Raw genomic sequence first — 72,089 nt, 5'->3', positions numbered from 1 at the left:
ACCGCTTTCCACGAAAAGCACGTACAGAGTGATGGAAACCCACGTGGGACCCTCAACCCGTGCCAGGGAAATGCCGGCGCGTGTTACTTCACATACACACTTACACGCTAAGGGCCTTTCCTCGAATTACACGCTGACGCTCAGTTGTTTCACGTGCCAAATCACTCCATATCAAGCTGGCCACATGACAACACACGGAAGACCACGCTTCTGCCCAGAAGGCCATATTCCTGCCCCCCAGAGCCCTGAGCAGCCTCCCACAAGCCAACTGCTGCTGCCTGCCTGCCTGCTACCACCGTGCCCTGCCATTTGGTGCCTGCACATCTTCCATCTGCGGGGGTCCAGCTGCTGTGACCACCCCTGCTGGAACAGAAGACTCCCGACTGTTGTTCCATCACTCCACAGCCCAGCCCCAGGACCCAGTTGCCCACCCACACCAGCCTCGGGGGTCGCCATGTCGGGGAAAACACCATCATAGACCACTGGCGACCCCCAGCCAGAGAGGCAGAGGGCTACCAGCTTCAGCGATAAGAAAGTTGGTATCCTGGTGGAGCAAGTTCTGGGGCATTATGATGACCTCTTCAGACCATCGCGCGCCGACAAGGAAGGACGGGAGAGGATCTGGGAGATCATAGTGGGTGCCATCAACGCGGAGGGGGTGGCACCCCGCAACATCAAACACGTCCGGAAGCGCTGGGAGGACTACAAATCCAGGACCCTCAAGAAGGCCCGGTGTATCTTGAAGGCAGTGGATGCAGTGGGGCACCGGGCCTAGCTTACCACCCAGCAGATGAGGGTCCTTGAGCGCATTTGCCCAATGTTTCACCACCAGATCCTCAGGATGCAGGCCCGTCTGGAGTCGAGCGGTAAGTGCCCATGCATTCACGTTTGAAACAGTACATGTTGAAGCGTGGTGGTAGTTAGGTACTCAGCTGCATGTGTGACATGGGTCATGTATGGATGTGTGTGTGCAGGGAAATGATGGTGCTGCATTTGAGTCTAGTCAGGCGTGACCCACATGGATGGTGTATGTGTTACAAGACATCATGCTGAGCAGCATGCGGAATGCACACATGTATGCATGCCTGTGTCTGCACTGTGACATGTTTGTGGTGTGATAGATGTATGCTGCTGTCATGGACATGCATGAAGTACATGTCCGTGTGTCAGAGTAGTGTGCGCGCCAGCATGACACATGTCTGTGACGATGTGTTGAATCACTGATACAGCCTACTCATCCTTGTATCCACTGTGTCTGTGAGCATACGGGGCCAGATGCATGACCCCCGGTCATGTGTGTGCATGTGATCAGCATGTCCCATGATGCATGTGAGTTTCAGGCCACCATTGGATGTTTCTACGGTGCGGTGGAAATGGATGGAAATGTTTGTTCCATGTGCCATGCCGGTTCCTGCATGTGTGTCACCTGCACTGACCCATGTGCTGTTGGGAGATATGATGGAAGTGACGATTGACAGTGCCACTCATCTGCTATTGCTACCTGTCTAGAGGACTATTGTACAATACCCTGATGCTTGTGTTCAATGTCTCCCTTTACACAGCGGCGAATGAAGAAGAGGGTGGGGACGGCGCTGTGGAGGAAAGCGGCAAGGATGCCTCCACCGGCCGGCGACGCAAGCCCCAGTCACCCTCCCACGAAGTTCCATCATCTGGGAGCGAGGGGACTGGTGCTGCATCTGCCACTACGGCTGCAGCAGAAGGGGCGGATAAGCCCCCACAGGGGCTTGCAATGGCGGAAGACGGTGTGGAGCCATCCAGGTTGGTGGTGTGTATAGAGGAGGAGGAGGTCGCTACAGAGCCGGACATGGGGCCTGGTGGGGTGGTACCACTGGTGCAAGTGGTGCAGTCCTGGGGCAGGGGCAGGAGGCAGCACAGGTCACCACAGAGGTGCCTGTTCACGTCTCCAACCCTGACACCGTGACTGCATCACCATGCACCAGCAGGGATGCCCCGTCCCAGGCCCGTCGCAGGTAGGGGGGAGGCCACGCACGTCATCATGAAGAGCTGTGTGCCAACGTGACCCAGTTGGGAGGGGCCATGGTCGGTGGTTTCCTCCATGTGTCGGCCAGTCTTGAGGCCCTCTCCTCCACTGTGCAGATTATACGCCAGCCGTTCTCCCTGCCGCCTTCCAGCCCAGATGCTACCAGGGCCCCCTGTGGATCTGCCCCGACCAACGCAGCCAGCTCGGTGGAGATCCATCCCTGCCACAGTCGGAAGTCGGAGGTCCAGCAGGGGTGTACACCCCAGCAACTGGACCCCAGCAGAGGGAGGATGTGCCGGCATCATCGGGCAAGGCACGTGCACGACGGCGCCGGTGGATTCCAGCAGCCCGGATGCCATCGTGCTGGCAGAGGCAGTTGCATCGGAGGCAGCGGCAGGCTCAGCATGGGAGGCATCATGGCTCGGGTCCATCAACATCAGAGGGGCAGGCATCGGCCGGAGGGCAGGAGGACCCTGGAATGGGAGTGTCTTTCGTGTGGCAGCGGTTGGGCCAGCGGATAGATGCGGAACAGCGGCAGGCGGAGGAGGCACGGCTCACTATGGTCAGGGCGGAGAACTCCATGCGCAGGGCATTGAGGCGGGCTGAGTGCCTTGAGGCAACTCGCAGGGAGTTGGGGGAGGCCATGACTGCATCCCTGCAAGACCTCGAGGACAGGGAAGAGGCCCGTCTCCGGGACATCGACGTGTAGTTCAATGATGCCCTGGCCCGGAACATCACAGAGTGAGCCGTAGGACTTGCCCGCCGTCATTGTATATAGTTCATTAGTCTTAGGTTTCCTTTGTATTTCTTTTATTTTGGAGTTAATGGACATTGCTCCACTTTGTGTATATAGTTTTTTCTTCATAGGAATTTTTTGTAGGTTTCCTTTTGTTTGTGGATCATGGACCATTTGGACCACCATTGTATATAGTTGCAGACTTGTACATACTTTCTTTTCCTATGTTCCCATAGATCAATGTTTTTTTTAAATTGGGATTATGTTTTTATTATGGACATTTGCAATGGACCACTTTTTTATTGTACATGATATATTTTTTTTTACTTCATTGGATTTGAATGTTTATTTTCTGCATCTGTCATTGTACATTGATTTTCATTTTGCTATTCCTCCATATCAGTTCATTATGTTTTTATGTTTTTAATACATTCTTTCTTACTTCTGAATTGGTGTTGTGTTCGGTCATTGGTTTTGTGCATGTCTCATTGAACATTTCCTCAGTCATGTGTTGCGACTGTGTGGCTCCGTTGTGCATTCCTGCATGGGCATGGTGGTTCATTTAGACTGTCATGGCATGGGTAATTTGGGAGTGGGTTCTGTGGATGGTTGCATGCTTGGACTGGGGGGCAAGGTGGATTAGGGTTGGCTTTAGGGACATGGGTCTGTTTTGTTAGGACATGTTGTTTGTTGGGACATGAGTCGGGGCCTGCTGTCAGGTGCCCGTCACTGCTGGGTGGGTGGGGGTGCAGGGGGACATGAGTCGGGGCCTGCTGGCAGGTGCCCGTCACTGCTGGGTGGGACATGTGTTTGGGCTCACAAGTCATTGTGCCTTGTGGGCTGCCTGCGGGGCATGGCCAGGGTGGATGGGCTAGCTGTGGGTCCTGGGGAGGGTGGATGGGCTGCCTGTGGGGCATGGGGAGGGTGGATGGGCTGCCTGCAGGGCCTGGGGAGAGGGCACACCCGGGAGGACCCACACTGCCAAATCGCGTGTAATACTCCAAGCACACCCCTCAGAATACACGTACCCCGCTCACACTGAGCCAATAGCGTGTAAAACTCCCCACGCACGCCCCAGAATATACGTACCCCACTCGCGCTAGGCCAATAGCGTGTAAAACTCCACGCGCACCCCTCGGAATACACGTACCCCGCTCGCGCTTGGCCAATAGCATGTAAAACTCCATGCGCACCCCTCGGAATAGACGTACCCCGCTGGCACATGGCCTATCGCGTGTAAAACTCCCCACGTACCCCCCAAATACACGTACCCCGCTTGCACAGGGCCTATCGCCTGTGAAACTCCCCGCGTACCCCCCAAATATACGTACCCGCTCACACAGGGCCTATTGTGTGTGGAACTCCCCGCGTACCCCCAAATATACGTACCCCACTTGCACAGGGCCTATCGCATGTGAAACTTCCTGCGCACCCCGAAATTCGCACAGGCTGCCCATCCACCCTCCCCATGCCCCACAGCCAGCCCATCCACCCTGGCCATGCCCTGCAGGCAGCCCATCCACCCTGGCCATGCCCACAGGCAGCCCGCACCACAGGGGGGACTTTTTCCATGCAATTTACCTGGCGCTAGTGGGGTACGTGTATTCCGAGGGGTGCGCATGGAGTTTTACACGCTATTGGCCTAGCGCGAGCGGGGTACGTGTATTTCGAGGGGTGCGCGTGGAGTTTTACACGCTATTGGCCTAGCGCGAGCGGGGTACGTGTATTCTGGGGCGTGCGTGGGGAGTTTTACACACTATTGGACTAGCGCGAGCGGGGTACGTGTATTCCGAGGGGTGCGCGTGGAGTTTCACATGCTATTGGCCTACCGCGAGCGGGGTACGTCTATTCTGAGGGGTGCGCGTGGATTTTTACACACTATTGGCCTAGCGCGAGCGGGGTACGTGTATTCTAGGGCGTGTGCGGGGAGTTTTACATGCATTTTCGTGGTTGGGGGGGCTGTATGCTGGTCCTCTGGCCTTTGCGCCATGTACTGGATTTGTGCTATGTTTTTGGCGCATGGGGCGGGGTTGGGGGCTTAACTGGCGCTGCTGCAGGGTCCCTGCGCCACTCTGCACCACGGCTGTTTATGGATGTTGAAATCCATGAGTATGCTGTGCGCTGAAATGGGTTTTGGACACGCGGCTGGCGCAGACTGCCGCACGCGCACACTGTGCACCAGCCACATGCGCCACTTGTGCGCTGATTTCTATGAATTACCCCCAAAGTGTTTCTGTCTTGTCGGTAATGGTGTGTACATCCAGGCGACCATACCATGTGATTTTTTTTATCAGGCCTTCATCAGGACAGGTATTGTTTGGAAGTGAAATACGAATCAATATTCTATCCCTTTCTTTTGTATGGCAATCTGGCGGTAACTCAGATCATGGGGACAAAGGAATTTCCGTCTAGTGGATGGGTCCTTAAGACCATTATTCTGTGCTCTGGTTTCAACTCCAAAAGGTAGTTTCTTTTCCAGAATGCCTGGCCTGATGTTTAAATCAGTGTCATAGTACTGCTGTCCGCGCTGTCATGATGAAGGACTACTAAAAAATCACATGGTATGGTCGCCTGGATGTACGCCCCATTACCGAAAAGGCTGAAAGACCTCATGTCAACGCATTTCATTGAAAAGAACTAAAAAAAGGAAAAAAGAAGAGGAAGAGACCCAGCAGGACACATTATGTACTGTGGAGTGTTTCCTGATTGGAGAACAGGGGAGAGGCACTCAGGACTACAGGAAGGAAGATGACTCTGGCGGGTAGCAGTTCCTCTCCCTGTTTTCGTTTGGTTTGTTCGTTTTTATGCAGCCATTGGCTGATGCTGAAATAAAAAGAGCTGTTAGAAGTAGTGACAAAGAAGGTAAGCATAATGCTCGTCTCCGGTCTTGACAAAGAGTTGTAAATCTTTAGCAGCCTTACGCTCCCAGGTTTGTCTTTAATAACACCTTGTCATGCAAATTATTCTGGCACCATATTTTCTTAGGGAACAACAGTGCACAGTATGTTCTTGACAGACTTGTGGTTGGAGCATTGGGGCATTTATACAAAACGCTGATAAAGTTAAAGTGGTTTTAAAAAGCCTTGAAAAAAAAGTCCGCTGAAATGTGAAAGTAGGATAATCCATGTAAACCAAGGCACACATTACACACGTCATCTGGAAGCCATCGCTGGAAGTTCACCTGCAGTTAAGTTATGTTGTCAGAAGAAAAGGCAGAATTACAGGTTGTGGGAGGTATTTGTAAGCCACGGTTCAAATTACTACACTCTGTTGCCTGAGTAACCAGTTTCCTCCGTGACAAAATGCATGTTTAGTCATTCATGCCTACCCACGGTGTCATTTTATTCATAAATACTACACAGCCACCTTTTTCTTTTGTTGGTGACAATCATTTATTTATATGCGAAATGTAAAATGTAATTCACACTGTCCATTTAAATGAGCATGAAATGTTTACAAACTATTAAGAGGTGCCTGTTTTATTTTGACTAAAACATAATCTGTAAAGACAAATTATTATGAAAACAAACAGCTGCCATTTTGTATATACACAATACTCACAGTTAGCTGATGTACAATGGAACAGTCTCCCTGTAGGGGACTTTGTCAGGACCCTGGAATTTGTGCCCTGAACCTTCAACCCTCTGCATGGCAGAGCTCTTCACCCCTAGCAACAAGGGAAAAGTGAACATTTCAAGGAAAGAACGATTAGCCTGAGAGGCAGCGAGAGGGCTGAGAGGGTTTGGAGCAGGGCCTTTTGTGAGACAAAAGCAGTGAAACTGGAACACTAATCCAGGTGTCCCTGGCTCCTGTGCCTGAATTCTGTCAGGCAGATGGTCAAGTTACGCTTCCGAGTCCTAGCAGCTGCTGTTTCTCACTGCGCAAGAGAAGAAAATAAGGTGAGATCTGCACTTCACTGGTGCTCCGTTACCTTCACTGCATGCAGGCTCGTCATCGCTTAACAGCAATAAATTAAGTCTGCTTGACGATCGGCTGTGTATAGTGTGACCAGATCTCGTCACTTCTCCCCAGTACGGAGCCCTTCCCTATAAGGCTAGGGAGATGAGGTCACTACCCAATAATCCCGCTAGGGGTGGTAAAAGCGAGAGGGCCTAATAGGGATAGACTTCCCTCATGGATGGGGACTTCTGTCTGGTAGAAGACCTCCCTAAACCGTTGCCCACAGAAGCATTGCATTGTTGACTCCTTCCCTTTCATCACTAGAGAATAATACTTAAACAATATTGCACTGGAATTAGGGGCATTACCAGGGTGGGGGATAGTATGCAGGGGAGTCGGAAATAGGGGCAACACACTAACCTGGAAAACCCGGCGAGGGAAGATGGCGGCCACCGACTCCGAGCCTCCTCATAGGTATATAGGTACTCATAGGTACTAATAGGTGTTATTTTGAAGTTTTTACTGTCTCATCTGTAAATGCCAATAGCACTCAGACAAAAAAGAACCAAAGAAACATGCATATTAACAATGAGACGAGTCATCCAGGAACTGTGATGAGGTGGCCACAGGAAGGCAGGAAGATCACCTCAGAGACATTGGCGGCCAATGTTGACGTTATGCTGGGGCAGGCCAAGCTGCATAAAGTAAACATCAAAGAAGGACTAGGAGAGCAGAGAAGCAGGGAGAGCCACGCAGGAAGCTGGCGTTCTTGCAGTACAGTATGTTGCAAATTCTGCACACTGCACACTCAAATCTAATACAGGATATTAATTAGTTTCAACTAGAATTTCCCAGACCAAGGTAATCAGTCTTAAGGTGCAGAGGAGAAATGGTCAACCCTGACACATGGGTTGAAAAGTGGGACGTTAGTTCCCGACTAGGGAACGTCATTCTTGCAGTACAGCTCAGGAAACTCACACCCAAAACAGAGAAAGTCTAGCGACACAGTCGTCCGCAGGTGAGAATCCCTTGCACAGGGTAATGGAGAAGCATTCTGTGAGATGGTACAAGCATGACTCCCCTGACAGTGACAAAGAACTCTACAAGGTGGACTGTGCGGTCCATAAACTGTGCCGAGACCATCAGGGAAGCCCCAGCAGTGCGTAGCCGCACTGAGAACAGAGAAGACAAAAGAAGAAACGCAAAGGATGCATGCAGAAAAATTACTGATCCAAGACCCCGAGAAGAACCGGTGATGCACCACCATCAAGGTAATGAGAGTAGCGTGAGACCCATAAGTGAAGATAAGAGTCATGAAGTACTCAGGAGTGATCTTCCTCAACACAGTAGTGATACCCAAAGAACCAGGAGTCACAAAGTACTCAGGAGTGAACTCCCTCCTCACAGTAGTGATACCAAGAGAACTAAGAATCACAAAGTACTGCGGGGTGATCTCCCTTGTCACAGTAGTAATGCCCAGAGAATCAAGAGTCACAAAGTACTCAGGAGTGAACTCCCTTGTCACAGTGTTGATACCCGAAAAACCAATCATCATATATTCTTTGGGAGTGAAATACCTCATCACAGCAGTAATATCCAGAGACCCAAGAGTCAAGTCTTCTTTGGGGCTGATCTCCCTCAGAGTAGTCTGAAGATAAAAAGCCATAAAGTACAAGAGTGCCTCAGAAGTGAGCTCCCGCATCACAGTGAGAGCCTTAAAATATCTGATAGACACCAGAAGGATAAAGAACTGTCTGAAAGTAATTTTCTGAGTAAAGTATTGACAACCAGGAGAAGAGTGAATGAGGCCTTGACACTGTTGTTTGGAAGTTCATGGGAGGACCTAAAGTGACTTTTCAAAACGTGTGAGATGAACCGCCAATAACCCGTTTATGTAACTTTTCCAGACAGGCCAGGAGAAGGGAGTAATTCTCCTGCTCTAGTCTAGTTGGTAAATCGGAGACAAGAGAATGGTGTTGTTGAGTCAACCTGAGATTAAAGTACTTCACTAGGAAGAGGGAGTCATTCTCCTGGTAGTTAAAAAAATAACTTTATTGAATGCTTTTTGGTTTACTTTCTTACTGGCTGGGATACAGTAGTTGGTTTGGACAGAGGGTGATATCCAAGTTGACTTATATCCTGACAAACACAAGTTATTCTGAGTTGAGGTAGGGCTCCCCCCTCTAGAAGTAGGGAGAGATAGGTTTCTTACTTTATTTAATAGAAGTCTATTGCCAAAATGATGTCACCTCATCAGCCTCCTTACTTCATCACGCCACAATCGCCGCTACGCTATTTAAAGAGAGAAAATATAATTAACTATATCTGGGCCTATCGTGTCAGTGTGGAACACTTCACTGGAAAAAAAATATAAAACCCAAAGGAGAATTTTAAAATAAACCGTCCAATATACGGGTCTGATTCAGAGGCAGACTTCGGAGCCCCAGTTTGTCTGCATGGGGAAGAGGTTAAAGACATGGAAAACGTAAGGGCTGATCACTAAAGAAAGAGAAAGAAACCCCAAGATAACGAACAGGCAAGGATGTATGTGTTGGTGTGTGTGTTCTGGGGTTTCTGAGAAATGCTGACAAGCATGTAATTGGTAGGCATGTTTTTAACCTTGAAAATCTATTCTTGTCACCAGAGAGTAAGGTGGTCGTCGGTGCCTATCAGGCTAAAAGAATAAATAAAACCAAAACAAACCACTAATTTACATACTTGCAGCACTCTGTTCCTCATTCCACATCAAGCAGAATAATCCTGAGGAAAACAGCAATAGCTCCTCGCCGCAAGTCCTGGTCTACTGGCGAGCGGTTGTCCCCCCACTATGAATTTCTATGACTAAAAGGAGGATTATATGTGGGGTTCATAAGAAATAACACTGAAGGCTGCCAGCTCCATTTAATGAGGGTGGGAATCCCTTGCACGTTGTACGTGCCTTTGGTTCCCGGCGGGGGGCGTGGCGGCCCCTTAGCCAATGAGGAGGCTCGAAACGGGGCAATCCCCCCTCCGAACCTCACCATGGCTGGAGGGTGCCTTCGTCCCCCACCGAGGACTCAGGTAAGTTTTTTCTTTTCTCCAGCCCCCTCCCCTGCAAACTATCGCCTCCACTCCCTTCCAACCCCACTTACCTTCTTTTTTCTTCGTTTCTCGGGAGCGGACGCGCTGGGAACAGAGTGTTCCTAGCACGCCCGCTCCCGATGGCTGCCATGGAAAGGGAAAACGGACTATGTTTTTCCTTTCCCGGCGGCCATTTTTTTTACATTTTATTTTTTTTCTGTTCCGAAACGTGTTTCGGATTAGAAAAAAAAGCAATTAGTACCCCAGTCTAACGGGCCGGGGTACTTATAGAAATAAGCCCCTCGACGGTAGGCCAATACCGCCCGCGGTAATGCCCCCAGGGCTTCGTTAAGGCCCGAGCGTACAGCCCCGGGGGCATTATCCGGGGCGGTATTGGCCCGCCGTCTCGTGTCGTGGCTTATTGCCACAATGCAGTGCATTACCTCACTGAAAAGAGAACCGCCAAAAGTAAATACTTTTTTCCCCCCACTCGTGTCAGTTTCCTGGCTGTGTCATCAGAGCATCTTGGAAGGAGAGGCACCAATAAAACATACATCAAGAACAAATGTGCTGCTGCTGACAGGTGTATGGAAAATAAGACTATGGGGTTCATTAGGAGTTTGTCTTGTATCCCGCCGGTAATTCCTGAAGGATACAAGGAAAATGGGTCAACCATTACCAGCACCTGATATCCTGGTATTACTAGGATATTCCAGGTGCCGGCAACGGCAGTCATTCGCCATTCAATGGCCCGATTTACCTCCAGCTCTTCGCTCAAGGTAAATCAGTGACCCTCCCACCCCCCCAGACAAACTTGTAGTTTTGCAGAAGAAAACCAAGTAAAGACTGTGTTTAATGTGTTATAGCTTGCTCATTTTACCCTCATACATAAAAGATGACATTTCAAAGAGAAACAGAGCCCTTTGTGTCACCTGCGGTATGCAGGAGGAAAAGAATGAATGGAAGGTTGAAGAGAGCAGGAAGAAAAAATTAAACCCTCATTTCACTCAGGGAGAGACCTTCTGAAAAGAAATATGAAATGAAACTTGTTGAACGTCTCCCAGGTGCTACGAATAAAGCAAAGACATACAATGAAATGTTTAAGACTTTATGCAAGACTGGGCTCATTATCCCTGTTGTGTCTGTTGCTAGGATTTGTGCTTTGAAGCCATTGGAGGGGCCTGTTCTGGATTTGTTCAGAAACTCCCTCGGCAGCAGAAAAAGTGAAGAAGAAGATTATACCATAAACAGCCAGAGGAATCCTAAGGTGACCTCAATGCCCCTGTGGATTGCGGGGGCAGCAAGAAAATAAAAGAAAGAAAGAAGGGAAATGAGAATAGAAACACAAGAAAAGAAAAGACCAACCTAATGTCTACCATGCTTTGCAGCGACAGCAAGAAAATAAAAGAAAGGAAAAAGGAAGTGAAAGTAAAATAGCAGAAAAAAGAAAGTAAAGACAAACCCAATGCCACCTGTGGATTGCGGGATATGTCAAATGAAGCCATACACAGAAAGCAAGGAAGCAAAAAGGTGAAGAAGAAAATGGCGGGCAAAACCGTCCATGGAACATGCTTGCTTCCCGCTAAATAAAGCAGCCCAGTATGAATTCTTCAGCTCCCCCACTGGGACCCCTGCAAGGGGTGTCCAACCAAGTAAAGAGGTTTACAATTCGATGTTCTTCCTCTCCCACTCAAAGAGACCTGCCTCATGGTCCTCGCTCATGACTGAATGAGAGGGTATCCTCTCATCAGAGCCACCTGTGACAGAGCTAATGCAAAGAAAGGGTTAATCAAAAGAGGCATTCACCAACTGGGATGCGTGCCAGGATATAAGTAAGCAGAAAAACACAATTTCTCTTATTGGGGCCCCACATTATTGTCTTATATTCTTGGCAGACTGCAGCAGTCATAGGTTTATTGCATTATTTGAGTGAAGTGGGTAAAAACTCACCTTATGTTTTGAATTGACTGAGAAACAAGGAATCTAAAGCCTGTATATTGAATGTGGATTTCTTTTCAGACAAAGTCCATTACTGCTCGGAGGTTGTTAGGGATAGTTAATTGTGATACAAGAGCGTGTTTTTTTCATGTAAATGTCCCTGTTTGAGGGCTAATACTGTTAGTTTGATGCAAAATACAAAAGGGTCCCCGTTTTGGGTTTATACATGTGTTATTAGTATTTTTCGCAACAGATTCTTTTTGGTTTAATCCTTTTAATTTTCAGGTGGAGCTGGAGAAATCTAAGTTTATATTTGCATCCATTACTTTGAGGTTTTCCAACTATTATTGGAGCAGGATGTCACCTTTCTTTAGTGTTGCATTTTTCCCAAGGTCACACAAGTGACAGCTATAAATATAGAAAGAACTCCCGTGGTGGTGAAGCAGTCTCCTGCACATCACACAGGTTGCTTAAAAAAGGTTTCTATCACATTTTTTTCCTGCGTGCTGTAACTTAGCTTAATAGTACCTAGCGCTTCTCACATTATCCTTTCATCTTCTGTGTGCCTATCCATGTCTATAGACCACGCTAAGAAGCAAGTTTACAAAGAAAAGGCTGGTATAAAGCGTGACAAAACCTTTGACATTCAGTGAAAAACATATTAGTTGAAGCACTGTTTATGTGAAACAAGCAGATGCAAAAATCCCTAGAAATGTAGTGAAATAAACTTTAGTTGAGTGACTTAAGGTGCAGATTTAATGCCACAAAACCCCTGAAATACAACTGGGGTTGGAAGGTAGGCCAACGTAAATATGAGGCCCCCGTTGCGCGCCCCTAAACTCTCTGATGACATCACAAATGAGTTCCTGAGTAAAAATTGGGCATTTCCCCTATGAGAAAATGAGTGGAAAAGTGAAAGACACTCCCTTTTTCGACCCTTTATATCTTACGAACCGTGACACGGATTTGCACAACATTTTCCAGTTTTGGGGGCTCAGGCTGCAAATGACATGTTTTAAATGTCGTGCGGATCCACCCTAAGGCTGAAAGGTTATTAGACATAGAATGTGTGCATTTCCTTTGGAGGAGAGGTTTCACCTTTACTCTAGGGTGAATAGTGTTGCCCTTCAATATTTGGATATATATTGTTCTATGTTACTTGTACCACGTGGATACGCTGCACGTTTCACAGTTGGAGTCTCGGCTATGTAAAAAGTAACTGCTTTCTTTTTCCATGAGTCTCACTTTTTAGAATTGAGTGATTGATCCCACTTTTACTTGAATGTACTAATGGTTTATGGCATGTACTCTTTCAGGATGTGTATATTGTATGTTCAGCAGTCATCTGATCAGGTATGAATTCATTGGTTTCACTTTGCATATTTGCACAATGACAACTGTATGCGTCCCATTGGAGATACTAAAGTTCAAGCAGTATGCACCATAGCAAAGTTATCCTGGGGATGATGTGACGCACATGCCACTTAAGCGCACTTGGCACTTTATTGTGGATGTTGCGGGTCAAGCACTATGCACTTTAAAATGGGGTTTTAACCATAGACAAGCACTATTCACTTTAATATGGGTCTTCCCTCATAGGTAAGAACCTGGCACTTTACCTCCTCCCTACACTTTACCTTCTACAGAGTTGCGCCGTATTTTATGTTTTGATATTTTAAGTGGAATCATCTAATGTATTCACACAATCATGCACAACAGTCAATCTGTCCATCCCCAGCCCATTCCATTTATGGTGCCCGATGACCCATTTCATGATGCCATGATATATATCTGAGAACAGATAGTTTTTCATTAATGATTTGAACAAGGATGCATCCACCACTTTACACATGTATGATCCTACTTACTAATAGTTACACTGCACTGTCACCTGCTTTTCTTGACCACATGGTCATAGGGTCATTATAAACTCAACATTCCAACATGGCCGACCTTTTTCATACGGTCCGTGGGTCTGATAGACTTGGATAAATATAAAGAAGTGACTGTGTTACAAATTACCATAGAGATCACTGACATGTATATGTATGTGATCAAGCAACCGGTCAGTTGCGAAGTATGTAATACTAGCTTTGTTTACATGCATAGCGATGCAAAAATAAAGGACTGTTTGCCAATGTAAAGGACTTTCTTCTGGTGTGAGGTGGATGAGGGCATCTGCAAAGTGTTCAGGCACGGACTCTTCGGGTTTCATATATATATATATATATATATATATATATATATATATATATCATAGGGCGGCGGTCGACGACCTATTGTTAAGGCGAGTCGGACTCCCATAGGTACCTCGAAAAATTCTATTGTTAATAACTTTTGATTCAAGTAATGCATTCGGCTGAAATTCTGAAGTTCATTAGGCACACATGCCTCCTCCCCAACCCACCCCCACTAGATTGCAAAGTTTTGTAAAGATTCTTTAAAAAAATAAAAAGTTATTAAAACTGCCAAAAATAAAAAATTTAAGTTGCAGCCTACTTCTCCTTAATTTTCCCATAGACAAACAAGGTACATTTTTGCTAGACTGCACAGTCTAAACCGCTGGATGGAATTGGACCAAGTACGAAACAACTTGGGCAAAAAATATTCACTGGAGGCCTTTTAGTGGTTTTGGGTTATTCTGTACAGTCGTTTTAAAAATATTTGATGGTGAAGCGGGTGCCCCTTCTCCAAAATAGATAGCTATATCTCAGGTAAATTGCCAAAACTGGGTGTTTTTAGAAATAAAACAGCAGCCATCTTGTTTTTCTTTGAATGTGAGACAATATTGGAAATTGAAATGCAGGAAAAAAGCCATTTGCAGGTCAAAAACATGAAAATGCCATCAGTCTGGAGGTGGGGGCTAGAGGGCACCCAGAGAAATTTGGGAGTTCGAGGTGGTCTAGGGTCTGAGTTTGCAACCCAAGGCTTTTGTGTATTCTCTGCTATATCTGCAAATAGCCGACATCGGAAAGCAAACTGCATCACAGAAACAGAGCGTGTTGTGGGGAGAAATGTAGAGGACAGGGTAGGTGAGGAGGCCATCTGGGGAGCGGGGATGCTGGCACAGAAGAGGAGGGCACTTGGTGAGGGGACGGGGGGCAAGAGATCTTGTTTTGCCCGTGTCTCCGATATTTATGGCTGTAAAAACTACAGATAACCAGTTATCTGTAGTCCTCACATAAAATGACTACAGATAGCCGAGTGTATCAGTAGTTCTGTATCCGAGGCTATATGAAAAAACTTTTTTTTAAAAATATATCTTTTACAGCTAGAGTGACTGTGGGGGTTTGGCCTCCCATCCATGCAGTAAGTGGGACCGACACTGCTTTGCTTCAAAGTGAGGAAGAAGCCAGCCCCCTCAAGCCATGCTGCCTAATACATGAACCAAATTACAAGACCACTTAGAGCAACATGACCTGAGGGGGCAGAAGCCCCTTCCTTGCTTTGAAGCTAAGCAGGTTCGGTCTTGGTTACTGCATGGAGGGGCAACGTTCCACAGTCCCAGATGTTGTGTGTTTTTCTTAGTTTGAAATATTTCATAACACACTAGAAAAACACACGGCATCCACATTATTTTGTTTTAAACCATGCTACTGTCAGTCTTTGAAAGTTTTGCACACATGGGCAATTCTTTTTTTGTCCTGTGCTGAATTGCATTCTGGTAGTTGTATTCTCCCAGTCAACATGGGGGAATAATGCCACAATTGTACACTTTTTGCCTAAAATAGTTCTATAATAATTGAGATATTTGAGTGACACTATTGTATGTGTGCTTTTCAAGTTATCTTTATAAAGCAGAGTATTGCTGAAAGCCAGACGTGCAGGTGAGGAGGGGAAATTATGAGAGTGCAAGTAAGTTATGAGTATTTCCCCACAATGTGGCAAGAGAGTATGCAATCCTGGATACTGATGCAGTTATTTTCAACTGATTGTGGCAGGTTTTTAGGGCACAAGTAAAGGACATGTGCTGGAGAGCGTAACCTTTTTTTCGTAGGATGGATACAACCCCTTATTTTTTTCAGTATGACAAGCATGCTCAAGTATTTGGCTGCTCGTATTTTACTCATGTTCCAAGTGCAGACGCGTGCCCACAAGACCACAAGCACTTGTTTCGTATTGGGATTTTGTTTTCAGAGAATATTTCACAACAGATGGCTGGCTTTAAAATCTGAGCACCTTTTATACTTTGCCAGCATATTTATTGGAACATTTCCTCTCTTAGGTGATTTTTTGGGTGTTCATTATTTTTTTTAAAAGTCCAATGCCATTTTGTCTTGCACGCTTTCTTCTCAGGGGAAGGTCAATTGAACTACATCTGTATATTTTACTTTAAATTATATGTGCACTTACTGTGCATAAATTTGTGAGTGCCATCTTTTGATTTTCGCTGGGGGGGCGAAAGTATCTGGGGATATGTTATTCTTGCAGCTGGTGATTTTTTTACCTTTTCTGTGCTGTTTAAATGCGATTAGTTGGGGTAGTGTGATGTAGAACAACAGTCTCCAGGAGACTGGTCATACAACTAGGGGCTTGTAGCACGCTGCTTAGCCAAAGTGTGTGGTCCTCAGTAAATAATGTAATCTCACTGCGCATTGCCTAAAAACATTGTGATTTTTCAAAGCATGCCATCTCATGTACATAATAAAAAAAAATATATATATATATTTACATCTATAGTGGGTCTCCCATCAATGTAGTAACCAGGACCATAAGGGGACGTCCCCTCAGGCCACATTGCCTAATAAATGAGCCCAAGTTACAAGACCACTTGGAGCAACATTGCATGAGCGGCCAGCCCCTTCCTTGCTTTGAAGCTAAGCTGGGCCTGTCCCGCTTACTGCATGGATGGGAGACAGTTCACAGCAGGGATGTAATTTCACCAAAATTCCAGGGATAGCGGAAGTGACATCACACGACCCTTGACCTCTGACATCAAAGAAGGTAATGTAATTTGACCCCGAAGTGATATCGCGGGAAGCGATGGAACATTACTTTTCACCCCTTGACAAAACAGGAAGTGGCATCACATAGCTTTGTTCCTAAGTACACTATGAAAAATATGGTTACAATATCACTATAATGTGATATACATTTCATACAAGAATGGATCACCATATGTACCATTAAGATCAGTGTGTATAGGCACATATTACCAAATTACTGTGAATGCAAGCAGACGTCCATGGCCAAATGATAATGATGTGTTATTATATAGCACTTATGCTTAAGCGCTTTATAGAGTAAAAATATACATACAAATCACCAAACCTGTGTTGGTACTCATTTATCGACCTCAGAAGGATGAAAGGCTGAGTTGAGGTGTTTAAGAACAAACTAAATCAATGACTCACCGCGTGAAGTGTGCCTGAAATAAACCTTTAATGATTCTAGCAATTATTGTATAGAATTCTAGAAAGACACATTATTTGGTATTCCTATTCTTTCTTATTCAGGGTCACTGCTGAAAGTGTTAGACTTGTGGGACCCCTGTCCTTTAAAAAAAAAAAAAATGTTAAGAGACCTGAACAAGAAAAGAAAGCCAGCCACTCCAGAAGCAAAGAGCCACATGGCGCTGGTGACACGCCAGGAGCTTCCATTAAAAAAAATGATTTTTCTTTTAAGGGGTAGCAAGGTAGAGCTCAGGGATAGCAAAAGAGACCTCAGGGATTGCACTTGCGACCCCTGGTGACCCCTAAATGATGCCCCAAGTCCACAGTTCTGATTGCTGTGTGTTTTCTTAGTTTTAAATATCTCATAACACATGTCATCCGCATTTATTTTAAACTGTGCTACTGCCAGTCCTTGAAAGGTTTGCCCTCGGAGACAATTTTTTTGCCTTTTGCTGAATTGCATTCTGGTATTTGCAGTCGCCCAGTGAAGATGGAGAGAATAATACCACAATTGTACACCTTTTGCCTAAAATTGTTCTATATGGATTTATACATTTGAGAGAAACTATGGTATGTGTACTTTTCAAGTTATCTTTATAAAGCAAAATATTGTTGGAAGCCAGACATGGGGGTGAGGAGGGAAAATTATGAGGGGGCAAGTAGGTCATGAGTACTTGCCCACGATGTGGCAGGAGAGTTTGCTATCCTGGACATTGGTGCAGTTATTTTCTCCTGATTGAGGCTGCTTTTTAGTGCACAACTAAACATGTGGGTGGAGAGCGTAACATCAGAGGGCAGACACAAACCATTGGGTTTTTATGAGGTTGGCAAGTATTTGTCTACCATCGGATGAACTCAGGTTGTCATGTTTCTAGTCCAGGCACTTACCCACAAGACCACAATCACTTGTTCCGTATTGGGATTTTGATTTCCAGGGATTGTTTCATGACAGATTGCTGAGTTTAAAAGGTGAGCACTTTTAAAACAGTTGCTAACAGTGCCTGTGCTTTTTCGTGAAAACTCAGTGGGCAGTGGCTGATGCACCCGGCAGGTCAGACCTGCTGGGCGCAACGGCCCCATCCTGCAGAGTTGTACGGTGGCAGTCCAGATTCCAGACTGCCACAGTTGTAATGAGGACCACAATTGATAGCATCAATTAAAGGTCTTTGATCCATATATTCAGTATGTGTTTTTATTGTCTATTTTTATAAGTGATAAATTGGCCCTATAAATGACCATTTGGGTAGGTATGGAAAAAAGAAGTAGGAACTGAGAAGGGAAAAACACTAGGATTCATACATATAACAAAAGGTATTTATATTTAGTACATTTGTTTGTGTTTTTTATGTCTAAAGAATAGGGTAAAAAACAATTGACACTTAAAAATATACCTACCGTTGGCAATTGGCTGTATGATCTAAAGGAGCTTTGCCCAGAGCGTGTGTAGGGTAGCACCTCCCAATGAAGCTGTGACAGGTGTTGCACATCACAATGAAGTTAGAAAGATCAGGTGGACTGAGGTTGGGTGTTAGCTGGTGAATAATAGCTAGTGTTTGTGTTGGATATCTGTGGCGCAGATGATAAATTACTGCTGTGCTGATCTTGCTTCATGTGCTTTGGCCTTATGTTTCACATGAGCCTTCCTATATAATTCATCCACTTCATCCCAATAAACGCGGACAAGATGTTGAATTAACGTGGATGATTCCAAGTTTTGCGGCGGCTTGTGTGAAGGTCCACTCCACAAAACATTTTAACAAAAATTGCACATAACCTCTTCGATCTCCTTTTTGCTGTGTTGGTCCTTTACATGGAAATATTGCCAACTGTCAGAATTTCTTTGTGCACATTGCTTCTTCCGTAGTGCTAAAACTGAAGACACCTACACCACCTCATTATCACTGCTGGTCGTACTCATTTTGAAAAAAAGGATCGTGGAGGAAAAATAAATATTGTAAAAATATACAACACAAAAAGGACTCTACCACTTAATATAAAAAAACGTAAAAAAAAAAATAACAAGCTAAAATAACAAAGAATGACAAAGGCCAAAGGTATAGAAAGAAGAAAGGTAAAAAAGAAATGGATAAATCAAGGTTTGCTTTTGAAAGTTCCTGAAGGCTCTCAAATAAGTTCACCCAGGATGCTTGGGAGAGGGATATATTATGCGGTTATGCAATATAGAGAACAAGAACGTGTTTTTGACCAATCACATAAATCAACAAAAAGAAGTGTCTGCATGTAGCTGTAGCTGGGTTGAGGAAGGCACAATCACTTTGAAAGCTGCATTGACGTAGTTACGTGACTTCACGTCTATTTTTAACAGGTACTCGGATCATGTGACAGTTTTGCTTTTCCACTATATCTTGAATGTGTTATTTTCTCTGATGTTTCCAAGTAGAAAGTTTAAAATACAATTAGTACACAATAAGGGACGATCAGACTTACAATCTGATTAGCCCTCACCAGGTCCTTAGCAGCCTGACAAGGGACCAGTCACCACTACATCCCTTGTTGTTTTTTTTTCTATCTTTTTAATAGCCACCATGGAAAGGGAGAACAAACTATATGTAGTCCCTTCTCCCGTTCCATGCTGGCCATCTTCTCTTTTTTTACTATTATAAATGGTCAGCATCAAAAGGGTGAACAGACATCATACCTCTTTCCGTGGGGGACATTTACTTTTCTTTTTTCAGTTGTGAAATGCTGGAGTATCTAGAAACCAAATAAAGACACTATTAGTTCCCCAGAATAAAATAGATGAAGACTTCCGGCAGATTAATTGCATCAGAAATAAAAGATCCTGCGAATGCCTCTGGCTCATCCAAGTGGTATTGCTGGAGATAGGAGCAGCAAATCTGTAGCCACTTCATAAAAACCCTCCTCTCTCAACCTTTCTAGCATTTCTGATAACTCTTCGAATGGATTGCTCCAGTGCTGCAGTTCTTTCGGGACTCTAGGCTTCATTACAGGGTTGGCAGTAAAACCCGCCGGTAGGCGGCGAGTTACCGGCAACCCTGTAACACCGTTTCCACCGCCTGACTTCCCGGTGTCACCGGGATACTATGGCAGATGACAGAAACGGTACATCCCCATTCCTGTGGGGGCCCATAGTACTCCGTGAGAATGGAGTCACTGAAGCACCTGCACTATTACTAAAGGTGCTGGAGCTTTAGTCAAAACAATGCCTGTAGCGGCCTGAACTCCCAGCAGATCAGGCCTGCCGAGAGTTCCGTGCCCCTACCAGCCAGTTTGTCGGTCTGGAAAGGGTGCCAGTACGTTGCTACCGAAGTGTTGGGACGAATTACAAAGATACTATCAGAAGGCAAATAGAACCAGACACACTCATTCATTCCTAGTCATCAGAATGGAAGCCATCAACAAAAATAGCTTTTGTTTGTTAACTCAACATCAAGCATATGATATGATATGATGTGGCATTTATAACGCACCTACACACAAGTGTTTCTAGGCGCAACAAGACACAGAGGGGTAAACAAGGGAGCACACAATAACGATCTTACTAGGCCTTATGTCATTCAGATCGTGCAAGTGCAGGGAAGAGGGAAGTGGAGAAGTGCAAGCGGGAAGGGGGAAGTGCGTTAACTCACAAGTGCAGCCAGGGGCTGTCTCATTACTGCAGAGAGAAGGGACTGTAGGGTTGCAGATACAAACCCTTAATTGCTGGGGAGCCCAGAGGCAGTTCAAGGGCAACTGGACATGCAGGAGCCTGGGCCCGAGTTCAGAGGGTGACCAGTGCGCAGAGCAGTCAGAGGCATCAGCAGGGCAGAGGAAAAGAGAAAGCATAAGCCAAAAGGAAGGTCTCGAGTTGCTTTCGGAGCAAGAGGTGGTACTGCTCAAGTTTGAGAGAGGCAGGGAGGCTGTTCCAGAGGGAGTCTCCAGCTGAGGAGATAGATCTGTCCCCAACTCTCTGCTTGGAGAAGCGCCTGACCCTCAGAGCATTGCAGGTGGATGGAGAGCTTGAGAAGGAAGACATTTTGGAAGAGAAAGTTGGAGGTTGTAAGTGACTTCAATCCAGCAATCTAACTAAATCAATGCTTAGGATGGGATGCCCAATGGAAGCCCTTATTTAGATATTTTTATGTCAAAGTTCTTTGAATCTGGATGATGAACGCTTATATAATGCCCCTCTCTTTGAATCCCCCTGACCTCACTGAGCCAAGAAGTAGGTTTGTTTTGCAAATTAAAAGATTTATTTGAATTATTAAACAATATATATATCGCACTTTTATGAATAAAATAATATTTGAATAGCACACTTATGAATATGGACGGTAATCAACAATGGGTAATATTACAAAATTGCCACTCTCTTTAATCACTTAGGAGTATGAATATGGAGGATACTGTAGCAGAGAATACTTTATGTAACTCAGGGAAATGCAATAATGGGAAAGAATGCAACACAGAAATACACCTTGATATGATTTCAATCAAAAGATAATATGGTCACTTTTTCCCATGTGACTACTCACTCCCCCTCTATGCAATATGAAGAGATGGAAATGAGGGCACACAGGTTTCAAGAATACAATCAGTAATGCAGTTCAATTCCATTTCCCTCCAGCAAGCTTAGATAAAACAGGTATGATATTAAAACACAGGTCAAAACGCTTGTGAATGTGATTGCAATGGATGGGAAAATCTGCTAAATTGATTTTAATTTACTAAAAGAGATTCAGGATGAGTGATAGTTACTTTAGATTGGTTCAGGTCAACACTAGCAATGATTAATGAATGATTATCAAATTGGAAACGAAATTCTGCAGTGGAAAGCAAGAAGCAGCTATTTTGACAGAAAATGAAATTGAGCCAAATTGCAATTCGCAGCAATTTTTCCGCATGCATAAATTGCGATTATGGAAAAACTATAATAACAGTTAAATTTCGCTTCTAGGACGTGCGGTTCAAAAGTTACGGATGTTTTTGTGAAGGTAGATTTTGCAGAAATAAAATCAAGATTTCAGAAATGACAGATTGCGCGTTAGAGATTTACCAACAACAGGATGGACACAAGATTCTATAATGCAGTTCTGGACAGGTCAAAATGGTTGGAGTAAGATTACTTTAAACTAAGAGATTGGTTATGGACAGTTCTAGACTAGATACTCACGCCTAGCCTAGATACTCACGCCTAGCTTTGGAATGGAATGCACCTCATCAAAGATCTGGTCAAGGGTTTGGCTTCACTCTCACCACCGGACAGGTCCCAGGCCCTCTGGGTTCTGCTCTCAGCACTGCATGGCGGTCTGGGTCTCTTGAACTGGATCTGATGGGTCTGAATACAGCACTGCTCTCTCTGGGTCTGGATTTGGGTTCTAGCACAGGGTTCTTATCTAGAAGCAAACAGCACGGCCCGGCTGTTGAATGGTTTGGTTAGGCCCCGTGGAAGTTTAGGGGTTAGAATCAGGTTGCAAAAGATTCTGAAGGCCTGCTGAGAAGGATTCAGCTTGTGAATTAGGCCTTTGCTTTAGGGTTCTAGAGCTTGGGTTCTAGAGCTTGGTTCTAGAGTCTGGATTCTATGTTCTGGTCTCTGGATCTAGATCTGGAGTCTCTATCTGGATATTGTCTGGATCTGGTCCAGTAGAGTGCTTTGCAGGAATCGGTGAGTAGTGGAAAAAATGAGTGTCTATCTGGGTCTCAGCAGTTTCCTATTTATGTGTTTCCAAAGTGGGTGTGGAGGCTGATTCTACATGCCCAACCCCCTAAGGATTTGATAGGTTAAAGGATTTCCAGTCGCCTAACTGGTGAAAGGATCAGTGTGTCATGAGGTGTCATCATGATGCTATGTTTATAGTCCAAAAGAAATCCCTCCCTTTTGCTTTTACAGAGAAAATCTTTTTTTCATAACAAACATATTTCCAAGGTGCACAACTTGTTCATAATACATATACACATCACAGATTACTTAAGGTACATTCTTGTCCAACTCTGATCTTCCTAAGAGCTTTAGTTCAGAAATGACAACTTATTCGCGATTTTGGTGGGTTTCTCAATATTGGTTCTGCACCAATTTTTACACATCCATGCAGATCCTCTCTGGGCATATTACTGTAAGTTTGTATGTTCATAGCCAAAACACTGCAGCTGCAATATTAGTAATTCCAGGGTTTGGTCTCAGAACATCACCCTGCGTCCAGCTTAGTCTTAAATTGTGAGTGAAATGTTCATTGTAACCGTCTCAAAGTTTAACATTTTGGTCAGCTTGATAAATTTTGTTATACGCAATTTTATAAAACATATATTTGCTTTCAATTCAATACACACCTCAGTCTGGTCCGCTCCCCAGAGCTGGGTGAGTCAGATGGTCAGGCCTGCCTTCCTGCTAGAGCAGTTGTTGACAAGGCACACCCAAATCTGCATATTCTATTCAGCTGAAAGAATCCATTGTCTTGTTTCCAGGCAGCAGAGCACCAGTCCAGGGTGCCACTCCCCAGTTCCTGTTCACACCAGTTTGTCAATCTCTTGGCCTGGGGCGGGGGAAGCTTCTTTTGTCCTGGGGGAGGTGTGGAATCTGTTTGATCCCAGTGTGGCAACACTTTTTAACTCTGCAACCAATGTCTACAAATTGTCTCTTCTTACAATATAACCCACATTTATAATACATACATTAAACAATTGCTTCCTTCAAGTCATTTCAGAATATAGTTTTACATTGTCTCCACCCCTCAGCAAGTCTTTCTTTGGCATAGTTTGGGGTTCCCTGTTCAACCTTTACAAAGAAATGGTTTAAAACGCCGGCTTCTGGAAGTGGTGAGTACCGGTATTGCACCCATTTTTTACAGCTTTCTTCCAGCAAGCAATCCTCAAAAGTATACTTTATCCAGATATAGATACACTTCTGTGGACCTTATTATATTTATGTAGATTCTTGCGGGAGAATGATGTTGACCACCCAACAAGGAGATTGGATCTTTTTAGGTGGTTTGTGAGCCATGATTTGTGCAATTTTTGACAATCAAGAAAAGATTTTTTTGGAAGCTAGCTCTGTTTCTTTTGCAATCAGCATTGCTATTTCCAAGTGGTTTCAGGCTGCTTTGTGGGTAGCCCAATGGTGGTTATAGGCATTGATCTCCTCTGCTTACTATTATAGGCAAAATTGGATGGCCGCCTATTTTTCAGGTTTTCACTGCGCATTTTCTGGTGATTTCTAGCGAGCAGCATGCTTTCCAGTGGCCATTCTGATGTTTCTGCTGCTAGCAATGCCTAGTGATGTTGCAGGGCTCGGATGGGTGGGTTAAGACATCCCACAAGGTAGAGTGATCGCAGGCCCCAGAAAGCCTTGTGGACAATACAGAGGGTCTTGAAGTTGATCCTTGCAGCCACAGGGAGCCAGTGAAGAGATTTCAGAGTGGGAGAGATACAATCCCTGGGCTTGAGGCCAAGGACAAGTCTTGCAGTCCTGTTCCGGGTTAGTTGTAAAGGTCGAAGAGTAGAGGCAGGAAGATTTAGAAAGAGGCTGTTGCAATAGTCCAGCCTAGAGAGGACCAGAGCTCTGGAGACAGTGAGCTACTGGGGGAAAGTGAGAAAATGAATAATACCTCTGAGGAGGTGCAGCTGATAGCTTGACTTCTTAGAGACGTCACAGATGTGATGAGAAAAGGAGAGGGTGGAGTTGAAGATGACATCAAGGTTCTTAGCCTCACAGGAAGGAGCAGGAAGAGGGCCCTTAGTGGGCGGCCAGAGAGAGTAAGGAGAGGAGGGAGCCGGTGTCCCAGTGAGGAGGATCTCAGTCTTACCGGCATTAAGGCAGAGATCATTGGCAGTACACCACTCCTGAATTGCAGACAGATAGTCTGAAATGAGAGAAGAAACAGAGGTGGCTGTTGGGAGCTTGAAAGAGAGGTGAGTGTCATCCGCATAACATTGAAAATTGGAGCAGAAGTAGCGATGCGGTGGGCAAGAGGTGCCAGGTAGTGGTTGAAGAGCCAGGGAGAGAAGTTAGACTCCTGGGGAACACCACAAGTGTAGAGAGAGATAGAAGTGAGGAAAGACACCAGTTTGACCTGAGTGGGACAGTGAGAAAGGAGGTCAAACAGTCCAGGGCCTTATTAGTAATACCAAGGTTGTCCCGGAGACGATTGAGCAGGATGTCATGGTTGACCATGTCAAAAACAGAGGATAGATCAAGGAGAATGAGGACAGATGGGAGATGAGAATCAAGATTGGAGAGCAAGTCTTAACGGGTGTTCAGGAGAGCAGTTTCCATGCTTCTGACAGCTCTGAAGCCAAACTGTTGGTCATAGAGGCAACCAACAGATTTGAATGTATGTAGATTAAGCTGATAGATGGCCATCTTTTCCAAGAGTTTGCCCAGGAAAGGAGTGATGGAGATCGGGCGATAGTTAGCCGGAGAGAAAGGATCGGCCGAGGGCTTCTTTAGAAGGGGGCCACAAGAGAGTGTTCAAGGGGAGGGGAAGGTTCCAGTGGCAAAGGAGTTATTGCAGAAATCGGCCAAGGCTGGAGCAAGGGTGTCGATGTGGTCCTTGATAATTCTGGATGAGCAGGGGGGAACCTGCTTTGATGAGCCTTTCATAGATCGGACTTGTCTAGAAATACCATGCACAAATCTGGTACCATACAGAAGTATGGTACAGTCACACTACATTTGTATAATTCGTGCTGCAATAGAAACGCCAATGCGTTTTCAAGTTTCCAATATCTATAAGCTGTTGCCAAATGTTCTTATCTTTTTTGGCAACACCATTTACTAAAACAAACAAAAGAATCTGCAATGTGACACTTCACTCCTAGAATGTTTACGTGTTCCTTCAAATTGAGAATTTAATTCACAACTTTGCCTCTAACACCTTGCATTAATGATTTCCTAGGAACGGTTGGTATCCTTGTTTTTAATCTAACAATAACTTCAAAAGGATAAACAGTTTGCAATGCAATCACTTAAAACATGTTCAATTTTTAAAACACAACAGATATCAGGCACTTCCATGTCATTCAAAACACTTCTTGCAGAACTAATTGTTTCATTATAAAACTCAACACAGTGTCTACAAACATAAAGTGCTTCACTTGTGTCCAATCGTTCTTCTACAAAGAAAAACATATAAAGTTTTAATAGCCGCAATGGAAAGGGAAAAGAGACTATATGTAATCCCTTCTCCTGTTCTATGGTGGCCATCTTCTTTGTTTAGTTTTTTTATTACTGTTTTAAATGGCCACCATCAAAAGTGTGAATGGACTTCATATCCCTTTCCATGGGGGACATCTTTTTTTTTCTTTATTCAGTTTTGAAATGCTGGTGTATCTTGCAACCAAATAAAGACACTATTAATATCCCGGGACAAAGGTGATGCAGTCTTCCGGCAGATGGATTCCATCAGAAATAAAAGATCCTGTGAAGGCCTCTCGCGCATCCAAGTGGTACTGCTTGAGATAGGAGCAGCACATCTGTGGACACCATGAAAACCCTCCTCTCTGAACCTCTCTAGCATTTCTGATAACTCTTCGAATGGAGTGCTCCAGTGCTGCAGTTCTTTCAGGCCCGTAACACTGTTTCCACTGCCTGATTTCCCAGTGCCACTTAGATATGGCAGGCGGCAGAAACTGTAAATCCCCATTCCCTTGGAGTGCTGTAGGACTCCATGGGATTGTAGTCACCGAAATACCGGCACCGTTGCTAATGCTGCCAGTGCTTCAGTCAAAACACTGCTGGTAGGGACCTGAACTCCCAGGAGATCAGGCCTGCTGGGAGTGCTGTGTCCCTAACGGCAAACTCATAGTTTGTTGGTCTAGAAAGGGTGCCAGTATGTTTCTACCGGATAGGTTGGGACCAATTACAAACATACTATGAGAGGGAAAATGGACCCAGACGCTATAATTCATCCCAGGCCATTAGAATGGAAGCCATAAAAAAATAGCATAGACAAGTCTGATACAGTATAACTGCCTTTGCATAAATCATTGTGCTCCAATAGAAACACCAATGTCTTTTTAACATTTTCAATATCTATAACCTGTTGCCAAATGTTCTCATCTTTTTTGGCAACACCATTTACTAAAACGAAGAAAGAATCTGCTATATCACACTTCGCTCCTAGTGTGTTGACATTTTCTTCCAAATTGAGAGGTAAATACACAACTCTCACGGTTTGCACTACTGATTTTTAGGCAGGTTTCACATTATTGTTTGCAATCTAACAATCACTTGGAAAGGATGAACAAGTTGCAATGCAATCCCTTCAAACATGTGCCCTGTATATTTGAAAACACTAACATGCCAACAACCATAGCCATTGTCCTTCACCAGTGATATCAATACAATAAACACCAGGGATATCTCTAAATTGCATTGGACATTGTCACTTTTTTAGGGAATTTGCAAATCACTTGGAGAGGAAAGAGAAATTAAAGAAGGGTATGAAGATATGCATTGGTATGATAAATATCGCCTTAACTCCATGAAAGAACAGTGTGCTCAGAAAACTTTCACTAACAAGTAGCAGTATTTCTGTATCAAGTAACATTGAAGAACGAAAGACATTAAAAACGTTTTGTGTGTTTCCTATTGTAAGCTATTGCAGATGCAAGGTTCCAATAAACCCTCCCAAACTTTTTCAACCTCTAATTTGATTAATCACCTCATCCAGGTCAATTACGTCAATGTAAAGGAACCCTATACAAAGGCTAATTTACATCAAAATGTAAAAACCCATGACCTATAATCTGTGCACAGGTATCTACTGTAAAAGAGCATCACTGCTGCTGCTAATCTCTTGGTTAGACATGTTCAAATGTCCAACTGATGAGGAAAATATAAAATAACAAAAAGGACAACTCTTTTGCCACACAAAATAAAGCCTCCTCTCTGAAGCTCTCAGTTGGACTTGTAACTATGGGCCCGGGGCATAATCTAAAGCGATAATACCCACCCGGGCTCAGAGCTTATTGTTAAATAATATTTTTCTTCAGCACAGATGTGAAATATGATACACTTGGACTGAATAGATAGTAGTTCCCCAAACCCGTGTAAATTAATTTCTTTACATGTAATATGCGTAAATAATAGTTAAAAATATAGATGTTCTTAAATCTGCAAATATAAATCTATAAGAGACAAAACAATACTTTATAAAAAAGCAAGCTGTAAATAACACAACACATGCACTCTCTCAGAGCTTCCACTGCAAATAAAGCTGTAGATATATACTGACACTTACTATCTGCTTATCCAAAAGATCCACAGATGTTTACATCAACAAAACAGTAAGCATGTGCACAGTGTGACTTCTGCAAACATACCTACATTATTAATAATAAGAAATTCAAAATGTTTATAACCAAACCTTTTGAATAACATTATGTCTAATGCCTTAAGTGTGTCATCTATGTATACATAATCTTTCATTTAAAAAAAAAAGAAAATGGGAACACATTGCTGCTTAAAAAATTAAATTAAGTATGGCAATTAAGGTGGTATTCAGGTAAGCCTATCCCAATGCTTAGCTGCACCACCTCCCTCAGCAACCCATGTATGGCATAGATCACAGATAACCCTCATAATTTAGACATTAGCAGCAAGTAAAACTAAAACATGTGGAGTTGACACAGCTGCCAACATCGAGGGTTCATTGAGTGGTGGTGGTGGCATTGCGCTGGTGAATCAGCTGCACATGATACATGAGCCCCAAGCATTTTTATTTTGTTGTGCTCGTGCAATTTCCAATATGCATCATCCACATCATCCCAGGCGCCTTGCGCCAGATCATTTATCATAATTGATCTTGCTAACCTCTCTGACGGAATATTCCAAGGGCCTCCTCTCATAACCTCTCTAGTTTTTCTAAATGACCCTTCAAATAGAGTGTTCCAGTGCTGGAGATGTTTGAAGACTCTGTCTGTTCCTCGCAGCACCTTTGATAGGTGGAGGGTGATTCTGCACAACCACCGCTCACAGCTACAGTGAAAATATAAGACCACATATAAGCCAAAAAAGGCTGCATCTCAGTATGGGGCAGACCATCTCATGCCATTTCCAATACACATCATCCGCATCATCCCAGGAGACTCGCACCAGATGATTTATCATGATTGATGTTCCCAAGCTTTCTCATAGCACATTAGAAGGGCCACGTATTAGTGTTTCCTTGCACAATGTTAGACATGTTAACATTTCCAACTGGTGAGGAAAACATAAAATAAAAAAAATGACAACTCTAAAAAAGACAAAGCCACAAAAAATGAAGCCTCCTCTCTGAACCACTCTAGCATTTATAATGACTCTTCTAATAGAATGTAACAGTGCTGTAGGTGCTTGAAGACTCTGGTGGTGGCTGGCAGCACATTTATTGGGTGGAGGCTGAATCTGCACAACTACTCACAACTACAGTGGAGATATAAGAGCACATATAAGCCAAAAAAGGCTGTGGCCCGAGTAAAAGCATTGAGGTAATAATTTGCCCCAACCTCCCACAGCTAGCCATTGGTTGGATAGATCACAGTTAACTCTCATAACTTAGACATTGTCAGAGGGTAAAACTGGATCATGTGGAGTGACACTGCTGACAAAGTCGAGGGTTCCTTAACTGTTGGTGGCATTGCACTGGTGGAATCGCCTACTGAACGTGGTGCCAGTTTCCATGCACGTAACACATGAGCCCATGCATTTTTATTTTGTGGTGCACATACAATTTCCAATACGCATCATCCGCATCATCCCAGGAAACTTGCACTACATGATTTATGTTCCCAATATTTGTGACGGAACATTAGAAGGGTCATGGGCCTCATTACAACTCAGGTGTTAAGGGTTAACGCTGTCGTTAACCCTTAACGCCTGATTCCAATTTGAACGGCTGCTTTTAGCAGCCGTTAAAATCCATGGCGCTAAACCGCCTTGGTGCTAATTACGGCACCGTAATTTACGGTGCCGTAATTAGTAATTAGCGCCTTCCCCACTCCTATTATGCCCTATGGGGCAAAAATGGGAATGGGGAAGGGTAATTGGGAAATGGGGATTTACTGCCCCACTCACCTTGGAATGGGGCAGTAAATCCGCCATCCACCATGGTGTAAACATAGTTTACACCATGGTGGTAAAGTTGGTGTACTTACCGCCTGGGTCGTAATGACCCCCCCATGTCTTACTGCTTTCTTGCACAATGTGCACTCAACATCCTGAACCTCCCTTTTAAACCATGGCCTATAATCTTCACACAGGAATCTACTTTCAAAAAGCATCACTACTGCTGCTGTTCCCCAACCAGTTAAAGACATATTACTACTCCAATCTAATGAGCCACAGTCCTAATAGCAATAAACCCACAGCCAAGGGGGCATTCCCTCGTCAGATAATGCCTCACAGTCTTTATTAAAGCCCTCACGTTGGTCAGAACTGTAACTATGGGCATGCTAAATATTCACCTTAACTCCAAGGAAGTACCAATGTGCCCAGTAAACTGCCATTGACAGCTGCCACTATTTTTGTATCAAGTAGCAGTAGAGTAACAAGACCATTAGAAAAATCTTTGTGTTTCCTATTTTAAACTGTTGCACATGGAAACTTCCAATACACCATCCAAAATTGTGCAACCTCTATTTTGTGTACTAAAATAAGGCTGCTGAGCACATACTGCACCTGCAATTATTGGGGCAATTTGCACCAGAAACTCCATTCCATTTCTATTTTACATAATAGGAGTTTGTACAATTACTACCATTCCTATATTCTTTATGAATATATATTTAAAAATAAAAGCAATCAAACATATTTTTCGTGAAATTAAATTCTAGGTTTCGCAAAACAATAAACAAATGAAGAAAATGCATGTTCTCTTATAGATAAACACACAGCAACACACTTCAGCAAAACAAATCTTGTTTAAAACACACACATTTTCATATTACCCCAAATAGCACTTTAACACAAACCCTAAGCGATTATTGATATTGATATTTATATTTTATTTCTATCGCGCTCATACATAAGTGTTTCAGAGCTCGACAAGGCAAGGGAGGGGAACAAGGGAGAACAAAACAATGATCTTACTAGGCCCAGTGACATTGAGAACGTGCAAGTGCATGGGAGATGGGGGAGGGGAAAATTGCAAGGGGGGGAGAAGTGGAAAGTGCTAAGGAGAAACAGAATAAATAATACATAAATGAAATAATAAAAGCAACAAAAGTGGTAGTGCAGCCAGCAAGTGGCAAGTGCTGAGTTTAAGGCAGCAGACGGGGTAGGTCAGATAAGTGCAGGAAGAAAGAGGGGGGACTGTATGGGTACAGATACAGACCCCAGTGCAAGGGGTGGCCATGGGGCAGTGCGGGAATGTGGCAAGTTGAGCAGGAACCTGGGGCCAGAGGACAGAGGGTGGCCAGATGCACGGTGCCAAGAGAGAACAGATCAGCAGGGGAGAGGGGGGGCGAAGGCAGAAGCGAAGAGGGAGGTCTTGAGGTGCTTCCGGAACCAGAGATGGTTCTCCTCAAGTTTTAGAGTGGCAGGGAGGCTGTTCCAGAGGGAGGCCCCAACCGAAGACAGAGATCTACCCCAGCTTGTTTCTTTGAAAAGCAACTGACCCTGAGGGAGTTAGAGGTAGAGGAGCAGAGAGCTCGAGAGGGGAGGTATTTGCAGAGGGATAGCAGAAGGTATTTATAAATGTATTTTAAATCTTATTATAATGATTATAAGCATATTGTAGAAAAAATTACATTTCTACTGCTCTATGAACATTCTTTTATTTTGAGTGCAGGAAGTATCCCTAATGATTCTATATCATGCACCTCTCTGAAATTCATTTTCATTCCTAATAAACAACTTCCAACAATTATTCCCACCGATTTTCTACATATACAGCTTGACCACTTCATTGTTAACAAATACATTAAAAAAAGAAGAAAACACAGAGCCGCATTATCAACATATTGTCCAAAAAAAACATTCAAAACAACTGATTAATGCCAATCATATTTTGTCACAGGTAACATGAACTGCACAAATGTGAGTTCTGCAGTAAAAAGGAGAAAAGTGGCCAAAATGGGGAGTTTCATACTGTTGGGATGGAGATGAGCCTATCCCACCCCCTAGGCGCTTACAGGTAAGGCAAACACCAGATGAGGTGATATAACATACAAGGGGGGAGTAATTCGCAACATTTAGAGGCACTCCAGCGTTTAGAAGTAGATGCGCGGTACTAGAAAACCCAGAGCCCATGACTCCATTTGTATTAGGCACAAAAGGGATAACCTGAAGGCTCGCACTATTCATGTTCTTTGATCACTAGTCCTAATTCTTGCAAAACAAACAGACTCTGCAGAGCCCCATTACCACAGAAGTCCACTTACCCTATGTTCCTCCAGTGTCGCGAATATTTAGTATCTTCCAAGGGGATACGCCCTGCAAGAGCGTGAGACAACACCAGGCTCCGCGCTGCACCCAATCATCGCCACAAGCTGCCATTAGGCCTCTAACCCCCACCCAGCCAGGCCGGAGCCAGCCCCTCACCACTAACCTGACCCCCATACCTTTGCATTCCCCGATAAGCAAGCGACCCCCCTGTCCCAACACAAATCAAGTGCCCCCAGAAGATCTAAGAATGCACAGCTGTATTTCTTTCAAGCATAAAAACATATACCTTGGAACACGAGATACAGGGAGGGATAAATCAAAGATCAAAACCCTGGGTGGAGACCTTGAGGGCGGGAACTGCGGTATCAATGAAGCCCTGAATGTGTGGGTCAGCTTGACTGTATCTTATCCTCCCTTCCCCCTGGGACCATTTCCTGTGCCGTCCAGGTGCCTGCCACAATGAATTAATATTCAGGCTTAGCATGTTTAGTTTAGATAGGAACAATGTATTAATGTGTGGCCTGGCCTTCACCGCGAGTATGAGCCCAGCTGACCCACGTGGAGCCAGACGGAATGGAAAGAGCTAACCAATGATTGCCTAGCATCCCTATGGAGCAGGCTCATGTGTAGGGTGCCTGCACCAGTGGCACCCACTTGTACTGTATTTTGTCACATGTGTGGGGTTTTTCAGCCCCTGTTTGTAACTGGATAGACTAGCACGCTCTAGAGCAGCAGAGTCCTTTGCTGATATTTGTATTCTGTACAATTAAACCTTGTTATCATTGCAATGCTATTCCCTGTCCTATTTCCGTAGCGGGTTGTCCTTATTCTGGATTGTGCGTAAAAGGAGACTTGCCTTCAATACTTTCCAAAATCAAAACCAGAAAAAGAGGACTATATTCTAATAAAGTTAATATTCACTGCAGCCTATCACAAAGAATTACACATATACAACATTAACACCAGCCAATTAGAAACATCGAAACACATACAAAACCCTGCGCAGCATCACTAGTATTTGTGGATATTCAATGCAGCTACAAAGCTTACTTGTAGCCTTGGCTACACATATATTTTTTACAAAACCAAAACCAAACTAAGCCAACCTACAAAATGTAAATTAAGACAATACACCTAAGCACACAAAATAACACACACAGATAACATTCTGTGCTGTATCATCCACATAACAATATGATTATTTCACAGAAAACTTATGTTTGTAGGTGCAGCTATAATATAACCGTCCCTACGGAAACATCCAATACATTTACGAAAAGCATTGACACTCCAAGGCACATGCTTTTAATACAAGTGGTTATACAAATATCACTTTGCTGTTAGCCGCAGCTATTTCCAAAAAGTATGAATTCAAAATGTATTTCCAAACTCCAAACAAGTGTCCCTAACACACATACCAGCGCCCCTCCACTCCCCATGCTCCTCCTCTACTATCCGGGTCTCTCCCAATCCCCCAAAACTCTGAATGCATCTATGATGCTACTCCACCCAAAATGTTGCATAGCCATGGCTACCACACGTCCACAAAAACACAATGTTCCATTTGCCCTAATATAGCCACGGCTGCACAGGGGACCACATCTATCCATGGGTAGCGATGCTGCACACTGGATGGCTGCTGGATAGGCACGGATAATTACAACAGTATCATCAACCAATTACGAAGTCCAAAACACACAAATCATACATACCCTGCTCATACAAACTACTAATAATTCAAACTAGGAATCATTTTCCTGTAAAGACTGCAGATATCATGGGTGGTTTGAAAACTGTTCCACTGATCAGAGGCAGTTGGCTATTTTGTTTGCTGGCATTTTGTGAGAAACTAATTACTAACAAGGACCTTGGTTTGAGAGATTTTAGAATTAAATGGTTTGGTTTGCGAGGAATGCATTGGTTACATGTTTTTCCAAAATTGCTCAGTCTGAGAAATACAGGGCAGCCAGACGTCATACTAATTCACTGTGGAACAGCCATGAAAACTGACCACTTTCTGACCTGAATATCTTGCCACACGGCCTCCTATGAATTATCTCTGGGGCATTATCCCTTAGACCAACCACTCTTAACTTGGCTTGAGAAGGACCCTCTGGGGTCGAAACATGTGTCGGCTGACCACCTATCTAGACTCTGTTTCTACACTATGGACATTAAAATCCACTTTGAAACACAGCAACCAGCGTGACAATCTTTTTATTTACAAGGATTCAAGACATACCTTCCCTTGCAAGGTAACCAGGACCTTCTACTAATTCATTGTGGAGGCAATAATTTGGGGAATGGACGAGGTGTGTCTCTTACTTTATTGATGAAACAAGACATGTGAAAACTAATGGAACTATTTCCTCACACCATCTTTATCTTTTTCAATTTGACTCAGAGGCAAACATGGAGATGGACCACCAAATTTAATGGTAACATTGAGAAATGGCGCCGGTCCGCCATTCTTTCTGGTTAGCTCCACCTGCTGCCCAGCCCAACATCCTACACCTTCCTTTCCTTTTCACTCACATGGTTTCTACACTTCAGTGTGTACCACTAATTGTGGTTAACTAGGGCTTTTTCTCCCCTCGCAGGACTCTCAAACTTAGGTGGCCTCTACACTCGGTACCTACTTTGTATTTACTGTGCTACTGTTGCTCTGTAATTGTGGTAAAGTAGGGTTTTTTCTCCCCTTGCAGGACTCTTAAACTTAGGTGGCCTCTACACTGGGTACCTAATTCGTATTTACTGTGTTACTGTTGCTCTGTAATTGGGGTTAACTAGGGCTTGCCGCTTTCACTCCTGTCCGCTTGCTCTCGTCTGTCTTCCCCCCCACTCCCTCCTTATTCCATGGTGCTCTCTATCTCTCCTATCTTCTTTAACTGCTTCTCCATTGACTATCCTGCTCTCCTCACTAAATTTGGTAGGAACAAGTTTAAAAAGGATATCCTGGTCTCCAACCCAGGCCTCCCTATCGCTGACACCTATACCAGTGCCTCCTCCAAGGAAACTCTTACTGACATCCTCTTCTTCGTGCCTTCCCCTGACCAATTGACCCTTCATATGGTCTCTGTGCTCTCTCCCTTCTCCTCTTCTCCCATTAATGGTGGCACCCATTGGGATGTCCTCTTGGCCTCCTTTCGCTTCTCTAAGGCCATCATTAATGTCTACGCTAATGGGACCGTCTTGGTCCAAGGCCCTCAGGCCAACCTCCACCTCTTTGATAGACGCTTCCTGCGCCTCATCAACTTCCTTTCCTCTCCTGCTGTCCCCTCTTCTCTGTCTTCGGCTACCTTGCCTCCACCCTCTCACCCTGCCCTCTCTCTTGCTCCTTCCTCTTCACCTCCACAGGGCATACCTCTGATCTGTACCCCTCCCCGGAAGTCTTTTAAGGATGGCAACCTTCTCCTCATTGCCACTCTCAACTCTCGCTTTGCCATCAAACATTCCTCTGATATCTGTCGCCTTCTTGAGGAACTGGACCTTGACATCCTCGGTCTCACCGAGACATGGTTCACAGCCAGCTCTGTCACCAGCTTTGACACACTCCTACCTGACGGTTACAAGATCCTCTCTTTGCCCAGGCCCAACCGTGCTGGGGGGGTGTGGCCCTTATCTTGCCTGAGTGGATTCCTGCTACTGTCACCCCTACGCAGACCTACTCCTCCTTTGAATGCCTTGTCTCTCTCTCTCCTAGCCATTCCCTTACCGTGGCTATTATCTATCAGCCAACTGGTCACACTTCCTCCTTCCTCTGTGAGTGGGCTGACCTCGCCTCCACACTCCTGTCCTCAACCACTCAACTCCTCTTTCTTGGAGACTTCAATATCCACCTTGATGCCTCCTGTCCTCCCACTGGACTCTTTTGCGACCTCTGCGCCTCTCTCTCACTCTCTATTCTCCCGTCTGGGCCGACCCATTCTGCAGGGCACACTCTTGATGCTCTGATCTCTTCTGACCTTCCCCTCTCTGTCGCTCTCTCCACTCCTCTCTCCTGGAGTGATCACTTTCTCCTATCCTCCCACCTCACCTTCCCTACCCCACAGGCAAAGCCACCCTCATCACTGCCCCCCACCTTCGCGGTCATCCAACCCATGAAGCGTGCGTCAGTTGAGGCTTTCCTTCCACCTTCTCGCCCCCCCTCCACTCCCCCTTCGGCTGACTCCCACCCTGACACAGCCCTCTCCACTCTCCACTCTGCTATATCTGATACCCTTGATATCCTTGCCCCTGTCATGAGAATCCACCTGAAGCCCAAAACCAAATGTAACTCCTGGTACGACTCGGATCTCGTCACCCTTAAACGCGAGTGCAGGGTGGCAGAGAGGAAATGGCGTGCTTCATGTTCATCCTCTGACAAACTGGCCTGCCGCCTGCTCCAAAGGCAATACCAGCTCTCCGTTCTCACTAAGAAGAGAGCCCTTATCTAAGCCCGCATCTCTGCGGCATCTAATAATTCGGCCAAACTCTTTAAAATCTGCAAGGAGCTGGCCAACCCTGCTGCAGTCTCCACCTCTCCTGTCCCCTCCCAGGCCCTCTGCACGGCACTGGCTACTCACTTCATTTCAAAAACTCAGGACATCCTGTCCTCACTCTCCTCCTATCACCTCCCCTCCCCTATTCCCTGCTCTCCCTGTGGCCCCTCTGCAGCCACCCCTCCTCCCTCCTTCTCTGCCTTTCCCCTTTTTTCTGCTGACGAGGTTTCGAGACAAGTCTGATATATGAAAGTCTCGTCAAAACAGGTCCACCCCTGTTCCTCCAAAACTATCAAGGACCACATCGACTCCCTGGCGCCTGCCCTGGCTGACTTCTGCAATCACTCCTTCGCCTCTGGAGTCTTCCCATCCCCCTCAAGCACTCCCTTGTGCACCCCCTTCTTAAAAAACCCTCCTCCGACCCCTCCTGCCCAGCTAACTATCGCCCAATCTCTATCACTCCCTTCCTGGGCAAGCTCCTGGAGAAACTGGCCATCTCCCAGCTTAATCTCCATGCTGAATCTGTTGGTAGTCTTCATGACCATCAGTCTGGCTTCAGAGCTGCCAGAAGCACGGAAAATGCTCTCCTGAACATCCGTGAGGACCTGCTCTCAAACCATGACTCTAACACCCCTTGTGTTCTCATTTTGCTCCACCTCTCTTCCGCCTTTGACACTGTCAACCACACCATCCTGCTCAACCGTCTCCGTGATAACCTGGGTATCACTGGTCAGGCTCTGCCGTGGCTGACCTCCTTCCTCTCCAATCGACCCTCCCAGGTCCAACTGGGTTCCTTCCTCTCTGACATCTTTTTCTCTACCTGTGGTGTCCACCAGGGATCTAACCTCTCCCCCTGGCTGTTCAACCAGTGCCTGGCACTTCTTGCTCACGGCATCGCCGCTCTCTGTCCCAACTTTCAGTACTATGCGGATGATACCCAGCTCATTTTCAGGCTACCCTCGGCCTCCTCTTCCCCTTCCCTCATCTCTGACTTTCTTTCTGCTATCCAGGAATGGTGTGCCGCCAACAACCTCTGCCTTAATGCCAGTAAGACTGAGATTCTACTTATCGGCACACCCACTCCCTCCTTCCCTGCAGCTCTCTGGCTGGCCTCCCTTGGCCCTCTTCCTGCTCCTACCTGCAAGGCAAAAAACCTCGGGGTCATCTTCGACTCCACACTCTCTTTCTCTCCTCACATATCTGACGTCTCTAAGAAGTCACACTACCAGCTATACCTCCTCAGAGGTATCCTTCCTTTCCTCTCCTTCCCCCAGAAGCTCACTGTCTCCAGAGCCCTGGTTCTCTCGAAGCTGGACTACTGTAACAGCCTCTATCTAAATCTTCCTGCCTCTACTCTCCGCCCTTTGCAACTCATCCAGAACAGGACTGCGAGACTTGTCCTTGGCCTCAAACCCAGGGACTGTATCTCTCCAGGACTGAAATCGCTACACTGGCTCCCAGTGGCTGCGAGGATTAAGTTCAAAACCCTCTGCATTGTCCACAAGGCCTTCTGGGGCCTTGGGCCAAAATACCTTCAACTCTCTCTTCCGAAATATCTTCCTTCTCGAGCTCTTCGCTCATCCACCTCCAACTACCTCAGGGTCAGCCGCTTCTCCAAGCAACGAGCTGGGGGTAGATCTCTCTCCGCAGCAGGGGCCTCCCTCTGGAACAGCCTTCCTGCCTCCCTGAAACTTGAGGAGAACCATCTCCGGTTCCGGCAGCACCTCAAAACCTTCCTCTTTGCCTCCGCTTTCTCTCCCTCTCTCCCCTCCTAAAATCACTGAACCTGCACTGAATCTGCAACTGGCCACTCACTGATCTCGGTCCTTGGCCCAGCCATTCTTCCCTGCACTGCCTACCTGCACTATGGGACTGTCTCTTTATCCTACAGCCCCTTCTTTCGGCACTTACCTTGCACTTGCCACCAGCTGGCCCTATTATTTATCTTGTATTCTACTAACCATGTACTGCACTCTCCTTGCACTTGCCACCAGCTGGCCCTATTACTTATCTTGTATTCTACTAACCATGTACTGCACTTCCCCTCTCCCCTTCCCCTTGCACTTTTCCCAGTCCCCCTACCCTTGCACTTGCACGATCTGAATGACACCTGGCCTAGTAGGATCGTTGTCTGTTCTCCCCTTGTCCCCCCCGCCTCGTTGCGCCTTGAAACACTTGTGTATAGGCGTGTTACAAATGCCATATCATATCATATCATATCATATCATATCATATCATAAATCACGTAGGTAATGTTAATAAAGTAGTTCAGCATTCTTGAGAGACCACAACCAATTATGGATTTCCAACAACAACATACAGTTCTACATGGCCAATTACTATAGACACGATGGAGTACACCTAACCGATGAAGGAAATATGGGGCCTCATTCCAAGGTTGGTGCTAGTCATGGCACTATTAGCGCCATGACTAGCACCAATACTGGTACCGTGTCTGCCCTCGTTCAATGGGGACTTACCGGTCTAGTCTGACATTTGCGGGACCGGTAAGTCCTCATTGAAAAAGCCATTCCCCATTCCCATTTCAGCCCCCAGAGGGCTCAATGGGAAGGGGGAAGGCGCTAATAACAGTACCGGAAATTGCATTACCGTTATTAGCTCTGAAGTCCCTTTGCGGGTCCCGTCCATAACGCCTGGTAAAACCAGGCGTTAAGCACAGGGCTGCAAAGGGACCTCGGAATAGGGTGCAAAGGGATTACCGGCACCGGGGTCCTTACCGGTGCCGGTAATCCCTTTGCCCCCGCCTCGGAATGAGACCCACGGTGTTGCTTCATAACATCAAAACAGTACTCCAAATGTGCTAAAATACTACACTCTGTGTACCCCAAAACGGTCCTTTTAAGACCTAATTATCACATATAAATACACAAATAGAATAAAATAATAACAAAAAACATTTTTTTTACTATACCCGCGGCTACAGTTCATTGACTTTTATTATAACTGCAGTTATACATTGTAAGTTAAAAGTGGGACTTGGAGCTCACTTCAGGTTTTAGAATATAATTGAACTTAAACGATCAAAACAGTACAACACACCTCATGTAGTAATATAAAGTAGCTGAAGTTAAACAAATCAGAGAATAATACATGACTGTAAAGTAGGCAGGGAAACATTTAATAGGCACAAGATATAATAACATGAGTGACAATACACAGACTAAACTACAGTGTATGGGGCATATTGTACACATTTTTTAAAACTATTTTCTTCTGTTTCTCTCCACACTCTCACATGTACAAAAGGCTGAAAACGCACAGCCAAATGGATAAGACTCCCAATACCAAATGATTGTTCACCCCCAACATCACTATACATATAAAAATAACTTCTAAAACACAGACACCCCAAAATGTATAGCTGCGGGCACAGAACTACTCTTACTTGCAGGCTATGTAGTCCTTCCTAGCCCTGGATAAAGCCGCGAATATTGGCAAAACGGCTGGAGTAAATAAATTATTTCCTGCCCCCACAGGCCCTAACCGAGTGTCCCCCTCATCTGTGCTAGCTCCCCCCTCTCCCCAGATGGCCTCCTCACCACCCCAGCATTCTCCCCCCTACCCCCACAACATACCCTGTTTCTGAGATGCAGTTTTCTTTCAGATGTCGGCTATTCGAGCCTATAGGAGCTCTCTGCAACTCTGCTGCATTTGGAATCAACGTGGGGCCCATTGTGCTCTACAAACATGGAAGGAAGCATCGCAACCAACAACACGATGCCCCCTGCAAAGATGGATGACCTGGTAGTGAGGTCCTCCCAGCCTGCAACTGTTTCATTCATCCAACCTGCAGATTGGATGGCGGCATCAGGAAGTGCTCATACTGCAACTGCCCTCCGCCCCCCGAGCCGGATGCGGAAGCCGGCCAGTTCACAAGGCCAGGATCCACCAGGAGCTCTCTGCAGCTCTTCGTTGCTTCCGCTGTTGTACCCCAAAGGTAAGCTGCCTGCTAATATGCACAGTGGTGGCTCATCACATATTGTTAATAAAAACCATGTAAAACTGTACTGTAATGCAAACCCTGTTATACCACACCCTACCTGGTTCATACCCAGCATTCAACCCAGCAACGGACCAACCCAATCTCACTCTATGCCCAGCACAGCTGCGCTCTCTTCATTCCACATCACTCCCCATTGCCAACACTCTTCTGACCCACAGTTCATAACACCATCCCTGCACCTTCACGAAAGGCACTACACATAATCCTCCCTGCATAATCATCTCCAAGCCGTCAAGGCCAGCCCTGTGCGGCACACCCGCACACTCTGTAACCCGTGTGCCCCCGAGACACACCAAGCCAGACACCTCCACAAGAGCCAACACCCCTGACTCCACCTCCACTAACACCTCCTCAGTCACGCTCCCAGCCACCCATGCATCCGTCCCCTTACCTGCACAAAATTCATATAACTGCAGATTTTCAATGCTGCCAGCTTGTACATATCCCATCCCCCACACCTCAAGTCCAAGAGTCATGTCCTCCAGAAATTGCCTACTCGACATGCGCACCCAAGCCTCAGCCACAAAATAGACCTGCGCTAGCTCCACCACGGCTACCATGTACAGCTGCAAGCCAACCAGAATTAGGCCACACATCTGTGCATCACCCGTACTCACCACAACTACTCACATCAATCATCCCCCTGGCTGCCAAGCTCCTCGGCATAACTCAGTGGCATCTCGTCACGTGCACCTTGGGAAACCAGACTCGCATTTTATTGCACACCAGCCCACTGTGCCCCAACTTCCTACAATTACACCAGCTCATGGAGAACACCCGCCCACCATCATTCATTCTAAACGCTGCTCTGCCCCAGCCTCCTCCGCCCAACCTCACGCAAAGAGCGTTGTCTCCCTGCCTAAGCTAAGAAAAAGACTCAGATCCTTCTTACACATGAACCCAGGCACCACCATATTTTCATTCGCTGACACCTCTAATCAACCACCAATTGATACACTTGCCAAAGCTACCCTCCACCCAAACCACCCTGAAAATCCCCGGGCCTCATCACAATCACTCATCAAACAACCACTTTCTCTGACTCTCAAACAGGGGTAACAACGCAGAAGGTAGCACCATCGCATCCGAATGCCTCACTCACCTGCCATCCACTCTCTAATGTTACTGTTCTTGCCAATGTTGATATATCTGAACCATATACTGCCAATCACTATCCCACTGCCAAGGATCTGACCCCAAATCTAGCTGATCCTAATGTTGCCCCACCTCATTCAAATGCCACACCTGTAAATACTCTGGACTTTAATGTTGCCACTAAATCGGAACTTGATATACACCCCATCATCCCTAACATCGACCACTCTGACTCTATGTACAGTTTACACTTCAAGCCTTCCCGCCAAACTCACCCCAGTTGTGATTAATACCCACTTCCCCATAGCCCCACTGTCAGCAAGGAAATCAAAAACTGTCAGACATGTGAACACATGATTCACCCCGGAGCTACTTGAACTCCGAACCAGTAAACGCACCACCCTCTCCACTTGGCAAACCTAACCCCTTAGAATTCACAAAACTAGAATTCACCAAGTTAGCTGCCCAATATAAAACGGCAATCATCCTAGCTAAAACCACCTCTTACAACACCAGGATTGCCAATGCCGAATCCGGATCTAAGGAGATGTTTGCCATTTTCAGGGAGCTATAATCACCAGCTCCTATCACGCAGGTCGTTTCCAAAGACGAAGCTTGGTGTTCAAATAGCCAAACTGCCATGCTTAATAAACTAGACCATCTGGATAGCAGAATCCTAACTAACCAGAATGCACTCATAACACCCCCAGCCACACCCACCACCAACCCTGCCTCCCAGGACTTCCCCCTCTTCACCTTCAAGGATGTCTCTGCACCCGAGGTCCTTACCCTCTTGAAACATCTCAAACCATCTAATTGCAAAGGTGATCACTGCCCAGCCATGATCATCAAGGACTGTGCTGCCACCCTAGCACTGTTCATCACAGCATTCATAAATGCATCCTTTGCCTCAGGACTGGTTCCCCCTTGCCTTAAGGAAGCATGGGTAAGGCCACTTCTAAAATAAAACTTCCCTTGACCCGGTTTCCCCCAACAACTACAGGCCCATAACAACAGTCCCCTTCCCCTTAAAAATCCTTGACAAAGCAGCTTACATTCAGGTCCAAAACTCCCTTGAAACAAATGGCATCCTTGGTCTTCGACAATTCGGCTTTCGCCCAGGTCATGACACGGAATCAGCTCTGCTTGATCTAAAAGATCAATTGGATGAGATTAAGGATGCAGGTAAACCAGCAGTACTCCTCCTCCTGGATTTACCAGCTGCATTTGACCTAGTGGACCACACAATTCTGTGTCATCACCTCACCTCCTGAGCTCACTTCTCCCCCAAAAGTCACAGCATGGATCACATCATTCTAGGAAGGTAAAGCCATGAGAGTGTTCTCAGATCAGGCCTGCATTCTCAGATCAGGCCTGCACAGCCTCAGCCACCATCCATTGCGGTGTCCCACAGGGATCTTGTATCTCTCCCACGCGCTATATTATTTTTACTAAGCCACTATTTGACATCTTGGACTCCATCGTCATAGCCTACACCAACTATGCTGATGACACCCAAGTCCTCCTCCCACTCTTCGGCAACTACGAAACAGATGCCAAAGGCCCTCAAAACAGTCTACTCCACCGTTCAGGCCTGGATGACAGCCAATTGGCACTCTCTAAATGGAGACAAAACAGAAATCCTTCTGGTAGGTGGTAGGTCTCTAGGAAACCCTAAAAAATCTCAATAGCCAATACACTACTTTCACAATCGACAACATTCAGTTCCCTGTCTCTTCCTCTGTCAAGACCTTAGGAGTCTACTTAGATGCCACCCTCTCTATGTCACGTCAAGTCAGTACTAACGCTTCCTCAGCAGCTTACGCCACTAAGCTGATTAACACAGCCAAACCATTCCTAAACACCGAAAACTGCCTTTAGATCGCCAGAGCGATAATAGGTTCAAGACTGGACTATTGTAACGTCCTCTTCACTGGTACCTCTTCTAAAAAACCTAATGAAACTCCTAATAATCCAAAACCACACACTTCGAGCTGCCCTTAATATTCCCAAAAGAGAACACATCTCGGCAGCAAGACGGGAAGCCCACTGGCTTCCGATCAAAGAACGTGTCTTATTCAGATCCCTCACCATCACACACAAGTGCATCACTCACACACCCTTGACCCTATCTTTCATTGAAAGTAGTCAGAACGGGCTAATCCCGACCCACCACAACACCATACTACCACTGACTCATTATCCCCAGAGTCAAACGCGCTACAGCAGGCGGTGCTAGCTTACCCTTCACTGCTGCAAGGCAATGCAACTCTCTGCCACTTACCGTCAGGAATGAACCCGTCCCACCTAGCATTCCAAAAAACCCTCAAAACTTGGCTGTTCAAGTAACCCCTGATCACCTGTTTTCTCTCTAGTCATGCATACTCCTGTTCCCTGTAAAAAAACAAACTGAGTACACCATATATGTATGTTTGTACCACTGTAACCAAGTAATTTACCTACCTCTGTAACAGTGATGCGATGCACATGGGCTGTTGTGCGCTATATAAATAGATAAATAAATAAATAAATAGACAAGGCTACAGAAAGCTTTGTTTTGCAAACTCAGTCCCTAGACCGCATCCAACTCCCAAATTTCACTCAGTGCCCTCTAGCCACCCCCAACCTCTAGCCTGATGGCATGTGCATGTTTTTTGACCTTCAAATAGCATTTTTCTCTATTTCCTTTTCCTATATCCTCAGCTGTAGCTGTGTAAATCTCTTGCATTGATAGAAAAACAAGATGACAGTTGTTTCATTTAAAAAAAACGGTTTTGAGTAAATCCCCAAGCTATAACTATCTATTTTTGAGACGGGGACACCCCCTTCTCCATCAAATATTTAAATAACTAGTGCACAGAATAACCTCAAACCAAACTTGGATCGCGAGTCAATGCTTCGTGCCAAAGTTGTTTTGGACCTGGTCCAAATCCATCCAGATGTTTGGGCTGTGAGATTTGGCAAAAATTGACCTTGTTTGTCTATGGTAATATAAGTGGGAAGTAGGCCGCACTTTTGGAGAAACATTTTTTTTACAATACTTTGCAATCTGCTGGGTCGGGGGGGTGCAGGTTTTTAATCACTTTCGAAATTTCAGTCAAATCCGTTACTCAATCAAATCAAAAGTTATTCTGAATTTTTGAGGGGTTCCTATGTGAGTCCAACTCACCTTAACTAGCTAATCTCTGATCACTCCCCTCCGCTCCATCCTTCTTAAACCCCTCAGAGGCTCCCCTTGCTCCCCCTTGCCATCCCAGCTATACATACTACCTCTGCACCCCTCCTGTAACTTCCTGATTTCAGCACCTCATTGCTTTCCAGTTAGGATCAAGCTTTATAAATACTATGGGCCTCATTATAAGTGTGCCAGTCCGAAAACAATGGTGACGGTAAGCTTATATTATGCAAAATTGTATGCAGTAAACCTGTGGGAGACTGCACCAGCCTTGTCCTCTTGGCAATAGTTAACCCACCCTTTGGTATAGGCCTGTACTACAAAAGTTGGTAGTGTGACTGAGCAGCCAGGCTTATCTCAAGAGGGGTCAATGTGAGCTGTAGGGTTATAACATAGAGATTGACAGTGACAGGTATTCAAGTAACAGTTATACTCAAGGTTCCTTGGCAAAATAATGATTTATCAATTTAACAGTCAGTTTAAAATAAGCCTTCTTTACAAGGGACCGAACATGCAACACTTAAATATACTTCAAAATACACACTTTCAGTTTCAATAAATCAGTAGATACCCTTTTGGGATGGCACACAGAAACTTCTACACCCTGAGGTGACTTCAATAACAAGGACACTGTGGACATTGATATATCACTGTTAGATTTAGAGCAATACTGGGTTTGGTGTCAAAAAGGAAAAGGTTAGGGAAGGAAACAATGGTTAACACGTTTCTTAAACAGGTAAGCACTTTTGAACCCCCCAATGCAAAGTAGATTAACCCTTTCCCAGCGATACAAGTAAAGAATGTATGACTTTTTGGAGGGACAAATCAAAACACAAAGTCAGCGGTTAGAAGAGTCTATCCGGGAGCCAGGACAGCCAAAGGCAATTGAGCAAAGTCTAGCAGAGCTGAAGTTCTTCTTGAAGGTAAGTAAAAAGTCTTGCACAATAATATAGAGTTTTTGTTGAAAAATAAATCACTGTTGGGCCACAAGCTGGGAGGCTTCTGGCTGGCAGAGCTGCAAGCAACTCTACAAAAGTCTCAACAGAGAGCAAGCAAACTACACTGCAAGAGGTAAGTACCCCTTAGTTCACAGTAACTTAGGTCTGAAAAAATTGGTTACAGCTGGCTTCTGTTCCTGTTGTAGTATGGCAGATCCTGTTGTTCCTGGACCTCAGTTGTGGGGACAAGAGGGAGGACGTCTGGGGACTCCTGCACTATGATTTTAAGGTCGGCGGCAGCAATAGACAAAGTTCAAATCAGCAGCACTTTGCGGTTTCAGCTTCTCGCGAATAGCACCACCGCAGTTCTTGGACACCTTGTGGACTTTCCTTGCTTCTGGGGTCCAGCACTCTGTTGAGGTGGCTCAGGTTTGCTCAGCACAGCTTCTAGGGAGTCCGGAGGATCTTCCTGGAGCTCGGGTCCGGCTTAAAAACAATGCACTTGATTCTGGTGTTCAACTCCTTGGCACTAAGTTCCTGCAGCAGCAATGGAAGTACAGCCAGCAACAAGAGGATTTCCAGATGAGTTTGTCTTGGGGTTGATTGTTCCCACCAACCCAAGGGGAGAAGTCGTCCTTTGCAGGGCTTTTCTAGTCGAGGCGAATTTAGAGCTTCATCACTGTAGCGGGGCTTCACAGGGCAAACCGACTGTCCAGAAGTTTCAGCAAGCTTCTCTTCTAAGTTATTCTTCGGATTCCTCTGTCCAGTGGTCGACTCTGCCTTCCTTGCAAAAGACCTCACCTTTTATGCAAGACTCTCACTTTAATTTGCAGCCTAACTGTCACTCACACAGCTGGGTGGCTGTCCTTCAAGGACAGCCAGCCAGCCTATCACCTTTGCGTGCATTCCTGTAACCAAGTAGACTAAGCACAGGGAGTTTCGGGAATCTCCCTTTCTTCCTGCCTTGCCACACACTGCAGCCAGAGGTGGGCTTCAACAGTGAACCCTGCCAAGGACAAAACAAACAAAGGGACCAAACCTGGTTTGGCGCGCAGAGTAAATCTCAAAATGGCAAAAATAGAAGACTGGGCCATTTTGACAAAATGGGCACCCATTGGTGCAATACTGTAGCTGAGTATTCAGTCTGCGGTAAAACACACAATGGTAGGAAAAAGTAAACCACTGCCACCAGCCATTAATTGTAGAAAGGGTAACATAAAAATGTTACATGAAAAAGTAGACAAAGGGGATACTAAGTAACCCCTCCAACACTCTAAGATAGTGGGACTCATTATGAGTCCGGCGGTAACCAAGCGTGAAAAAATGGCAGGTTACCGCTGGACTCGTATACTCCATGCTTGCGGCAACGGTGGTGTGAGCCGCACCACTTCTCCCTCTGTGGACATTGCTTCTCTTCCTCCTTTACACTGCCATACATGCCTGCGGACCAGCAAGCGTCAAGACTGCTCTGACATAAATTGGATGATGTGAATAGGCCCGCACTCGGGAATCCAGTGACAGGCGCCTGTGCACTGCGGGACCTCGTCAGCACGGCAGACACGGTCTGACCTGGAAACAAAAAGAGAGCTGCACATGGCGCCATCCTCCAACATGTGCTCTGACATGGACGGGCTTCGCACTGGTTCTTTTAGCCCTCGTTGCCATTCTTATTGTATTTGTATTTTTATTGTTTTATATGGCGCCTTAATCCAAGGCGCTTTACAGTTAACAACAAGTAACACATCAAACATGGAACAGTAGAAGCAAAACAGTAAACATGAATCAAACCATAAAATCGGTATTTAGAACAATTTGCAAGTAAGAAGGGAGAGGAGAGGAGGGGGTAGAAAAGGATCGAGAGGGGGAGAGTAATGAGTGAAGTGAGCAACAAAAAAGAGGAGATCATAGGAGAGAAGGGGACAGATAAATGTGTATGGCACTTTGTATGGCCAGGCACCCTTCTTCATGCTTGCCATGAATGCACACAGGAGTCAGTGAGTTGGTGGTCAAACTTTTATTAAGTTAAGCACAGGGTGTGTGTGCCACATGTGTAACATGTGACACTGCACGGGGCATGGGGGAGGGGCTCAGATATAACCACGGACAGTACATGAGCAAAGTCCCCATCCTTTCCTAATATTGAAAGGGGCACCTACGCAGAGACACAAAGGGACAGCTGCACAGAGCGGGGGGGGTGCGGGCAAGTTAAAAAGACCTATGAGAGGCGAGGGCATAGCTAGAAAAGGACATCACCAGAGAGGAGAGGTGAACACAAAACATTAAATACGTACTGCACAGGGGCGCAGAATGAGCAGGACAGACCAGAAGGATGTAACGGGGATATGAGGAGAAATGAAGGGAAAGAAAGTAGCTGAAATGGACAAAGGATCTTTGAAACCTACCAAAATGTCGCTGATTATTGCTCAGAAGGCAAAAATCCTCATATCCTGGAGATAATGACCAGAACAATATTAATAATTGCTGGATTTCCTCAGGTGAAAATTCCTTCATCATTTACTTTATGAACGACAATGATATTACATTAAATGGGTTTGGTCACTTGCCATCTTTCTTACCATAACATTTTAACTTTTCTTTTCAAACAAAGTACTATGAAAGGCGCAATATAGTAAATCACCAATAAATTACTAAAGGTGATAAAATGTAACAAGAAGAAATGCTCAAACTGACATTTTGTGTATTGTTCTAGAAATATAAAATCTGCCTGTCCTCGTTGCCATGCTTGGAGACCAGTGGATTTTCCGACAGCTTTCCACCAGTGGAATTCTGTCAAACCCGGCTGGGAGAGGCAACAGGTGTGGAAACCAGTGGGAGTTTCAAAGGCTGTGGGCAGACCAAAGTCAGAGAAGGAAGGAGGACCCCAGTGAATCATGGAATAAGTTATCTGTGATCCAGCTGATGCATCCCAAATGCAAAGCAGGAGAGAAAAGTTGAGCAGCATGCCAGACCACGGAGTCACCACAGTGCTGTGGAAACTAGAAAACTAGAGAGATAAACCTGGTGCACTGTAGAGAAAAGCCCCAGCTCCAGGAAGTCCCGGAGGAATGCTGAAATCCCTCAGAAGGTAACAGGAGGTGCAAGAGACACACGGGTGGAAGATAGACAGGTTGGGGACTCTTACATTTGTATACCCAGCATCTGAGGAGAGCTTCCTCATTGAACTGGTGACCACTGACCACCAGAGACAGGCTGAAGACCCTAACCAGTACAAACCAAGCATCTGAAGAGAGTTTACTCATCGCAGTGGCAACCATAAACCCACTGACCACCAGAAATGTGGCGAAGACCCCAACCAGTACAAACCAAGCATCTGACAAGAGTTTCCTCATCACATTGGTGACAATAAGCCCACTGACCACAATCGAAGGGTCGTAGACCCCAACTATTGGAAACCAAGCCTCTGAGGAGAACTTCCTTTTTGCAGTGGCAGTAATAAGCCAACTGACCACAAGAGAAGGATCTGGGACCACAAGAAAAGAGAACTGAGCAAGCAAGGAGACCTTCCTCATCTTAGTGGGGACACTAAGCCCAGTGATCCACAAAGAAGGATTTGGGACTTTGCTAACACCAAAACTGAGTGTTAAAGTGTAAATCAAGCTGAAGATGGTAAGAAAGAACATTCTAAACATCAGGAGAAGGGAGTCGTTGGGCCTCATTACGAGCATGGCAGTAGCTGTGCCGGTATGGCAGGCACGGCTACCGCCATGCTCGCTGCCGGCACCGCCTCCCGTGATTGGGCAATAACTGGCACATTACGAGATGAGTGTGCTGGTAATTGCCCATTCGCGGGAGACGGAAATGCCGGGCTCCCGATCCCCAATAGGGCAGAATGGTGGTGGGGAGCATGGTTGCACCGGCACTGTTGATAACGGTGCTGGTGCAATCACGAGTTCTGCTCGTGGGTGCCGCACAGCCTGCCAGGTAAGACCTCGTGGGCTATAAGGAACCCGCAAGCAGAACTCTTAATGCGGCGGCCCGGTATGAACGGTGCCGGTTCCTTACCGGCACCGTTCATACCATGGCCACCACTGTCATAATGGGGCCCATTCTCCTGGAGAAGGGGCTAAAGCTCTTGGAACTTACTCTTAAGATGCCAGGGGAAGGGAGGCATTCCCCCTGGCCTTGTTGTGAACTGTGTCAAGTAATACCAGGAGATGGGAGTAATTCTCCTGGTCCCAAACTGAGAGTTGAGCTAAAGATGCTAGGGGAAGGGAGTCATTCTCCCTGGCTTTATTGGAAACTGTATAGATCTACACCAGGAGAAGGGAAACATTCTCCTGGACGTGGAACTGTATAAAGGCTGTGTGAAACCCACAAGTCAGGGGAAGGTAGTCAATCCCCCTAGCATTCTTGTTGCAAGAGAACATCCTTTTACACACTATTCAAGCATCAGGAGAAGGGAGACATTCTCCTGAAGATGGAACTTTATGTTACATCATCCTTTAGTTGTAGTGTGAGGGATAGAAGTAGGCTGTGACACAGGACGGTGGAGTTTGATTTGACAGACATTCTGACGGACCCTTTAGTATTAGGTTGTAGTCAGGGAAACCCCTCTTGGAAGTTAGGTGTAGGGAGGGCCTTTTGTGATACACAAATAAAAGTCTATAACCACCACCATGCCATCTTTGTGTCAGTTTCCTTCTACAAAACATAGAGAGAAGAAAGGGATAGAATGGGTGTGTGTCCGCATGTATGCTTTCCAAGCCTGATACCCTAGTTGTAGTAAATGTTATAGTCTGACAACCTATGCATGACATGTTATAGCATGTAACATTTAGTGTGCAGCATTTAGTTGATACAAATAAGCTAGTTATATGTAATTGATTGAGGGCAAAGATGAACAGGGCGAAATAGAGAATTTTTTTAAAAGCCTCTCAGATGTTACTAAAAATGTTACTAACACAGGGGAAAAGGTTAGCACTGCCCTCAAGTGATTTACTTTAACAATGTGCAAGGAAAGGGGGGTAACCTTTGAAAATGCAGTTGCTTGGCAACATTTCTCACATTGCCACCTCTGCAAGACACATGCATGTAGGCAGGGAAATGGAGAGCCACCATGCAGATTCAGAGCTCAAAGCTTAAGCTGAAGAAATGGTAATATCTTATTTTAAATAAATCCTAAAAACGACCCTCACAAAATTAAACAAAAATAAAATCCCAGGTTACTCATAATGAGAAGGAAATCCAGTTAAAAACTAGGAAAGCACATGGAAATTCCTAAGACATTTGGCAATGAATGGCTTTGGGAACAGGTTGTAATTCTACTCTTCAATAAACAGAAGCATCCGGGGCCTCCTGCATTAGTGAAGTTTATACAGAGCCTACAAACATCTTAAGACAAGGCAAAGGAGTAGACCATGACATTGATGAGAAATGTGTTGTAAATCCATAGCCAATGCTTTGGATAGTGTGGGGTGTAATGATAGCCCATCACATTAAAGGAAAGGCCAGGTTAGGCCTTCAAATACCTGCATCGGACACTCTGTAAAGTTCCTCGCGTACGAGATACCGGCTTGCGTACGAGATACCGGCTTGCCGCTTTCCCGTACTGGATATCTGCAATGCGGACTATAGGGAATCGCCCCCTATGACACCCTGATGGTCGTTTTCAAGGGCCGTGATGTTGACAACCCTATTTCTACTAATGCTAAGTAGAGAGCCCCCACAGGCACACTATAAGGTGCTATGATACTGTAGTGGCATTATTACTCTTCATCCCAATTGTTAAATAGGCGATATTGTTATGTACTTCCTCCTGATGAATGTTCCACACCTTGCTCTTTAGGAACAGAAACATGTCGAGACATATCTCTGAACTTCAGACAGAGAATATAATTGATGACACATTTATCCATACCTGGATGGGTACTTTGTTATTTTGAATAGTACCCCCAGTGGTCGTATTATTGCTATAACACTTTTTTCTACTGGCCCTTGAGCCTGTTATGTTTTCTTCTTTTGTTGCCATTGTACATGGGATTTGACTATGCTTGTATTACTTACCTATCTATTTAATTTAGGTTTTTAATCTTAATGAACTGTTTATTATTAAAATTTGATATTGTCGTTTTTAACCATTTTTGGTCCTTCTTAATGTTTTTATTAAGAGTGTTTACACCACACACCTCTAGTACCTGCTATATAACTCTGTCTCCTGATACTCCTATCATTATCCTCCCGGACATAGACAGAGTATACACTGCTAATTTTTATTAGAACAGTAGTATACCGGGCTTCCTCTCCTTGTAAGTACTTCAAATACCTGCACCTGATGGAAGGACACACTGGCAGAGTGAAAAGCTAACCTTAAAACTGAAATCCTGCAAAAGATGCCTAGCAAATCCAATCATATGAACTTGTGCAGATGACATAAAAATAATTTGACAATCGAAAGCACAGTGCTGGCTGAGAGATAAGCGCAGCAATGTAATTGAAAATGTCAAACATCAAAATGCTGTGCACCCTAAGTTTAAATAAGTGGGCCTTGCAGGCGAAATTCAAAGCCACTCAACTCCCTACGCTGTGTGTGTTCTCCTTATGTATCACTTCAAATTGGGGGCTCGTGTAAAGATTTCGCTTACTGTCTTTTGACTCATGAGAAGTGCATTGTGACACACTGTTCATTCTGGTGTAATCACATTGAGGTGGATTGAAAGTTGTTTTTGCTTTTTAAAAGTGACACAAGGACTTGACACCTGAGTTCCAGGGAGGTGAAAAAGGAGATTGATTAGAATTTATTGTGATTTGACATTGTGTTGATTAGAATTTATTGTGATTTGACATTGTGTGTGGAAATCAAGCAGGAACAGGGTGATTTTGCCCCTGCACAAAGAGAACTTTACAAAGGTGCAAAAAGCCATTTTAAAACATCCACCGTAGAAGCGTGTTAGGCCAGGAAACATCTCCTGGCTAAGCTTTTCAGATTGAGGAGAATGGAGTGAGAGTGAAGCCGGGAGCTGGCAGGCTATAATGGTACATGAACTCACTTCTGTAGGAAATGATATTTGGCAGGATCATGGCATTTTACATCAAGCATTAACAGAATTTTGTTGCATGACCCAAAATATTCGTGATGAGCAGATTTGAATGGCTCAACTCACAGCTCATTTATATTTTCATGTGCAATTGCTGGAAGAGCGAGTACAAAATAGGGAGGCTTGTGTGCTGAGTTAGACAGAGAAATATAAACGGGTTCAGAAAGAAATCAGACAGTTATAAGACAAAGCACAACAGAGTCAGATTTCTTAAGTAAAACAAAAAACCCCCATTGAACAATTACAAAATAAGGTAAAAATCCATACACATCCCAGTGCAGAGCGAGAAATAGAGTTTCCTGCACTGAAAGACACATGCAAAAATCGTGTAGAAACTGCAAACCACCTCCAGTGCAAATTGAATGACCAGACTGTTCATAATAGAGGGTTGTTTGGTGACATTATGGCCCTGAAACAATAAATTATGGGATTAGAAAGGGAAAACAGTCAGTTCATTATCAAAGAGATGAACTCACAACAGGAGTTTGACAAAATGTTTCAGGATTTGAATATTCTGAAGCAACAGAATTTGCAGCTGAAATGGACACAGGATCTTTGAAACCTACCAAAATAACCTGCCAACATATCGCTGTGTATTGCTCAGAAGGCTGAAATCCTCATATCCTGGAGATAATGACCAGAACAATAGTTACTGGCTTTCATCATGTGAAAATTCCTTCATCATTAACTTTATGACCGACAATGATATTACATTAAATGGGATAGGTCACTCACCGTCTTTCTTAGCATAACATTTTAATTTTTCTTTTAAAACAAAGTACTATGAAAGGCGCCATATAAATCACCAATAAATTACTAAAGGTGATAAAATATAACAAGAAGAAACGCTTTAACTAAACTACAACTAGGTAAAGACCAATATGCATCACAATTGGAAAGGTAGGCAGAGAAGGGTCTATCAGATTCTCAGGAAATTTCCAGAATGAGGCAAGAGATTATTGAAATTGTGGAGTGTGTTAATCAGGCAGAAGCTGACCTGTCACAGGAAGCGAATTGTAGGGGTGCATTAGAGAAAGAGATTAGTGTCTTGAAAGGCAAGCTACAAGAGTATGAACACATAATACAGGACTCCCAGAAAGAAAATGAAGCATTTCAGTAGGAATTACAGCAAATGAAGGATCGACTGGTGGATCAGAGTAAGGTGCTAGATACTAGTCAGTCCTTGGTGTCAGAATTAAAAAGCCAGCTCTCTGAATACCACCAGGAAAAAAGGACAGAGAGAAGCAGGTGTGAGAGTCTAACAAAGGAAATTGAGAATTATAAATAGGCTTTGAGGCACCTAACCCATCAGGGACCTCAGCTCAGTCTTCTACAACCTCCCAGGTACAAATGGGAACTGACATCATGCATGCCACTGATAAAGAACAGGGGAACGTGAGACAGTTGGACTTAAGGAGGTGTAGCCAAACTGATCCAGAAGGCCAGTCTGTGTCTGATCCTGATGAGTATTCCTCTCTATCATACAAAAGGGAAGGAGGTCGGACCAGCATGTCGTGGAAGACTAAGAAGAATACTTTGACTACTTCAGACCATGAAAACACCTATGACAAGTAAGTTAGGGAGTTAGATTGGCTGAAGATGAGACTACAAAGAGACCACCTCGCCTCCTTTGCTGGAGGAGAAAAGCCAGAGCTACAGCCTAGGAATAGCATACTTAAAGCCTCCATAAATAAAGTGGAAAGGGGGATTTTCCCAGACTCCCTGGAAGGAGGGATGAAGAAACTGTGTTCTATCCTGGGCCTAAAAGTAACTACAGGGAAAGGGACCCTGAGAGTTCACTGTGGTCTAGGCGAGAGGAGTCCAGATCCTATGAGTCTGGGAGATATTCCCAATCTTAAGGAGATAGAGAGCACCTACATGAGGAAATGTAGCACAAAAAGCCGCTCTGAGTCAGAAAACGAATGGACTCAGATGCAGAGGAAGAAAAAGAGAGTGAAACAGAGCAAGGGTTTTGTTAAAGAACCAATAAGTCAAATCAAAACCATAAAGAGCTTCCTAACCACATACCACAAGAATGCCAAGTATTTGGTTAGGGAGCACCTGGAACTTCATGAGCAGATGATGGCATCATTCCAAATCAGAAATGATGTGAACTGCATTGCATTTGCAGAATGTATATTCTCCCCTGAGTACTCCAGTTTCTTTGCTGGACTGGAGTAACAGGATCATTATAAAAGATCCACCGATAAGTCAGCAATTTTGAAACATTTCTCTATAAATATAAACCCACAGGAGGCCCATAAGGCTGTATATAATTTGCAATGTGGCGAGGATTTGATTTGTGAATTTATACCGCGCATACCCTTTGTGGACCGAGTACAAATGCATCTAGGCGCAGGGTGTTCATCTATAATTTGTCGCAGTGTTGCAGGGGTGTTTGAACTACTAATAGATTCTGTACTAGGAAAATGGGTATGTTTTCAGTTCTTTCCTAAAGGTTATTAGAGATTCAAGGAGTCGAAGGTTCAGTGAGAGAGCATTCCACATTCGAGGACCAGGGACAGAAAACCACTGTTCGCTCCATGTGGCCGTTCTAACCCTTCGAATCTGCAGAAGCCGCTGATCCAAGGAGCTCAGCTGTCTCTGAGGTTGGTACAGCTGGATCTGTGCATTCAGATAGACTGGTGACGTCCCATGGATGCACCGAAATACCACGCATAATACTTTAAAGAGAATCCTTTGAGATACGGGTAGCCAGTGTGACTGTCTTCTAGACTGAGAGATTGGAGTATTTCTACTCAGTGAGAAAATCAACCTAGTAGCTGAATTTTGAGCTACCTGGAGCCTCTTAATCTGAAATGTTTGCACTCCCATGAGAAGAGCATTGCAGTAATTCAACCTGACGTTGGTTAATGTTCCAACCACAGTGGACCGATCCTTTGTCGCAATCTGAGGCATCACTGGTCTTAGCAGCCTCAGTTGGAAATATACACATTTCACCATCCGATTGACCAGTAGGTTGCAGTTCATAGTGAACTGCCAAATACAGCCAAGGTTTTTTACAGTGTCTACATACTTGGTGGGTGTGTCAAAGAGAGATGGACACGGGACAGTGTGAACCATGTCCCGTACCTTCCTCCTTGCGCCCAGTACAATGACCTCGGTTTTTGCTGGATTCAACTGCAGTTTATTTTCAAGCATCCATTCCTTAATCTTAGTTGCACAGGATAGCACAGTATTTATTGGCACAGCTGGTTGGTTTATCCGCACGTAAATTTGGGTGTTATCTGCATATGAATAGTATGACAAACCAAATTCTGACAGAATATTCAACAAAATGCAAATATATATGTTGAATAATAAGGGTGAAAGTGGGGACCCTTCGGGTACCCCACACTCAACCAGCACAGTTTCAGAGAGGCAGTCATCCATGTTTACCTGCTGGGTGCGCTCTGATAAAAAGAACACAAACCATCTCATGGCATCCTCCGAGACATGTGCCACTGATGACAGTCTGATAATAAGGATGTCAAAGTACACCGTATCGAAGGCCAACACCAGGGCAGTCTCGGTTCCATGGGCCGGTCTAAAGCTTGACTGAAAACAGTCAACAATCTTGTGTTTATCTATAAATGTCTATATGTCTGGAGTTGTTTTGTCACCACCTTTTCTATAATTTTAGCAGGCCACAACAGACAGGCTATTGGGCGAACGTTGGTCAGAACTTTGTGGTCCAAAGTTGGCTTTTTTAACAGTGGTCTGAGAAATGATTTTTTTTAACTCAGAGGGAACACAGCCTTGTAATAAGGAAGCATTTATAAAGGACGCCAGAGGTTTGCTAAGGGTCGAGGCATGTTGTTTTGCCGAGTACCCCGGGATTGGGTCATAGGCAAAATATGTGGGTTTTAGCTTTTCCAGGTATGATGATGATGATGATAGTTTATTTATATAGCGCCTATACACATGTTTCAAAGCGCTTCAAGGCAAGGAAGGGAACAAGGGAAAATACAACAACATTCTTACAGCCCATGAACAGTAAGGATGTGAAATTAACTATCGTACTCGGCCTGACGACATTTCAGATAGTGCAAGTGCTAAGACATAGATAAGGAAGGTGGAGAGTGGAAAGGAAATGGAAACAGACAGGCGACTACTGTACTAGGCCTGACAACATTTCTGGTAGAGCTGGAGGAAAACAAAAGGTGAGGGAGAGGGGTGCAGAAAGGGATGGGAGGAACAAAACAAGTGACTATCGTAATAGGCTTGACAACGTTTCAGATAGTGCTGGAGGGAGGAGGGACAACAGTAAGGGGATAGGGGAGTGACAGACGAGGTTGCTATCATAGTAGGTCTTGGGACAATTCTGATAGACTAAGTGCATAGAAGAAAGTAAGGGGAGGAGGGGAGGAGATAGGAAAAGGGAGAGGGGAGGAGAGAATAGAGAGTAAGCAGTCAAAAAGAGTGGATTTGCAAGAGAGGAGAGCGAATACAATTGCAGAAGTCAGTAGTAACACATAATGTTGCAAGCCAGGATACAAGATGAAGATGGAACAGCATGATTCAGGGCCACCATGAGTACAAGATGCAAAGGAAGTCCAGCATTAAGTTGAGAAAGGGTGACACACCGTGAATCGATGAAGTCCATAAAAGTAAAATCCAGCATTGGCCACAAGACGGTGATGGTGAAACCAGAATGTATCAGGACAGACTCCTGTGTGCAGGAAGAGGGGGTGCACAAGGGAACAACACGGGGGGACCAGAGAGGGTTGGGATGGCCTGTTGGGACAAAGGGTGTAAACACAGGTTGGTGCATGCTTACCTGCTGTCTTAGCATGGAGTCGGACCCTGGATCCTCCTGGTCCAAACAGGTCCAAACAGCAATAGCCCTTTTCTTTGACTGCACTTCTCTTTGGACGCCCGGGCGAGAGACGCCCTTCATCTAAGAGTTGAGAGCAGGAAGGAAGAGGCAGGGCTAAGAAGGTGGGAGGGGCTTAGGCCAGGTCACCTAGATCCACTTACACCTGCTCCCCAGCTGCAAAGGAAAAGAGGCTGGAGGGCTCCTTAAGTAGGGAAAAGAGCAGCAAGCAGGAAGGCACCAGGTGGGCGGGGCTTGCTAAGGGGTGAAAAGGAGCGGCAAGCAGGAAGGCACCAGGTGGGCAGGGCTTAGGCCAGGTGACCTAGATCCACTTACACCTGCTCCCCAGCTGCAAAGGAAAAGAGGCTGGAGGGCTCCTTAAGTAGGGAAAAGAGCGGCAAGCGGGAAGGCACCTCTGACCCTGCCATCCATGTAAGCCCTAGGTACAAGGGTACCCAGCCATTCCTGAGGTATGTATAAACTCCCACAGCCCAGGGTTTAGGGGGGCAATCATGTAAGTACTGCCCTGGGAAACTTCCCTTCAAACTTCCCTCGGGAGAGAAGTATTACTCCACCTACCAACCTGAACTTTTTCCCCAGATACCTCCCGAACCAGAACTTCCAAAAGAATCCTCCTCTCTCGCCCCAAAAGAATCCTTTCTCTCCCCACTTCTAGGACAGTAGATCCCTGAACCCAGGTAAAAGGATGTTCAAGATGGAAAATTATGGGGCAAATGTCCAGTACCCAAGCTACTCTGGGCTGAGGGATAGTTACCCTTTTTGGGAGCATCTCGAGACCTCTCTACAACCCAGAAAAAGTCTTGTAGCTGAAGCAATACGTCCAGCAACTGACTGACGATCTGGGGTGCATGCTGATGACTCAGTCCAACACTCAACCTAACCCTATTTCCCAGAATTCTCCAACACCCAGGTATGATGCCAGGGGGTGGGGGAATGACGGTAGGAAACATCCGACAAACCACAGGCTCCTGAGGAGGGGGCCTGGGTGGAGGGGAGATGCCAAGCTCTAGAGGAAGCTTGCTTTCCCACCCAGAGAGAACCCCTAGAAACCTCTCAGCCTGAAAGTGACTCTTCTACCCCAGGGATGTTAGAACCCAAAGAGCAAAGGCTAAGTAGGAGAGGCCAAAGAACCACCTGCTTTGTAGACAAGCTCAAGATCATCCCCTTTGAAAGGGAAGAGTGCTTATAGGATTCTGGTAAGCAAACCTTCTCTTTCGGGAATGGGGGAATCCCTCCCATAGGCAAATGGGTCCCAAAAGACTCTGAGTTGGACAGTGTAATTATGGAGACTGACCCAGATCACGAAACTATTCAACCCCAAAAATGTGAGCCAGACAAGGTTGAAACAGAGTCATCCTCCCCCAAACAGGTACTGAGAACTGCACAAAAGAAGGTCTGGGAGCCCCTCTACCGAACACGAACATGCCCAAATAACTTGTTCTATGGGAAGGTTCAGAGGAGAATTGCCTAGCATTTCGGTTCTGGACTGCCCAAGTGGGTGGGACCAGACTGATGTGCAAATGGATATTTCTCCTCTCTGAAAGAAACAGTGAGCTAAAACGTGTTTGTAGACCGGCTCAAGTGGGAACCTACCCAGAGAACAGGTTATTTGGCTCAGTTTTTTCTTGGTAGAGAGGCTCCCAGACCTTTTGCATATAGGTTCTGAGAACTGTCTCCAGGTAAAGGGGGACAGCAAAGATCACACTGTGTCGGAGTTCAATATTAAGAAAAGGACCGCCAGGCTGACAAATAATTCACACTTTATTTGCAACCTAGAGGAGAAAGAAGACAGATTTTATGCGCTGGTCAAGGTGCAGGGTCAGTGTGAATTATCAGCTCTGGTGTACAGTGGATTCTAAGCCACCATCCTGTCCAAAATTGCCTTTGACCAACTAAACTCACACAACTTTGCGGACAACTACAATATTTTGACGGGAATTACATCTCCGTCGAAGAGACTGCAGATCTGGAAATAAAAAGTGAGCCACATCGATTAAAACATCCAGTGAACGATCTCCTGAGGAGGTTATCACCTTTGATCGACTGTGTAAACAAGATCCTCTAGACCCCCAATAACTGGCCTATAAAACTAAAAATGAGTAACAATTATGTCAGCATAAATAGTACCTGTAATTTAATCAAACGACAGTCTGAGAAAGTAGAATTCCATTTCAAGAATAACCAGGCCCCAGACATCACTGTCATCTCGGTACGAGAACAAACTGGTGATTAGAACCCTGCTCCATTCATGAAAATCAACATTCCTCCCAGTTTTAAGTGGCATTCCACACTAGAAGAGAGCACTTTGAAATTGTACACCAGTCCAAAACCAGAGGAAACACAGAGTCTCGTTATACAAGACAATGAAGAACCAGCTCAAAGTCTGACAAACATTCAGAAAAAGGGTGAACAGTCATTCTTCCCCATTCAGAAAAATGGGTGGAACCTAAGCTCACCAGAGTATGCCTGAATAATGTAAGAAGCTTCATCAGCGAAGGATTATTCAGGAAACTCCCAAAAGGCCAGACCATTCCCAAATTTAAATTGATAAATGGGAAGTAGGTCTGGAAAACCCAAATTCCAAACATCTCCTGCCTAGCCGGTGTATGCAAAAAACATTAATTGGCAACTAAAGCATAGAATATAATTGTTGGGTTGTGAGAGATGTCCCTTTCATCTTTTATTTAGGCAGTGACATTCTCAACCGATTCACAATCAATTTGCAGCTAATTAACAATAAAGCCTAGTCACGACTTGGGGGTAACCTCATAGGCTTTGACAACACTAAAAAAGCATTCCAGTCAGCTCAATGCCACCGTATGCGTTAGAAGTTCAAGTGAGAGAAGAGTTTACCATCTCAGGACAGGTGGGACAATTCACGATCCCCTCAAAATTAAGGAAGGACAGAACCTCAAACATATGGATGCCTACATGAGTTTGAATTCCCATCTCCAACAGCAAGGTTTGTATTTAAATCTGAAACCTCAAGTAAACCTAGAACACGACACCATTTGAATATTGGTGGATAACAGTGACCCTCAAAGTATCACTTTGGGCGCAGGCACCTTTATTGGAATGGTGGTTGATACTCAACATTATTCTATTGATTTAGGTAATGAAATCGTTGGACCAATCCCAAATTACTTTTCCGACATCAGCGAAAGTATTCCTGTAGAAAAGAGTTTTACCAGGGATGGAGGGTATTTCTTGGTGTACTCTTCCTGCCCTTACGGGGTGGAAGAGGTGACCTGTTACATCAAATGGGATGATGTAGTGTTCAGAGTCAAGGACTACTACCTCGAATCTCTGGAACCTCCTGCCCAGGTCAACACCATCCGAGAGATCTCTCCACGCAACTGGAGGATACTGCTGGAATTTCCAAGCCGAGGTCTTTCCAGGTTTCAAGCAGATGGTAGAAGAACTGATCAACCTTGCTGATGCCTGTGATACAGAGGAGCTGAGACAAAAGCTGAGACAGAACTTCCTGGAATTCCAGGATAACTTTTCAGTTGACTCATATGATTATGGGCGCAGAGCCATTCATTCAACCATCATACCCACCGACCCCGAGATGGCTCTAGTATTTGTTAAACAATACCGGTTACCTCTTGTGTCCATTGAGTCACTCACAGAGAATATTGAAAACATAGAATTCTGTGGGATAGTTTGTCCGATCCACAGTACTGTCAAGAGCTCTGTACTGAGGATACTCAAACCAGACGGCCAATGGAGATCATAGGCCTCATCACGAGTCTGGCGGTAACCCTTAAATGCGGCGGTAGCGCTATTACTGCCGCATTTAAGGGTCCGCCAGATCATGGCTTTGGCTAAGAGCTGGGGGGAAATCTGCCGAAATTTCGCGCTCATACCGCCGGCAGGAAATCCAACAGCGGTAAGAGCGCGAAATTTCCCCATTGAGCCCAATGGGGAATGGGGCATTCCCGAATGGGCTCAATGGGGAATGGGGATTTCCAGTTCCGCCAAACCCGTGATCCGGCGCTAATTGCGCCGGTGGGTTTGGCGGTAGGGCAGATAGCGCCAGCACTATTAGCGCCGGCGTTACCGCCCAACTCGTGATGAGGCCATATGTGCAGACCTGAGGGAGTTGAACATACAGGTCCGCATGTAAAGATGGCCACTTCCCTACATCGATCAAGGGCTGGCACATATCCAAGGGTTAAAGGTGTACACTGCTGTTGACTTGACCAATGGCTACTGGACAGGGCCCGTAAGTAGGAAAAACCAATACAAGCTGGCTTTTATCTTCAGGGGGCAGCAGTGCACATAGACCCGAACTCCCTTTGGATACATAAACTCCAGCAATGAGTTCAACATCTTTCTACATAAGGGCATACCCGATAAGGGCAACAGGGGACACGTGGCCTATGTAGATGATGTTCTGATCAAGAGCTCAATGGTGGCAGAACATAGAGCAGAAATTTGCTATGTACTAACCCAGTTGCAGAAAGCCGGAGCAAAATTGTCCTTTCAGAAAGCACAGTGGTGTAAGACCACAGTGAACTTCTTAGGACACGAGATCACCCGTGAGGATCTTAATCCCCAGGCGAAGAAGGTGGAAGCATTAATAAAATTAAAAGACTCTACTACCTTGCTGTCATGATGCCTACCTCCAAGATGCCAGACAAGACCCAGCTACCCCAGAGGCAGACATCATGTCTTCAAGGGAAGTCACAACAGCCTCAAGTAGGAGCTCTTTGGGCTCAGTCCTGGCGCCTTTGGCGCCAGGCTCATATCGGGCCACAGTCCTGGCGCCATAGGCGCCAGGCTCATAAAAGGGGACTTTGTGTTAAAGGTGCTTAGTGTTAACTTACCTGATACAGACCATGCTGCAACATCCAGGCCTTCTGAGGCCTGAATGGGACTACTTTATCTTTGGAACTACTTAACCACACGGGTGTGGTCAGGAGAGGAATACATACCTGAGAGAAAGTATACATACCTGGAACTACTTTGAAGGCTATTTAAGCCACGCCCAAGCAGCAACTCACGCTTCGCGTTGTTCTGCATCTAGCAGCTGGACACTCACCGTGTTTGCTCCTGCATTCTGTCTTCTGCCACTCCTGCCAGCATCCTGGAACACCTGCAAAGAGAGAAGAGAAGAGAAAAGGGTAAAGAAGAGTCCTTACCTGCTAAAGCCGCATTCCGGAGACATCTCGCCGACGGTCCTGAAAAGGAAGACATCCATTTAAAAGTACATCGCATCGATCGCTGCAGTGCCGCATCTCACTCACCTGTACAAGGTACCACCACGTTCTACGGCGACATCTGGACTCGCAGCCACATCACCGCGCCTAGGAAGAAAAAGACAAGAATAAATGTGAGAGGGGAAAGAAAACAAGGAAACCTTAATTTCCATTACAAAGCTTACCTGTTGGGTTATTCCAACTTCATTTCGGGTCGGTGCCGCATCCTGGCATTTCCGGACCCCGGCCCCTAAGGGGAAAAAGAGACATCAGCGTTAGTGGGCGCATGTAAAGACGTTACCCAACGCCCATTAAAGACTTACCTGATTTCTTCTGGATTGATCTTTGTTTCGGGTTGGTGCCGCATCCAGGCATTTCCGGACCCCGGCCCCTTTGGGGAAAAAAGACATCAGCGTTAGTGGGCGCATGAAAAGACATTACCCAAAAGCCCATTAAAGACTTACCTGATTACTTCTGGATTGAGCTTTGTTGCGGGTCGGTGCCGCATCCAGGCATTTCCGGACCCCGGCCCCTATGGGGAAAAAAGACATCAGCGTTAGTGAGCGCATTGATACAAGGACACTGAGAGAACTCTCATCAAGCTCACCAGAGTCTCATTCTTCGGTTCCACAGCTCTTCTCGGAATAGTTTCCGCACCTGAAAAAGAGACAACGAACAATTATTATTGCGGAATCATACTCATTAACAGAATCCTTATGGTACTGTAGCGGGAAAACAAAACTTGAACCCTCTACAATCAAAATCCCAGTGAAGTAACCCAGTGCGCCCCTGCATGAGAAGCAGGATGGAGAGCTCAACCTTTCAAACCCTAAGGAGAGACTTCACGTGGGGGTCTCAGGAGGGTTTCGTAGAGGGGTGAGAAGGGAGCGGGAGGCTTATACTTTCTCCCGCAGATTGTTAATACTCCCTTTTCACATACAGAAAGATATTCCTGCGAGCCAGACAAGCCAGATTCGAAGGTCCGGTCCAGTCCATCTTCCGGGTCCTGTGCTTCACCATAGAAGAAGCAACAACACTCCAAACCAGACCTGCGCCTCCGTGGGAGTCAGGTGAGCGTAACACTTGCGAGGATTAAGAAGTCTTCTTGGACTCACTTATTATCGTCGAAAGTTCATTGAAGACTACGCAGATTTCACTGGACTCTTTGTAGATTCATTAAAGGCTGGATTCAAGTGGGAGTAGGGTCCAGAACAATCTGAGGCAGTTAAACAATTGAAAAGAAACCTTTCCCAGGCTCCTTGTTTGGTTTACCCCATAAAGAACAAGGAGTTATTCTTGGAGACAGGGTTTGTCGATATCTGCCAACAGCGGTATTGTATCAGAAGCACAATAAGGTCAACAAAGTCATCTCATACACAAGCAAATCTTTGTCCTCTGTGGAGGAAAAATTCAATGACTGTGATAATGCCCTCTGGCAATGGTGTGGGTGTTGAAAAAGGACCGCCCATTCAGAGGAGTGGTAACGATGATCCATAAATCACTTAAGTTTGTCCTCCACAAGAGCTACATAAACTCTGAGGGGAGGTACATTGTATTACATTGTGCCATAGCCAACAGGGATTACTTGTTAGTGAATACCTACGGCCCCAATGTCGATTCTCCCGAATTCATCGACCAGGTGGTATCTATATTATTGGGATATGTCGGGGTGCAGATCATCTGGGGGGGGGACATGAACTTTATATTGGATACCGCAATGGACAGGACTGGTACAGCCCCTAGATCCCTGTCTGGCGCAGCACGTAGATTGCTGACCCACAGCGAGACACTTGACATCCACAATGCATGGAGGGCCCTACACTTGCAAGCGCACAAGTTTACGTACTATTCGTGAGTCCACAACTGCTCCTCCAGGATTGACATGTTTCTGTTGTCCGGCCCCATGATGGGCAGGGTAGTGGAAGCGCGGATACTTGCAAGCACACTGTCTGACCATTCGCCGATCTTGGTAACCCTGGAACTGGGGACACCCCCCCTACTTTCAACACATGGCGATTCAAATCATCCGCTCTGCGGGACATAGTATTCAAGGCGGACATCCTCGCCGACATTCAGACTTATTTCGAACACAATTTGCCTCAGTCCACTACCTTCGGGGTCCGCTGGGGCGCTTTCAAAGCCTTTATCAGGGGGCGTCCAACTCTAGAGAGTTGGGAGTCCTTAAATCCATCAGAGCCGCCCTGTCCCGCTCCGAAACTAAACTACGTGACCTGGAACGTGCCCACCCGGCCTCGATTGACCCAAGCGTCCTCTCCCAGATCAGTGAGGAGCTCAATACCTTTAATGAACAGGCCACTAGGGAAGTCCAGTACTTCAGCCGTCCACAGGCAGCACGTAAATACGGCGAGGGTGACAGACCCGGCAAAACGCTAGCCGCACTGGCAAGGGGGGAATGGGGCCAAGCCCAAATAACCTGCGTCAAGGACAGTCAGGGGGTTATACAGTAGTCCGACCAGCAGATCCTTGAGGTCTTCACAGGCTTCTATTCGGAATTATACTCCCAGCCCACTGAACATAGTGACTCCCGGATGCGTGAGCTCCTGGATCAGATACCCACCACCATAGTCTCCCACGCCACTAGAGACCAATTGGATTCCCCAATCACTCTGAATGAAATAGTCAAGGCGATATCCCGTCTCCCTAAAGGTAAGGCCCCAGGTCCCGACGGGTTAACAGCTGAATTTTATCAGGAACACGTGGCAATATTGGCCCCCGAACTGCTCGAGGTGTGGAATGAGTCACTCCGGCTAGGATCCCTTCCCCCGACACTCCCTGAGGCCGTCATCACGGTCCTGCTCAAGCCCGGTAAGCCTAGCAATGAGTGTGGATCCTACCGGCCCCTCTCATTGATGAACATGGATACTAAAATGTTTTTTTGCTAAGGTGATCGCTAACCACTTCCTGCCTGTCATGTCCTATATGGTACATGATGACCAGTCCGGCTTTGTACCCGGGAGATCTACCTCCCACAACATTAGAAGGCTTCTCAACGTCATGGCATAAATGGATTAGGGGGTGAGTGCCATCGCGGTCACCTTGGACGCCCAGAAGGCCTTCGATATGGTGTCTTGGAAGTACATGTGGATGGTCCTTGAGACCATGGGCATAGGACCCAGGATGATCACATACATTAAGTTACTGTACACCTCCCCGGTTGCCAGGGTCCATGTCAACTCCCAAACCTCCGACCTGTTCCCTCTCTTCAGAGGCACCCGCCAGGGTTGCCCGTTCTCCCCGATCCTGTTTGCCCTGGCTATCGAGCCCATGGCAGACTATGTTAGGGAACATCATTCACGTAAAGGGATACGGCTACAGGGGGCCCCCGAAATAATCTCACTCTACTCGGTCGACGTGCTTCTGTTCGTCAGAGACCCTGATATCCACCTAGACCCTATCTTGCGTGACATCACCCGCATCGGTACATATTCCGGTTTCACAATCAATTATGCCAAATCTGAACTCTTCCCCATCACACGCTCCACAGCGCGCCCTGATACCGAGTACCCTCTCCGCTGGTCCCCCGACGGGATTAAATATTTGGGAATCCAGGCGCCATGACCAAAGACACTCTCCTGGCTGACAACTACTTGGCTGCTGCAGAACAGGTTGAATCCAGGGTGACGCGCTGGCGCCCTCTCCCGCTGTCCCTAGCAGGAAGACTCTCACTGGTAAAAATGATACTACTCCCTAAACTGCTGTATATATTCACAAATGTACCTGTCTGGCCAGGTAAGAAATACTTTGCAGACCTCCACAAACTGTGCGCTCAGTTCCTGTGGCACTCAGGGGCAGTGCGCAAAAAATGGCTCGCTATGACACTTCCCTACGACAAAGGTGGTTTCACTGCCCCTGATATGCTGCGGTACTGGATCGCAGCGCAGGCACAATTTGCTTCCTACTGGTACCCCGGACCCCCCGTGCCCCCATGTCAAGTTGGAGGCCCTCGCGGCATCTAATACCAACATAATGTCCTTAATATTACACCGCCAATACGAACCAGACTCAGCTATTGACCCGGTTCGGACCATTGTGCAGGCCTGGGAACGGATATTCGCCACTGCTACCGAGGAACGCCCGTACTACAAATGGCTCCCCGCCTGGCACTTTCCTGGGCTGGAACCCACAAGTGACATGGCCCTGGCACGACACTGGCAGTCCCCCGGATACATGGCCCTGACTGATTTCTATCCAGATGGGCAATTCATCACACTGCACACCTGGAAGCCCGGCCGTTCGGGGTCACCGTTGGAGCTCCTACATATTTATAGGCTCCGCGCTGCCTTCCGTGATGCCTGGCCTGGGTTTCCCGCGGAACCCTCCAATTCCGCTGGAATCTCCTACATCGCCAACTGTGGTGGGGCCCTCGGGGTGGTATCCTCATTGTATAAACTCCTCCTGACCTCTTGTCCACCACAGCCTTCTGGAGTTGGAACTCACCGACCAACTCTGGACGAAAATGTGCTCCCACACTAATAGAGTTTCCCTGAACTTCCGCTATCGTACCATTCACTACAAACTGTTGAACAGCTTATATTACACCCCGCGCAAGATCTCCAGATTTGCTCACTCTGACCCAAGGCTTTGTCCCCGCTGCGGTGCAGAGAATACGCCCATTTGCACATGTTCTGGTCCTGCCCAAGGCTAGCGGCATTCTGGGACGAAATCCTGAAAACTCTGTCAGAAATATGTGACGTAGTCGTTGACCCTGACCCACTGGGGGTGCTGTTTGGCGTTTGGGGGACTGAGGGACCCAGAGGGGCCGCTAAATTTTTAAATGTCAGCTTTATAATTGCCAAGAAGTGTGTATTGCAGAGCTGGAAGTCCTCCTCACCCCCCCCCCCCTACTTTCCAGAAATGGCTGAACTGATTGACATGGTCTCGGAACTGTGAGGAGGAGTACCTCTCTACCCTACCGGCCCACTCTCGGCCTAAAAATATCTGGCCCCCTTTAACATCTATCTTAATAGCCTAGACACACCCTCCTCTGGAGACAACTCATCGCAATCATCTCTGTAAAGTGCCACCCATGTCTTCCAATATGTTATCGTTCATATGCACCACTGTAATCAGTTGAATATGTATTTTGCTACTCCTGGCTGCTCTGATGTTTGTGTAAGCTGCTCACCTCTGCCTTCAAAAATAAAAGTTTAAAAAAAAAAAGAAAAATGACCGCCCATTCATCTAGGGGAAGCACATAATTGTCGAGACTCTTCACCAACCCTTGCAATATTTACAAAATGACAGAATTCGGGAAGGGAACATTGGTAATTCCAGAATTACTTCCTGGTTTCTGTCAATGCAAGACTTTCCTGTGGAGGTCAGATTTGGCCAAAACAAGAATAGTCCACTAGTGAAAGGGTTGGCAGACTTGAATGATTATGCTCAATAGAACTGTCTTTAGTCTAATGGCCAACAACAATATAGAGGCATAATTGACTTCCCCACATAAGTTCTATGAGGAGGACTTGTGTCAGGGGATGCCCACAGTTTATGTGCATGGGTGCTCCTACCAGGGTGATAACCACGGGGAAAAATAACTAGTGGCTGGCATTTGGAAACCCTGGGCGAATGATACCCCGGAACCCTCTGCTGGTTACAAAATTGGACCCCGAAGAAGGCAGGTTGCAGAGTTGATAGCCGTTCATCAAGCCATCCTCACTGCAGTGCACCATCAACTCAAAGAACTGGTCATAATCACTGACTTTGATTATGTCAAGAATGGGTTTCTGGAACAACAGATTAACTGGAAGATTCGAGGCATGGTTTCTGCCAACAACAAACCATAAAAGTATGTCAAATATATCCAGTCAATTGATAATCTGGTGACCTCTAATGAGATGACCATCTATCGGAAGAGGATAAGAGGTCTTTCCAAAATAGAGGGGCCAGATAAGACTGGGAATTACCTGGCTGACCTGCTGGCTAAAACCTGAACCTTATAGGGGGATTTCATAGAAACGGCATCCCTGCTCGGTGAAATCCAAGTCGCTGCAATCACCAGGTCACAAATACGTGCCACTGGTGTACTCTCTTCTGCCCAGTAGAGTAAAGATGCCCAAGATGCATACTTGATCATTGCATAGAAACAGGGCCTGATTATTGGAAAATTCTATCGAAACATTCAAGATCCTGTGAGTTTTCCCCTGACAGAATATGATTGTGCTGGTAAAGAGGATCTCTGGGTGTTGATGAAGTTTTCCAAGTTGTTACAGATCCAAGACAGTTGGTTGGTACATATAGACCTATCTGGATACGACAAGTGGGTGGCACCTACCTCATTCCAAAGCCTGATGTTGAATCGCACCCATGATGTGTCCACTGCCGGTCATAGGGGGTTTCATACGACATTGGAAATCTTGGGCGAGGTTGCCTCCTGGCCACACATGACCTGGACCTTGACATTTACCTAAAAGGGTGTCTTGTGTGTGCTCAATTTCAACCCAGTGCACTCACACACAGAGCTCCCCTACAAAAAAGGGGAATGTCACTGCCTTGGTCAGATTTTCAATTCGATTTCATCGGGCCAGTGATTTGCTCCTCTAACAAATACATGTTGATTGTAACATGCTTGTTTACAAAGTGGGTAGAATGTCTTTCAGCGCTGAATTGTAAGGTGGAGACAGCTACTGCACTAATGATCAATCACATCTTCTCTCATTTTGGACTCCCACAAATGATTGAGTCAGATCGAGGAAGTCCTTTTACCAGTGAGGTGATGGCAAAGATATGGGAGATCCTAGGGATAAAAAGCAAACTTCACATTGCCTACCACCTATGCTCGAGCCGGGGGGTAGAGAGACATAACAAGACAATTGTGAACAACTTCAAGACGTTTGTGGCAGACTCTGGACCCAGTTGGGACATTCGAATACCTCTTGTCCTGATGGCCATTAGGTCTACACCATCTTCTGCAACAAAAATGTCTCCATTTGAGCTTCTGACCAGATGAGGATGAAAATTGGTTTTACCTCAGCATCTGCTCTACAGAACACACGAGCAGACACTGATCAATGCGTCCACCACTGATGAGAACAAGGAAAATGTAAGGAAGCACCTCCAGCATACTTTTGCTTATGCTCAGCACAATTTAGAAAAGTCGGATGCAGGGATGAAAACATATTATGATCTAACGACCACAAAAAAGGAGTACAAATTAGGTGACAAGATTTACCTGTAGAATTTTGAAAGTTATAAGAACAGAAAATGTAGATAAAAAATCACCTGTTGTCTACAGGATCCGCATCCCAAAAGGAGAACAGACAGAAGAAAAATGGGTACACATCTATCAGTTGAAAGACCGTCATCCCAGTCAAGCTTTACGACTGGGTGAGGAGCCCAATGAAAGTCGAACTAAGGAACCATCTGGGGAATGAGGGGTGAGGAGGAAACCCCAGGATGGAGACCAAAAGATATATAACATGGAGTAATTTAATTAATACCCATGGAAAAGAGAATTATAGAGTTAAAAAATTGTCATTGAAAGTGATGTCCATAAATGTTTTATTCTTCTCTGAAATGTTGTTTTATGTGTTTCTCAAATCTTGTATCTTGAAGGTTATGTCCTATCTTCTGGGGAAAGTACTGACCCTCTCTTTTCTTCCTATTTCTAGATATTTAACTTTCTTCACTTCCAGCATGGGGACAGCAGGGGATCCGAGGAGGGCCCCAGGGACCCAGGAAGGAGAAAGAAGAGGGTTCCATTCCACCGCCCTCAAACAAAAAGACGGAAGTGGAGGCCGGACTGCCCACTCCGTAAGGAAAGAAAATTATCCTGACGGGCTCCAACAAAGGAAAAGGACTTCCGAGGCAAACCCCACCCGCTACTCTTTCCCACGACTATTCAGGGAAAAGAGCCAAGGCTGGTGTAATGATAGCCTGAGCACAAGAAAAGAAAGCCCGAGTTAGACCTCCTATGCAAAATGCATGCACCTGAAGGAAGGACACACTAGCAGAGTGAAAAGCTAACCTTAAAACGGAAATCCTAATAAAGATGCCTAGCAAATCCAAAGATATGCACTTCTGCAGATGACATAAGAAAGATTTGAACATCAAAAGCACAGTGTTGGTTGAGAGATATACACAGCAATGGCATTGAAACTGTCAAACACCCTAAGTTTAAATAAGTGGAGGTGACATTCAAAGTCATGTGAATATCTTTCCTTTCAGGTGACTAAAACCCAATTTTCAGCACAAAAAAATGGACAGCAGATAAATAAAAATATGTTTGTGAGTGACCAAAATGAACAGCAGCCCTTCACTTAAAGTTGCCACATTAATAAACATTGCTGTCTGCAAAGTAAAAGAAAGATCCTGGAGTAGCCAAAATTACATTTCAAATGGACAGTGGGGCTGACTGCAACACAGAGATTCAAAACAAAGTTCCCCCACTGCTGGCTTTGCTCTGGCCTTCCCACTTGATAAACAATTGCTTTGAATTTTTCAAGTACAAGGATGTGGCGAGAGCACGACCGGAATTTATGCGTGGACTGTATAAACAGAGGCTGCAATCAAGTGAAGCTGAACTTTGAAAAATACCCAAAATTGAAGAAATTTTGTGAACAAAAATCCTGACTTCACTGAGGGATGGCATGCCATAAAGAAAGATATACAGGGTAATTCATGGAATAAATGTGCACTGAAAAGGGGAGCGCAAGCGTTAAAATCGCAGCGCACGCGTGCAAAAGCCGCGCAGGCAGCCATTCATCGATTCATGGAATGCGCTGCGCTTGTGAAACCTGGGATGTGCGCCAAATCCGTGGGTGGTGCACGCGGGCGCACACGTCACTAAACAGAGTGCGCGATGCGCACAGGGAAAGCGCACACCGTGTAGCGCACATAAGAAAAGAGTGCGTAACACAGGGCGTAACACGCAGAATGGGGAACAACGAGTGAAAATGTGGGCATTACG

Source organism: Ambystoma mexicanum, chromosome 7p, assembly GCF_040938575.1.
Source record: "Ambystoma mexicanum isolate Mex_15411 chromosome 7p, UKY_AmexF1_1, whole genome shotgun sequence".
Taxonomy (NCBI): domain Eukaryota; kingdom Metazoa; phylum Chordata; class Amphibia; order Caudata; family Ambystomatidae; genus Ambystoma; species Ambystoma mexicanum.
The sequence above is the reverse complement of the archived record's forward strand: the minus strand, read 5'-3'. Positions refer to the sequence as shown.